Source organism: Microcaecilia unicolor, chromosome 1 (genome assembly GCF_901765095.1).
Source record: "Microcaecilia unicolor chromosome 1, aMicUni1.1, whole genome shotgun sequence".
Classification (NCBI taxonomy): Eukaryota; Metazoa; Chordata; class Amphibia; order Gymnophiona; family Siphonopidae; genus Microcaecilia; species Microcaecilia unicolor.
The window spans coordinates 409,458,683-409,530,771 of record NC_044031.1 but is presented as its reverse complement, the minus strand read 5'-3'; the positions used below and the strand labels follow the sequence as shown (position 1 = coordinate 409,530,771).

The 72,089-nt window shown below is 42.6% G+C and overlaps 1 long non-coding RNA gene across 1 annotated transcript; it reads left to right on the top strand.

Annotated features, from left to right (window-relative positions):
- Positions 1 to 44,529: 44,529 nt before the first annotated feature.
- Positions 44,530 to 55,595, top strand: LOC115460758. Its single transcript, XR_003940553.1, has 3 exons — positions 44,530 to 44,539; positions 50,426 to 50,428; positions 55,509 to 55,595. It is a non-coding gene; the product is annotated as an uncharacterized LOC115460758 (long non-coding RNA).
- Positions 55,596 to 72,089: the final 16,494 nt, after the last annotated feature.

Here is a 72,089-nt window from a genome sequence, read left to right as displayed (position 1 = left end):
TTTCAGCGACCTTACGAGAAGGACGCCCATCTCCCAATTTGTGTTGAAAGATGGGCGCCCTTCTCTTTCAAAAATTCACCTGATAGTAACATAGTAGATGATGGCAGATAAAGATCTGTATGGTCCATCCAGTCTGCACAACAAGTTAAATTCATATGTGCTACTTTATACAGTATGTATACCTGACCTTGATTTATCCTTGCCATTTTCGGGGCATAGACAGTAGAAGTCTGCCCAGTACTTGCCCCGCCTCCCAACCACCCGTGCTGCTACCCAATCACCGCTAAGCTTTTGAGGATCCATTCCTCCTGAACAGGATTCCTTTATGTTTATCCCATGCATTTTTGAATTCCATTACCATTTTCATCTCCACCACCACCCGCGGGAGGGCATTCCAATTATTCACCACTCTCTCTGTGAAAAAATACTTCCTGACATTTTTCTTGAGTCTGCCCCCCTTCAACCTCAATTGATGTCCACTAGTTCTACCGCCTTTCCATCTCCAGAAAAGATTTGTTTGCAGATTAATACCTTTCAAATATTTGAATGTCTGTATCATATCACCCTTGTTTCTCCTTTCCTCCAGAGTATACATATTCAGGTCAGCAAGTCTCTCCGTATATGTCTTGTAACGCAAATCCCATACCATTTTTGTAGCTTTTCTTTGCACCGCCTCAATTGTTTTTACATCCTTAGCAAGATAGAGCCTCCAAAACTGAACACAATACTCCAAATGGGGCCTCACCAACAACTTGTACAGGGGCATCAACACCTCCATTCTTCTGCTGGTCACACCTCTCTCTATACAACCTAGCATCCTTCTGGCTACAGCCACCACCTTGTCACACTGTTTCGTCGCCTTCAAATCATCAGATACTATCACCCCAAGATCCCTCTCCCTGCCTGTACATATCAGAATCTCACCGCCTAACACATACGTCTCCCGTGGATCTCTACTCCCTAAGTGCATTACTTTGCAGTGAATTTTAATTGCCAAACATTAGACCATTCTTCCAGCTTCTGCAGATCCTTTTTCATGTTTTCCATTCCCTCTGGGGTGTCCACTCAGTTACAAATCTGGCATCATCCACAAAAAGGCAAACTTTACCTTCTAACCCTTCGGCAATGTCACTCACAAATATATTGAACAGAATCGGCCCCAGCACCGATCCCTGAGGCACTCCGCTACTCACCTTTCCCTCATCTGAGTGAATTCCATTAACTACCACCCTCTGGCATCTGTCCGTCAAGCAGTTCCTAATCCAGTTCACCATGTTGGGTCCTATCTTCAGCCTGTTAAGTTTATTCAAGAGCCTCCTGTGAGGAACCGTGTCAAAGGCTTTGCTGAAATCTAAGTAGATTACATCTATCGCACATCCTTGATTCAATTCTCTGGTCACCCAGTCGAAGAATTCAATGAGATTTGTTTGGCACGATTTACCTTTGGTAAAACCATGTTGGCCCGGATCTTGCAACTTATTGGATTCCAGAAAATTCACTATCCTTTCCTTCAGGATCGCTTCCATTACTTTTCCAATAACTCAAGTGAGGCTTACCCGCCTGTAGTTTCCAGCTTCTTCCCTATCACCACTTTTGGGAAGAGGGACCACATCCACTGTTCTCCAATCGCACGGAACCTCCCCTGAAAATAAAAAAATATTTTCTGGCACGCATAGCGGACACACTTAAAAAACAAAATTACTGCTCAGGACACACAGTAGTCGGGCAGTAGTTCAAAATTGATGCACATTGGACAAGTATAGGCACTTACGTGGCATAGTAAAAGGGCCCCTAGGTCTCACTGCATAAAAATGTACCTGTGCTAAAATAGCACAAGTTAGTGGTAAACTAACACGCCATGTTGATAACTACGCACCATAGTGACAATAGTTTCCTGAATTAACTTCTGTAAATATGATCCTGTGAATTTTTCTATATTAATAATTTACTCTTCCAATTTCTCAGGTAGAGTCTTCATAAAAACTATTTGCCACTCCCCAAAGTTAAATAGTAATATCACAGTGAAAACTATACCATTTTGAATGTAAAGAGTACTCTCCTTGATTTGATTTAAAAGGAAAAATAGGTCTTTTACATGTGAGAAGCACTTCTCTGCTCCCAGCTGCGTTTTCTCTATAACACTTCATCACTGAACTTCAACCCCACTGCAGGCATCTGTTGTAAAGATTTCAAGATGGGGGAGCTGGGGGGGAAGGATGCATTGAAATATTTAAACGGTTTGAATTAAAGCAATTTGTAATATGTAAATCAGCCATGGCAAAAGCAAGAGCTATTTATGAATATCAACAGAAATAAGCTTAGCAGAGCAAAGACCATCATTTGCATTGCTAATGCATATCACTGTTTTGGTGCAGAATTATACCATTCCACAGAGCAGTTACCTTCACACACAGACTGATTAAGTACAACTTTCATTTTTTTTCCTGCTTTTCTTCAAAAAAAGAAAGAAAAAAAAATATAGGATGTAATCAATTATATTGTACTTTTAACTGTGCAAAAGAAAAATAACATTTCATGCAAAATAAAAATTCCAGATTGAGAATCTGACTTTTAAATCCATTTCCTAAACAAACATAGGAATTTTAGCAGATAATCAATATGTAATATATAATGTTTAAACTATTGTTTATACTATGCATCTAAAATTGTGTGTAGTTTGCAAAAATTTACATGCACAGTAATAAGACCCATATAAATAAAAATTAAGGGTTCCTTTTGCTAAGGTGCGCTAATAGATTTAGTGCACGCTAACAATTACCGTATGTTAAATGCTGCATAACACATATATACCTATGATCTGCGTGGCACATATTGCACACCAATTCATTATTGCACACTAAGAACCACATTCTATAGATCATGACTAAAAAAATTGGTGCTAAAACAAAATACGCCTAGGAGTATTCTATACAGTGCGCCTAAATTTAGGTGTACTTTATAGAATAAACCTAAATTTCTGCATGGTTTATAGAATACTAGTAAAAAAGGCCCGTTTCTCAAACAAATGAAACGGGTGCTAGCAAGTTAATGACCTTCTCCCATTAATGTTTTTAATGGAAGTGTTAGGATAAATGTGCTGTGATGGTATTGGATAATTTTCATTGTTGTATTATGTGTAATATTATGGAGTAAAATGAGATGTGTATTCTTTTATGTATTTGTATTGTTTTCTTTGTCTGTGGTTGATATTTAATGTATGTATAGGATTTTGTTAAAGGGAAAGAGTATGCAGATTTTCAAACAGTTGTATTCCGAATATAATTTTTTTCTACATTTGTAAAATTCCTTACTGGGAAGGGGTGGTGTGGGGCTTGGAGGGGGGTCAGCGTTGCTGTGGGGGGTGGGGTGTCAGTGATTAAGTGTGTGATACACAGAGAGAGTGAGTGTCCATGTATCCATGTGCATCAGTGTGTGTGTGTGTGTGTGTGTGTGTGAGATTGACAGAGGGGGGGGAGAGTGGTGTACTGGGTTCCTGCATCAGTGTGTGTGTGGGTCACACAGAGAGTGTGACAGAGTTAATGCTTCTTTACTGGGAGGGAATGGCAGGGGGCTTAGAGGGTGGCCAGCGTTGGTGGGGGGGGTCTGGTGTTTGTAAGCGTGCTGTTTTCAGTTTATTTCTTTGCTGTGGTTTGTTTATTTTGATGGGTGAGGTGAGCTGGAATGAGTGTCTGTGTGAGAAAGTGAGGGGGGGGGGGGGGGTCAGCATTGCTGGGGGTACTGTGTAGCTTCCTCTTACCCAGCTTGTTTAAATTGTCAGCTGCCTTTCTTTAATTTCATCCGAGAGCTTAAACAACCGCCGGAGGCAAATCAGCTGTTCCGTAACAGCCGTAAACTGTGGAGCCTCTCTCTGAACCACCTGCCCAGCTGTTAAATTGCAATTTGTTTGGGAAGGCTATTCTAGGGATTTGGGATGTCGGCTGTCCCTCGCTTATCCTTTGGTGTAGTTCTTTGAGGATGTCAGTGTGGGCACGCGAGTGGCACGATTCTTTGAGGCCGTTGGTTAGTTGCCTTCTGCTGCTGTCGTACCGTTTCTTTCCCTCTGATAGGTCCCTCATGTGTGTCACGTCACGTACCTTTGCCTGTCAAATGTGCAGTGTTCCCTTCCCTCCCACTGTTCCGCCCTCAACATCATCACGTTTTGATGCGAGGGCGGGACAGAGAGAGGTGGTGACAGACTTACAAACTCTACAAACCCTTCACTTCAGTCTGCCACAGAGTCAGCTTCAGAACGTTGGCGGTGCAAATTATTATAGTAGATACCAAGTGCCTGTCCGTGCAACTAAATTTAGTCACAGGCAGTTAAACCAGGTAAAACTTGGTGTAAATGGCAACACTAAGGGGCCCTTTTACTAAGCCGAGTAAGCGCCTACACGTGCTCAATGTGCACCAATTTGGAACTATCGCATGGACCAGGTGGTAATTTAATTTTGTACGCGCGTCCAGCAGGCATACCAGAAATTTTACGGTGCATGGCACTAACCGGGTGGTAATCAACATTGTACGCGAACTGACGATTACCGCCTGGTTAATGCATGAGACCCTACCGCTAAGTCAATGGGTGGCGGTAAGGTTTCAGGCCCAAAATGGATGTGCGTCAATTTACATGTTGCTGTATGTCCATTCTTGGGGGGGGGGGAAAAAAGGACTTTTTTGCAGGTGCACTGAAAAGTGAACCTGTGTGCATCCAAAACACACATCTACACCAGTGCACACCTTAGTAAAAGGACCCCTAAATTAGACATGGACCAGGTATATTCTAAAACAATGCGCATAGATTTCTGAAATGCCCTTGACCCACCCATTCCACGCCCATGACCATTCCCCTTTTATAACTATCTGACTTAGAGTTTATGTGCATCACATTATAAAATACGCATAGACAATTCTGTGCATAAATTCCAATTAATGCCAATTAGTGTCAATAATTGCTTGTTAAGTGGCATTTATCAGTGCTGATTAGCTTGTTAACTAAGTTGCCCATGCAAATGCAGAATATGACTGGATTTACAAGAGCAACTTAAGTTGCGCTATAAAGAATCTGGGGTAAATCAATTAGGCACTTTAAGAAAAGGAGCTCTATATAAATATAACAAAATAATCTCTACACAAACACACCATAAAACATTGTAACTAATGAGCCCTTTTATTAAACCATGATAAAAGTTTTGGAACATTACTGTACAGTAGCTGCACAGGGCATATTGGGGGCATTTCTAGCACTTTTCATTGCAGGTCGTAAGTTAATATTCTCATTAATGTGCGTACCTGTTCTTTTTTAGGAGGTGTTAACTGGTCCTGCATTAAGGGGTCCTTTTACAAAGCAGTGGTAAAGTCAACACGGGCTTACCGCTTGCTAAAAGGGAAGTTCCGCCGGGCTACTGCAGAAGCCTGGTGGTAGTTCCGTCTGCTGTAGAAGCACGGGACTTTGGCATTTGTGTTTGATGCCATAAGATCCATTATGGACTTTCCCCATTTAGCACATATCTGCAGAAATACTTCGTCTGCAAGTTCCCATTCCGCTGGGTCAATTTGATTCCTGCTCAGATAATCGGCTTGCACGTTGTTCTGACCTGCAATATGAGCTGCAGACAGAAACTGTAGATGAAGCTCGGCCCAGTGGCAAATCTGCGTGGCCTGCGCTGCTAGTGCTATGCACTGAGTGCCTCCTTGGCAATTTATGTAGGCCACTGCTGTCGTGTTGTCCGACAGAACTCTGACAGCCAATCCTTCCAGGGTCAATTGAAAGGCCAGAAGCGCCTGGAAAATCGCTTTCAACTCCAAGCGATTGATGGACCACTCCGACTCCTCGGGTGTCCAAAGACCCTGGGCATGCCTTCCCCGGTAATGTGCACTCCAGCCCTTCAGGCTGTCATCTGTTACCACCAGGCACCAATCGGGGAGCGCTAGCAGCATTCCTCGCCACAGCATGCTGTCTGAGAGCCACCACTACATACTGAGCCGGGCCGCAGGGAGCCACGTGAGTCTGCATTGATAATCCTGAGATATTGGAGACCACCGTTGAAGCAGGGAACACTGCAGAGGTCTCAGGCACCACTTCCAAAGTGGCCGTCATCGACCCCAACAGCTGGACTATGTCCCAAGCTCGCGGGCGAGGCATCCTCAGGAGCAGACGGACCTGGTTCTGAAGCTTGCACCGCCTTTGCTCGGGTAGGAAGACCATCCCCGAGGCTGTATCGAACCAGACCCCCAAATATTCTAGAGATTGAGAGGGGGTCAGGTGACTTTTGACTATATTGACGACCCAGCCCAGAAATTGCAGTACTGAAACCATTCTGGCTGTAGCTTGATGGCTTTCTGTTGCGGAGTCCGCTCTGATGAGCCAGTCGTCTAGGTACGGGTGAACCCGGATACCTTCTCGCCTGAGAAAAGCAGCTACTACCACCATTACCTTGGAAAAGGTTCGGGGAGCTGTGGTGAGGCCAAAAAGCAAGGCCCGAAACTGGAAATGTTTTCCCATCACCGCAAAATGCAGAAACCTCTGGTGCGGGGGCCAAATTGGTATGTGTAAGTAAGCTTCTTTCAGGTCCAGAGACGTGAGAAACTCTCCTGGCTGTACCGCCGCTATGACGGAGCACAGGGTTTCCATGTGGAAATGCCACACGTTCAGAGACTTGTTGACTTGTTTTAAGTCCAGGATATGCCGAAAAGACCCTCCTTTTCGCGGCACAACGAAGTAAATGGAGTAACGGCCAGACCCGCATTCAGTGAGAGGCACGGGGGAAACCGCCCCAATGTGAAGCAAGCCTTGCAAGGTCTCCTCTACCGCCGCCCGTTTGGTGGCAGAACCGCATTGGGACTCCACAAACACGTCTCTTACCGGGGCATTGAATTCTATTCTGTAGCCTTCTCTGATCAGGTCCAAGACCCACTGATCTGAGGAAATCTTGGCCCACTCCTCGAGAAAGAGGGAAAGTTGTCCTCCTATCACAGGAATCGAGGAGGGGCCGGCGCACCATCATTGAGAGGGTCACCCTTGAACTCCAGGTCTTGAGCCTGCTGCTGCGGAACGTTTGTCTGAGTGAAAGGAGTTCCTCTGCTGAAAACGGGCACGCGAAGTGAACCCAGCAGAACGCCCCGGGCGGTACCTTCTAGCTTCACGGAAGCGAGGTCTGTAAGAGGAGGGAACCACCTGACCCTTGGAAGGAGGCTGCGGCCTATCCTCGGGTAAGTGCTGGGGTTTGGCATCCCCCAGGCCTTTCACAATATTCTCCAACTCCTCACCAAACAGGAGAAGGCCTTGAAAGGGCAACCTCACCAACCTTTGCTTAGAGGCCATGTCAGCTGCCCAATGCCATAGCCACAGAAGACGACGAGCCACCACCGCTACAGCCATCTGTTTAGCCGAAGCTCTGACCAGATCATAAAGGGCATCAGCCAAAAATGACAAGGCCGACTCCATCTGCAGTGCCACCTCTGTAAGGGGCTCCGCTCCATCTCCGGGCTGTTCCACTTCCTGTTGTAACCAAGTGAGGCAGGCTCGGGCAGCGTAGCAGCTGCATGCAGACGCCCGTAAGGATAGGCCTGAAATTTCAAAGGACCGTTTCATAGCTGCCTCCAGGTGTCGGTCCTGCATGTCCTTCAGGGCAACGCCTCCTTCCACTGGGAGGGTAGTTTTCTTTGTCACAACCGTGACTAGGGCATCCACTTTAGGCACTGCTAGGCGCGCCAAATGCTCCTCACTTAGAGGGTATAATTGCCCCATAGCCCTGGCGACTTTCAAAGGCCCCTCGGGGTCTGCCCATTGAGCTGTGATAAGCTCTTGGATGGAGTCATGCAAAGGAAAGGCTCAAGCAGGCTTCTTAGTACTTGCCATCCTCGGATTACCGGAGGAAGTCTCAGTACTCCCAGGGTCTTCTATAGAGAGGACCTGCAAGGCATCAGTAATAAGCGCTGGCAGCTCATCGCGGTGGAAAAACCTCATCTGGATCCGGTGGCAATCCTGCACCTTCTTCTGGCTTTCCAGACCACAAAGGCCTACCAGACCCCTCAGAGTCCTCACATCCCGACCACGGAGTGGTGGGGGGGGGGGGGGAAGGGGGTGCGCCACTCTCTGAAGGGGAATCCACCCTTCTGTGCTTGTCTTGTGGCCATCTGTCAGGGGAAAACGCGCCTGATGGTAATCCAAGGCCAGACTCCACTGGAGGGGATACAGAAAGCAGGGCCGCAGAGGACCCCTGCGGAAGAGCTCTTTTTAACATGAATGCATTATGCAGCAATAAAACAAATTCAGGGGAAAATGGCTCACCCTGGCCTCCCGGTTCCAGTCCGGGGGAAACAGCTCTTTTATTAGCCTCTATACGAGGCGCCCCTCCAGGCTCAAACCCCTCCGCCTCAGCGGGGGTCGCACCATGCTGTTCCAAAATGGCGCCCGCTGCCAGCTTCACGGAGCGGGAAGGAACATTTCTCGCCATGCTCGGGCCGGCTCTACCGTCTGAAAAACACGCCTTACAGAGCCCCGCTGCAGATTTGCGCTTGCCACAAACAGAACAGTGCTTTACTTTCTCAGCAGCTATAGCCAAAAACGGCAGAAATTCAAAATGGTGGATTTACGCCAAAATCATCCCGAACGCGGGCCCTCCCCGGAGGAGCTATAAAATGCTCTTACCTCACCAGACCGAATCTTCGAGCTCCAGTCACACTGCACAATCAGAAGAAAACCTCTTTTCTGGGATCGCAGTGCCAAAGCGCGGCACAACTTTTTTTTTTTATTAACACTGTGAGCAAAGTTTGAGGCAACAGCAAAAGGGGAAAATTTCCAACTCCGGAGGATCAGTAGCGTGGGAAAGGCAAGGAAAGGGCGAACCTATGTGCCTGCATCCACAGCGTGGGCAAAGACAGGGACAGGGCGTGCCTATTTGTCTATTTCCACATCGGAGACCGGGTAAGGCAGGGAAAGGGCTAACCTATTTGCCTTTAAAGTGGGCACCAACAGCCACAACACCCCTGCTACAACTGGCAAAAGCACAGGAGCCACCCCAGGCAGATTTTCTGAAGGAGCTTGAACAAGCTGCAACCACCCTGCTGGGGAGATAGAGAATACTGAAGAGGCAGATGGAGCTAGCTGGCCATGAGGCACTATGGTTTTTCAGTGCTCTCTATCTCCCCCTGCTGGTTGATGGACACAACCCACTCGTAATGGATTCATCTGCTTAATGACAAGGAATGATTAATTTAATTGTGTAATATTTGAATGTGGGTATTTGGGCTTTTTGGCAAATATATTGTTTTACCCCATTCTAAATATTGCTATCCTGAATCTGGCCAAGAGCTTCCCTTTATAAAATGGGTACAACAGAAGCACCTATGGGTCATGACAGCCTAAGTACTCTTTCATAAAATGAACTAAGTGTCTCTATGAATCCAAATAAAGGCATAGCATATGCAAATGACCTAGTATGCTCACAACTCCATGCTAATTACCATGTGCTCATTAACAGTGTGTATTTTAGGGGGCAGTTCTATAACTAGGCACCCCCTTTTAGGTTCCTCAGTGCTCTGTAGTGAGATCTTATTCTACAATAGCATCTGGACACCACTGTTCCCTCTTATCTGAGTGGGAGTCCTCCAATCACGTATTTTCAATCTCTAGGGACAGGCAGATTCCCTGCAGTACTGTAGAGCTTGCTTGCCCTTCATTGTTGAAAATGTGATAGCGAAACAGAGCTCCCCACTGGCAGAACTGTAGATGAAGGACTCTCGCACAGCTTAGAGAGAACAATGCCGGACACCCAGATTTCATTATAGAATACTAATGAACTATATGTGCACTGCAGTTATATCAATGATAGATATGGCATAACTGTGATAAAGTAAATGCAGCACATAAGTGGCAACTATGTCCATGCCCCTTCCATACTCTGCTGATATGAACACCTGCTCTGAGGCTGTGTAACTATATACTTACCCATGAAAGTGATGGAATTCTGTGGTACATAAATGCGGATGCCCAGTTATACAATTTCCCTTTTAGGACTAGATTCTATATATGGTGACTGAAAAATCGGTGCCAAAAATATTTCCACCTAGGCATATTCTATAAACTGCACTTAGATTTAGCACAGTTTATAGACTATGCCTTACAGCCAGGCCTGTGCCAAACTCTAGGCGTGTCCACTTACGTCAAGTAAATCTTGATGTAAATACTGGTGTCTAAGTTAAGCACAGAGCAAGTGTATTGTAGAACCATGTGTGTGAAGATTTGTGGAACGTCCATGGTCCGACCCATTCCACACCCATGCCAATTAGTGTCAACAATTGCTTATTAAGTGACAATTATCAGCACTGCTTGGCTTGTTAACTAATTAAATTGCACTTGCAAATCCAGAATACATCCGGATTTGCACACGCAATTTCGGTCACGCTATATATAATCTGGGAGTTAATGCCTACATTGAACCAAGTAATAATTTATGAATATGCATGCTAATAAGGTGGCTCAGTTAACTGTAAACAGAACCTGAAAAATTAAGGCCATGGATGGAAAATGATACTATGAGGTTAATTTTATACCATGATGCCTTTGTTGGAAGTCCAAGAATATATCTACTTTATCCCTATTCAATCCCTATTTTACAAAGTCAACATAGGTGTCAATCCAGCTTATTTTCGAAAGAGAAAGACGTCCATATTTCGACCCAAATCGGGAGATGGACGTCTTTCTCCCGTGTGCGACCAAATCGGTATAATCGAAAGCCGATTTTGGTAGTCTTCAACTGAACTCCGTCGCATGAACGAACAAAGTTGACGGGGGCGTGCTGTAGGCGTGGCGAAGGCGGGACTGGGGCGTGGTTATCGGCCAAGGAGAGTCTTTAGCTGATAATCGAAACAAGAAGGGTGTTTTGGACGAGAATTTGGTCTGCTTTATTTGGACCCTTTTTTTTCAGGTCCAAGTCCCAAAAAAGTGCCCCAACTGACCAGATGGCCACTGGAGGGAATCGGGGATGACCTCCCCGGACTCCCCCAGTGGTCACTAACCCCCTCCCACCAAAAAACCCCCCACTTTACAAACTTTTTTTTCCAGCCTCAAATGTCGTACCCACCTCCATGACAGCAGAATGTGTTTTATCCTGTGACAGCCTTTCCCTGGTTCTGATGTGGCTCTCGGGTGAGTGTGACACCTTTTCTGCTATGCGCACTGCAGAGTCACATCAGCAATGCATTGTGGTGGGTGTAGGGTATTGGGCTCCGTGATTCCACTAGCTTGTGTTAAATGCTCACGATGTTGGTAGTTGGTAGGCTCTACTCCCATGGTGCTTTTCCCCCTGCTTACTGGGTCAGAGTGTGCCCTGTTTTGTTTCCGGTAGTCCATGAGGTAGTGGCCATTTTTGTAAGGCAGTTTTAGATCCCTTTCATGTGTTAGCCACGTTATAGAACTTAGTTCTTCCCTTGAATGTTGCTGAAAGAGGGCATTGTACAGCATTCTGCCACCTCTGACCTACTGCTAATCTCAGTACCAGGAAGACTCTTTGCCAGTGGGGCACAACCTCTGATCTGCAGTTAACTGTGAGTAAATGTGCTCATTCAAATAAAGGACTTTTTCAAAGAGATTAGTCTTCAGGTGTCAACTGGTGTGCCAAGGTTATACAGCAGCAACAAGTCCTAGAGGCCTGCGTGTATGCAGGTCCCTGGAGCACTTTTAGTGGGTACCGCAGTGCACTTAAGGCAGGCGGGACCCAGGCCCATCCCCCCCACCTGTAACACTTGTGCTGGTAAATGGGAGGCCTCCAAAACCCACTGTACTCACATATAGGTGCCCCATTCACCCCTAAGAACTATGGTAGTGTTGTACATTTGTGGGTAGTGGGTTTTGAGGGAGGGGGGTTGGGGGCTCAGCACCCGTGGTAAGGGAGCTATGCATGTGGGAGCATTTTCTGAAGTCTACCACACTGACTTCTAGGGTGTCCTGGCATGTCAGGGGGGCGAGTGTATTACGAATCCTGGCCCCTCCCACGACCAAATGGCTTGGATTAGGACGTTTCTGAGCTGGGCGTTTTTATTTTCCATTATCGCTAAAAAAAACAAACTCCCAGCTCACAAACGACTAAATCCATGGCATTTTGGTCCATACAAACCGTATTTTCAAAATGAAAGATGGACGCCCATTTTTTTCGAAAATAGGTCTGTCCCATCCCTTCACGTACCCGTTCTCGGACATAGACGCCCATGGAGATGGGCGTTCGTGTTCGATTATGCCCCTCCATGTGTTTTTAGAGAAAAGGCACCTAGAATCAGCCCCAATCGAATACAAATTTAATCAAATATTTACATATGTTGTAAAAATACATGTGCACTAGTGTCATTTTAAAAATATTTATGTGCATTTATTTATTTATTAGGATTTATTGACCGCCTTTTTGAAGGAATTCACTCAAGGCGGTGTACAGTAAGAATAGATCAAACATGAGCAATAGGGAATTACAGCAGTAAAAATATTCGAAAACAATACAAAGTATGGCATGGTATACTAGCAATGTCAACACAATACGTCATAGAACATCATAATTGGTAGTGAAGGGTAAGGCAGTTATAACATATAGATGGATAAGAAAGTAGGAAGAATTAGAAAATAAGGTGACTGACTGCAGCTCTGCCTTAACCAAAACTATATCCTCAGGAATGCTTGTGCACATTCCATGTAAAAAAAGCATGTAATCCTGCAGCCCATATGTAATCCTCCACTCATGAATACAGCCACGCTACTTTATACAAGGCCTTTTCTGCATGTAGACAAACCTTTACAGAATGGCCTCTTTTGACTATCAGGTCTAGGTATTTTAGCTTTTTACTAAAGGATTGCTGTGTGGCAACCCGGAACTACCACCAGCCCAACGCAGGTGCGGATGGTAGTTCCACCCCCTGCGTGTGCCATTTCTGTCGCAACAGAAAATCAGTTTACCACCGGGTTAGCACATGAGCCCTCAATGGGTGGCAGTAAGTGCTCCCCATGAAATGGCTGTGCAGCAAGTGCAAACTCACCATGCAGTCATTTCTTTTTTTGGCCTTTTTACAAGCGAGGGGTGTAGCTATGTGGGGCCACGGGGGCCTGGGCCCCCGTAGATTTGGCACTGGACCCCTTGTCAATGACCCTTTTGATCCTCCCTCCCGACACCAACCTGCCGTCAACCCACTGTCGCCGTCGCCTACCTTTGCTGGCGGGGGACCCCAACCCCCGCCAGCCGAGGTCCTTTTCTTCCTTCGTTCTGTTTCTGAGTCTGATGTCCTGCACGTACAACGTGCAGGACGTCAGACTCAGAAACAGAATGAAGGATGAAGAGGACCTTGGCTGGCGGGGGTTGGGGTCCCCCGCCAGCAAAGGTAGGCGACAGCAATGGCGGGGGAGGGTTGGCAGCGGGAGGGGAGGTTGAGAGGGTCGTTGGCAGGGGGGGGGTCAAAGTTGTTGTTGGTGGTGGCGGCGGGGGTCGGCGGCGCCAGGGGGGGCTAAAATATGCCCCCTCACCTCAGGCTGTGGACCCCCCTCCCGCCGAAGTCTGGCTGTTATGCGCTGCAGTAAAAGGGGCCCTGGCATGCAGCAATAATAGCTGCCATCACTAACTCAGGGCACCTTTTACTGCAGCTTAGTAAAAGGACCCCATAGGGAATATCTGTGGAAATAACTCTGCAATCAGAAATAGGAATGCATCAAAATTAGGTAGCATCAAGGAGGAATTCATGCAATACCAGAATCAGAAACAAGAGCACTGCTCGTAGTGTCAGGTGATGAAAGAACTGCAAAAATCAAATGGTTTTCATTTTCCCAAAGCAGCATTTTTCTAATATTTCTCCGTACCTAATAATAGATGAATCTTATTTTTATAAATAATAATAATAATATACTATATTGTTTGGGCTTCATTTTCTATAAAACAACTATTTTCAGATAAAGCATAGGAAAAAAATCTGCTACACTAGACACATTTGTGTTCTTTTCTTTGCAGATGATTATCTAATGATTTGTTGAAGAGGAGTATAATAGCTCATTTGAGAACATGTTCCCTGAAAACATGGAACTGCCAGTTTTTAATATTCAAACCTTGGTGCTATTAATTCCCATTACTCAGTTTCTCAGATAATAAAAATTAACAAAATGATTACAGCATAATATGTGATATCAAAAGCCATTAGAAATACCATGCAGAATGTAAAAGTGACATTATGGATCTGCCTTTATGGATTCTGGGACACAGCCTCACGCTAATGGCACATTGATAGTTTCTGTACCTTACAATCAAGTGCCCACAATTGCCATTTGATTTACAAAGGAGTAAGTTAACTGGAACTGAGTTCAATTTCCACTGCAGCTCCTTGTGATCCTGGGCAAATCATTTAACTCTCCATTGCCCCAGGTACAGCAAAAAAACCTTAGGGTCCTGTTTACGAAGGTGCGCTTAAGCGCGCTGGTGTTTTTAGCGTGTGCTAACGCTAGAGACACCCATATGGATGTCTCTAGCTTTAATGTGTACTAATTTTTAGCACACGCTAAAAACACTAGCACACCTTAGTAAACAGGGCCTTTCGATTGTTAGCCCACGAGGAACAGAGCGAAAACCTACTTATAATAAATATAGATCAATGGTTGTATCACAGAAATGCAGTATATCGAATCAATGAATTAGTTATTTATTTCCATTTTGTCTGACAAAATATCATGAGAACAGCATGCTTTCTTTCAAGGATGTGCCTTTAAATGATGCTGCGAAAGCATTATTCATTGTAAATCAGAAATAAACAGGGAAAACAGGAACTCTGTTTATCTGCATATGAATGATGGTACTAAAATTGAATGCTACAAACCCCAGAGCAGTAAGTTTAGGAACCAATTTCTTTGAAGGATTCTCCTCACTTTGGAGCTGGTTCACCCTCTTTTGCTACTTAATTCCACTGTTTGAAATAAAAACGTCAAGAGGACCTGTGTGTATCTGCACAGTGAGGAATACAACCTTTGGCATGTCTTTTAGGCCTTTCTTTATCTGAAGCATGCATAAAATGTTCTCAAACATTCAGGACTGTATTAATATTATAATGGACTCTAATCAGGTATGTGTGGGCCCTCTTTCACTTTTGATGGCTGCCTTCTCTCCAGATCAGCTCTCTGGCAGAGACGGGGGGGGGGGGGGGGGGGTAAACTTCAGGAATTAGTTCTGGGTTTCAAGTGAGCATGTGGGATGAGTTGAGTAATCACATGCTTACAGGCCCTGCATCCTACACAGAACCCAAGGTCAAGAAAGACCACAATGTAGCAGGGGTGTAGCTACAGGGGGCCACAGGGGCCTGGGCCCCAGCAAATTTCTTCCGGTCCCCAACCCCTGCCAGCCGAAGCCTTCTTCAACATGGTCTCCGGCACAGCCGCGTTTGCTGCCTGCCCCCTGCTCTTCTTGCTCCTCTTGTGAGCGTCAGCGTGCACAGGAGGAGCAAGAAGAAAGAAGAGCGGGGGCAGGCAGCGAATCAGCATCAGCGTGCACAGGAGGAGCAAGAAGAAAGAAGAGCAGGGGGCAGGCAGACCGCGCTGAAGAAGGCTTCGGCTGGCGGGGGTTGGGGACCTCCGCCAGCAAAGGTATTTGATTGTGAGGGGGCAAGGTGAGGTGAGGCGGAGGGGGGGGGGGTGGTTGGGCAGCACTCAAAATTTGCCCCCAACCTCGGGCTCTGGCACTCTCCCACCGTGAGGTCTGGCTACGCCCCTGCAATGTAGTCCATGAGTACACATTGATTTAGTCCTTGCACTGACTCACAATATGCTGCCATAATCAAGATCAGCCTTTGAAGCTTTCCTGGGTAGTACTGGAGAGATAAACTGGAATATGGGCGCTGAAGAAGGAGAAGAGGTCTATACAAGAGGGAAAACAAATAGAGGCAAGCAGTGAGGGAAAATGTGGATTTAGGGGAACTGGGGAGGCAATGAAGTCTTGTAGAGGGAGAAAGGGGGAGAGGGAAATAGTGTATGTCCACTGCTAGGGATGCACATGTTAACAGTTCACCAGCGATTGCATTTCTGATAGAAAGTTTCTGCTATCCACTGGCCTCCTTTAGTTAAAACTTCTGCTTGGAAATCCTGCTGTGACCCCAAAATTATAGGGTTCCCATATTTACGGTATGTATTATTTGCATATGGAAATGTATAGGATTCTGCCACTTTTGCGGGTAAGTGTACATTCATCATTCAAAGTGGCAGGAAATCTACTGATTACTATTATATAAGGGCATGTGTAAGTGGTTTCAAGGGCAATTCTATAACTGCACACCTATATTTACACACCTAGCAGTGTGAGTACAGAGAAAATTAGCACTTATGTGCCTAAGTGCTCTAAGCGTTATTCTACAAGGGCATGCATAAATTCTGTACTGCACAATTTCAAGGGAGGCATACACATGGTCTGGCAGAATTAGTCCCCGGTATTCAGTGCAAGGCCATGTCAAGGTATCAGCATTGAATATCAGGAGCTGACCAGAGTGTGTCAGGTCGCTGGCCTTTATGCAAGTTCCGGCTGATATTCAGCCAGAACCAGCATAAGACACTGTGAGGGTCCTGGCCAAATATCGCCTGAGACCCACATAAGTTCAGTGTCCATATCCCCATTCTCCCCTACCACCCCTACACCCCCAACAAATAAAGACCACTCTCCCACTGCCTGACAAGCAAATATCCTTCTCACTCTCCAACCCTAGTCAGAATACATAGTAACATAGTAACATAGTAGATGACGGCAGAAAAAGACCTGCACGGTCCATCCAGTCTGCCCAAGATAAACTCATGTGTATACCTTACCTTGATTTGTACCTGTCTTTCTCAGGGCACAGACCGTATAAGTCTGCCCAGCAGTTTTTCCTGCCTCCCAACCACCTGTCCCGCCTTCCATCACCGGCTCTGGCACAGACCGTATAAAAGTCTGCCCTCCCCTATCCTCGCCTCCCAACCACCAACCCCTCTTCCCCCCACCTGCTCTGCCACCCAATTGTAGCTAAGCTTCTGAGGATCCATTCCTTCTGCACAGGATTCCTTTATGCACATCCCACGCATGTTTGAATTCCGTTACTGTTTTCATCGCCACCACCTCCCGCGGGAGGGCATTCCAAGCATCCACCACCCTCTCCGTGAAAAAATACTTCCTGACATCTTTTCTGAGTCTGCCCCCCTTCAATCTCATTTCATGTCCTCTCGTTCTACCGCCTTCCCATCTCCGGAAAAGATTTGTTTGCGGATTAATACCTTTCAAATATTTGAAAGTCTGTATCATATCACCCCTGTTCCTCCTTTCCTCCAGGGTATACATGTTCAGGTCAACAAGTCTCTCTTCATACGTTTTGGAACGCAAATCCCATACCATCTTCGTAGCTTTTCTTTGCACCGCTTCCATTTTTTTGACATCCTTCGCAAGGTACGGCCTCCAAAACTGATCACAGTACTCCAGGTGGGGCCTCACCAACGTCTTATACAGGGGCATTAAAACCTCCCTTCTTCTGCTGGTCACACCTCTCCCTATACAGCCTAGCAATCTTCTAGCTACGGCCACCGCCTTGTCACACTGTTTTGTCGCCTTCAGGTCCTCGGATACTATAACCCCAAGATCCCTCTCCCCGTCCGTGCCAATCAGACTCTCCCCGCCTAACACATACGTCTCCCTTGGATTTCTACTCCCTAAGTGCATCACTTTGCATTTATTCGCATTGAATTTTAATTGCCAAACGTTAGACCATTCTTCTAGCTTCTTCAGATCTTTTTTCATGTTTTCCACTCCCTCCGGGGTGTCCACTCTGTTGCAAATCTTGGTGTCATCCGCAAAAAGGCAAACTTTACCTCGTAACCCTTCGGCAATGTCACTCACAAATATATTGAACAGAATCGGCCCCAGCACCGATCCCTGAGGCACTCCACTACTCACCTTTCCCTCCTCCGAGCAAACTCCATTCACCACCACCCTCTGGCGTCTGCCCGTCAACCAGTTCCTAATCCAGTTCACCACTTCGGGTCCTATCTTCACCCCATCTAGTTTATTCAAGAGCCTCCTGTGGGGAACCGTGTCGAAAGCTTTGCTGAAATCTAAATAGATTACGTCCATAGCACGTCCTTGATTTAATTCTCCCGTCACCCAGTCAAAGAATTCAATGAGATTCGTTTGGCACGATTTCCCTTTGGTGAAACCATGTTGTCTCGGATCTTGCAACTTATTTGCTTCCAGGAAATTCACTATCCTTTCCTTCAGCATCGCTTCCATTACTTTACCAATAACCGAAGTGAGGCTTACCGGCCTGTAGTTTCCAGCCTCTTCCCTATCACCACTTTTGTGAAGAGGGACCACCTCCGCCGTTCTCCAGTCCCTCGGAACCTCTCCCGTCTCCAAGGATTTATTAAACAAATCTTTAAGAGGACCCGCCAGAACCTCTCTGAGCTCCCTCAATATCCTGGGGTGGATCCCGTCCGGTCCCATGGCTTTGTCCACCTTTAGCTTTCCAAGTTGTTGATAAACACTCTCTTCCGTGAACGGTGCTCTATCCGCTCCATTCTCAGGTGTACTTTTGCCAGTCCATAGCGGTCCTTCTCCAGGATTTTCTTCTGTGAAAACAGAGCAAAAGTATCTATTTCGCAAATTGGCTTTTTCTTCATCATTTTCTACATAGCGTTTTGTTGTATCTTTTAGTCTCACAATTCCGTTTTTAGTCTTTCTCCTTTCACTAATATACCTGAAGAAGTTTTTGTCTCCCCTTCTTACATTTCTAGCCATTTGTTCTTCCGCTTGCGTCTTCGCCAGACGTACCTCTCTCTTGGCTTCTTTCAGTTTCATCCGGTATTCTTCCCGTGTTCCTGTTCTTGAGATTTTCTATATTTCTGGAACGCCAACTCTTTAGCCTTTATTTTCTCAGCCACTTGCTTGGAAAACCATATCGGTTTCCTTTTTCTTTTGCTTTTAGTTACTCTCCTTACATAAAGGTCTGTGGCCCTATTTATTACTTCTTTCAGCCTGGACCACTGTCCTTCCACTTCTCGTACGTCCTCCCAGCCCATCAGCTCCTTTCTTAGGTATTCGCCCATTTTACTAAAGTCAGCACGCTTGAAATCCAGGACTTTGAGTTTAGAGTGTCCGCCCTGCACTTCAGCCGTCATATCAAACCAAACCGTTTGATGGTCACTGCTTTTCAGGTGTGCACCCACTCTGACATTTGACACACTATTCCCATTTGTGAGCACCAGATCCAACGTTGCTCCCTCCCTCGTGGGTTCTGTCACCATTTGTCTGAGCAGAGCACTTTGGAAAGCATCCACAATCTGTCTACTTCTCCCTGGACCTATCTGAACTCCCTGGTGGCCCAGCAGAGCAATTGGGGCATGAGCAAACCCCACTCACTCCTGCCTCTAGTGGCTCCATGGTAAAAATGGCCATCATTACCTTTATGGGTAGTCTCACAGTACTAACAGCAGTACTAGAGGTCACAATAGCCATTTTTACCATGGATCCACTATGGGCAGGAGCAGGTAGGGATTGTTCCTGCTCCTATCACCCCTCTGGACCACCAGGGAGTTCAGGTAGGCCTGGGGGAGTTATTTTGACTGAGGGGGTGGGAGGTGGCATTTATTTTTTGAAGGATGGAGGGGGTCTTTAGTTGTTGACAGGTAGAGGGTGGGAGGCATGATCACATCCTGCCAGAGAGTTGGAAGGTAGGGGAAAACATTGAACCATGTGCAGGTAGGTACTAAAGGTTGTATGAGCACTGGATGATTTTCACTGCCAGCTCCTGCATAGCTAACTGGGCAAAGTTTGGGTCACTTTTTGCCTGGTTAGCTATGTGGGTGCCAGCACTGAATATGGCAGGCACCCACATAACTCTCAGCTCCTCCCCATCTCTATCACCTCTAATACCCCAACCTCTGACAAATTATATTGAACACCACCTTGGTTTCCTGTATCAAAGAATGGTATGTCAATTGTACTAACAAAAACAAATATGTTAACCAATTCTAAATTTCTTTATTCCCATCTTATCTTCTTTAACTTACATAACTGATCATTTTTGTAAAATATATTATTTAAGAAATGGTATTATGAACTCCTTATCTGTAATTTAACAAAAGAATTCAGAAATATTTCAATCTAATCTCCTGCACCAAAGAATTCTATGGAATAAAGTTTCTCAACACCTGAGACATGATTAATTCTTACTATTTGCTGTTCTACGATATACTGATACTAGCCTTGATGTTCTAACTTATGCATTATATAAGTCAAGGGAAGTCTTGATGCTGTCTCTCTCTTTTCTACTCTATAAATGACATCACACAAATATTTTCATTTTAAACTGCTATTGGGTAATAGCCATAATATTTATTTATTCATTTTCCCTCTGTACACAATATGTACAGAGGAAGAATGACTGCATAGGCTTTTGTTATGTTAGAATTTAAATGTGTTCATGTTCAAATCATCACTTTATTATTATTTTTTTTATTTTAAGCATGTTTTAGGTCAGACAATACCATCAGTTGTAGAAGGTCAATGTGTCTCTTTGTCTGTCTGTCCATCTATCCACATCCGTCTGTATGTCTGCACATAAACAAGCAAACTGATGAGTATAGATTAAATCAGAAGAACACTAAAGAAGTGGTGATCTGTAGAACTGAGGAACGGTCAAACCGTACCACCCAAATACTGAAGAACCTATGGTAAAGAAAGTGGAGGAACCAGTGGAAAAAAATTTCCCTCTATTCCAGTCAGCTAAAAATTGGCCCAGATCTACCAAAGCACAAACAGAGAAACTGGTAGGGATTTCCATCCACCATCATAAGATGTGGTATCTCCTGTGGTGAAAAAGAACTTGCTATTTGTGGCATAATAAGGGTGAGGTGTTGCCCTGCTGTTTCCCAATCTTCCTATTAAATCCCCATCTGGACTGGTGGCAGGAGAAAATCTTAAACACACATCATATCTGGTTGCTCCAGGGCAAGACTTGTGGTAAGAGCCATGGCTCCTGGAAATCATAGCATAACTGACTCATTGGCAGCAGGACATGATGTGCTCATAAATACTTTTCTTGCTGTTCCATACATAGCTTGAAGAAGAGCATTGGGATACAGCAGGATAAAATTGTACAAGGTAATCAGAGAGGCTTCTTACTTAGCCATAGCCTGAAGAAACACTTGATATCTGGGCAATTGGAGGAGGGAGAAAGAGGAAGGGTTTGAAGGGTGAGAGGAAATAGTGTTGGATGGAGAGAGGTAAGCTATATTGTAGAGAAGGGGGGGAAAGGAGGGGTAAGATTATGCTATGGAGTATGAGAAACGGTGTTCTAGGTTCTCCTCATGCATTCTAATCACACCCATCCTGCCTCAGACAGCTTCTATGCTCCCATCCCAGATATCTCTCTCTGCCTCCACTCACTTAAGCAACCCCACTGCCCAATCATAATCCCCATCCACTCATTCAGCCTCCATCACCACTTAATAAATTCCCCAGTCACTCAATTATTTATTCACGCTATCATTCACTCACCCACTCACTCACATATTCACTACTATACAGTCCAACAGCTAAATGCATACTTGAACATGCACTTTTCAACTTTTTAAATATTATATGTTGTATATTACAACATTTCTATAGCCCATCATGCTCTACTCTTTGAATGTATATGACAGGTAAGTAGGACTTTGTGTAAGATTTGTTCTCTTATTTGGGTATGACAGTAAGACTTCCAACACAAGTGGTTATAAAGTCCCTCAAATATGGATATATGATCTTCTTTAAAATTAGATGTACAACTTAAAATGAGTTGGAAAGTACACGTTTATAGTGTGACACAGTATGTTTCCTATTTATCTCTTGACACACTATCTGTTGACACACTCAGGGTTGTCTGTATGAGGGACTGTGCGAGTAGTTTGTTGTGAAATTTGTCTCGCTTGGCTGTAAAACGGTGTGGGGTTAGTGGGCGTTACATTGGTATATATTTGTATATGTAGTAGGGGGTAGCGTATATCAGGTTGCATGAAGGGACTGCTGTGTTGTAGTGTAATGATATGGAAGAGCTGTTTTTGAGAATGGAGATGTTAGGGATTGTGAATTGTATATGAAGGGCTGTAGAGTCTGAGAGAAGGCGTGGCAATATGTAATGTAGACAGTTTGTGAAGACTGGGGATATTAGGTGGCATTGTTACAGGGGTATGCATGGTAGGCATGTGTTGTGTAGGGTTGGTGTTAGAACATGGATTATGATTAGATTGGGATTGAGGTGGAAGTATGATCATTCATCATCCCCCCTTTTTCTCTTTGCCTCCTCTCTTCTATAGCACCCTCTCTGGGTTCCCTCCAGGTCTAAACTTCTAAGCACCTACACTGCCCCCTCTCATCTGTCATTTCCTTATCCTGCAGGCCTGGGAACAGGACGAAACTTTAGTTGCACTTCAATGGAACCACCAGGCCATGGTCCACAATTTTTCAGATGGCAGTGTCTGGCCTCCCTAAAGATTTACATCCCATGAGACAGGACCTAGCCTCTCCATGATCTGAATCCCCCAACATCAACTTATTTATTTATTTATTTATTTATTTATTGCATTTATATCCCACATTTTCTCACCTCTTTTCAGGCTCAATGTGGCTTACAATACATCATGAGTGATGGAAATATAATAGAAAATAGAAAAGGATCTTAGGTAACATGATAATGATAAAACTTGATATTATTATAACTCTATCTCTGTGTATGTTTGTCTGACAATACATGCACAAACATATATACAGTTTGAAAAATCCTCATTATGGCAAATGTGCCTAGGGATTAACGTGGAAAACTAAGCAGTGGATCCATATGAATGTGTGTTCAATTTGTGCAGGATTTCTGTGGATTGATGGATCCACTACAGATATCTGAAGATTTTGCCAAGACTGATGGCACAACATTGGATTACTTGTTTTGTACCAATCTTGGCAAAGTTTTTGAACTCAAAGGAAGCTGAGATTCACCTTGATTGATTTCAGTTCACATTAGTTCATTTAGCTCTACTTTCAAACATGAAGAAAAAACCTAGTGCTTAAATCTGATCTATAGACTAAATGAGTGCCATTCTTTTCTCTAAAGGAGATTCTTGACAAAAAAAAAGGCTATTAGGCCTTAAAAAGATGAAAATCCAAACTCTGACTTGAATGTCTGAAGCATTTACTGCTGCTTTTAGTCATTCCCATTCTAAACAGTGTCTGAAGAAGAAAAGGAGAAAAACAGAAAATTAAAGAGAGAGAAAGATGGACTAATTAGGTTAAATAACTTCTCTGAAAGTGACAATTTGTGCAAAAGATTTACTGCTGAGTGCATTACTGTAATTTCCAGCAAGCCTAGTCTTGGTACCCAGAAATTATAGGTGTGAAGAATAATTCTCTGTATCATCAGGCATATGACAAAGCTTTGAGTTTTAGATCTTTTACAAAAGTGTGTTTCTGTTGAGAGTTCAATACCTGAGGAAGTTAGAAAAGGAGTCTGTGAAGAAGCACAGGAAGAGAATATAAATGGACAGGCTGTGAGGACCAAGTGGTCCTTATTGGTCTGCATCTCCTATGTTTCTATGAAGACAAATCCTATTAGTGGTTGATTTCTTGCACGTTTGCAGAGGGCCCTTTGATTCATTTCATTTCTTCTTCAGTTCAAAAGCTAAGGCAGGTAGAAAATTGTGACAGAGCCCTTTTAGAGCAAATGGAATCTGATTTCAGTGTATAATAGAAGGGCAAGTGGAAAGGAAAATTAATCTTGTCTTTTGGTGTGAATGAAACAAATCAAGGAAACCACCTCAAAGGACCACTGTATGGGATGAGACGAGTTTAAACTTGACACCGGAAATTAATTATTTCATGAAATTGTTTTTGTAATATTTTTAAAACTAGTAAAATAAGCAAATTACCAAATTGTTATTCGTCTATATATCTACTTTGTGGCAGAACTCATGGTTCTAACTTGCACCTGAAAGCAGCAGCAGCAGCTTTCCTGTTATTCCATTGAATATTTCTTGAAAGGTATATATTCTAACTGAAATTCACAGAAAGTAACTGGAAAATTAGGTTTAATTGTGCAGCTACTAAATCAGCTACAGAATTTGATAGTTTCAAAAGCAAACAGATAAGGAACATATTTAAAATTCATTATACTTGTAGCTATTTTTTATTGCATTATCCCAATTGTCTATTTTGACAAAGAATCCCAATTGTTTCATATGCTTATTTCCTAAACACTTTATTACAAAGAATCTACTTGTGCTAGTCAAGAGCCAGGCTCATTGGAAGCTTATATATGAATTAATCTTCAATCGATGCTCACACAAATATCAGTATGCAGTTAATAAATTTGGAGAAACCTTTACTAAATGATGTTAAGCCCTTAAAAAGCCCATAGGGCCAGATTCTATATACGGTGCTTAAAAAAATCTGTGCAAGCGTATTCTATTAGCGGCACCTAGATTTAGGTGCAATATATAGAGTATGCTTAGTCAGTATCCCAGCGCCTAAAATTATGTGCATCCATTTACACCAGTGAAAACATGGCGTAAATCCCGGTGCGTAGATTTAGGCGAAGAGGGCCATATTCTATAACAACGTGAATACATTTTGGAACACCCATGAAATGCCCATTTCCCTGTCCATAACCACACCCATTTTTGCCTGCGTATAATAAAATTTAGATGCAGTACATTAAAGAATACGCTGAGGGAGTTGTGTGTGTAAATTCTAATTATTGTCAATTAGTGCTCATTATTGCTTGTTAGGTGTGCTAACAATGCTGATTGGCTTGTTAAGCCAATTAGGTTACACGTGTTGTTATAGAATACACTTGGATTTCAGCACGGAACAGTAGGTACACTATATAGAATCCAAGGCTTAATATGCAGTTAGCACATGATAACAGGCTACCACATAAATGCATTAAGGGGTTGTGCAGTGGTTTTGGCCATTACCACGCATTAAACTGCACTTTATTGTATTTTTCTGAATTTATCAGAGGGGGCATGGAAGAATTAGCTAACAAGCATGTTATTCTGAGCACAAGCTACCTGGCTAATGCTGTCACGTTTCCCAAAGCAGGAACTAGGTTAGTGAGCCCTTGGACCACTGCCGAGGAGCGGCAGTGGCAGGCAAAACCACCCCACACCAGGAACAAGACAGATAGGAACAGCAAGACTTCACCTGCACTAGCCGCCCTTTCCCAGGAGTTGAGCCCCTGGCAGCAGGCGGCCGACAGGACTTACAGGACAGGGTAGGAACAGGAAGCTGCAAGCAGCCGCTAAAACAGAGAACAAACACTGACAAACACAAGAAAGAACTGAAAGCTGCCAGGCAGCCACTGAACAAGAAACACAGACAAACAGAAACTAAACATAAAAGACAAACAAGGAACAAGTCTAGGGAACAAACAAACCCTAAGCTAAACTACACACAGACTAACTAGCATCAGACAAGGAACTAGAATAAAAACCAAGCTAGGCAGAAGTGCAGCAAGCACCAACATACCAGGGCCTTAGACAATGCAAAGGCAAGCCAGAGAGTTTCCAAATGGCTAATAAGCCCAGCAGCAGCTGAGATTCAGCTGCAACAACCACCAGGCAGCTACGGATGCTGTGCAGGCTCAAACAGTACAAGCAAGTCTGGCAGGCTGGAAGATCCGGACTGGACTGGACTGAAGTCTGGAAGGGGAAACAACACACAGACAGTCCAATGCAGCCACCAGGTCTGGCCACCAGGTGGCGAGATGACTGAGAGCCTGAAACATGGGCAGAATCGTAACAAATGCAAAGTTAATTTGGGAGCACTTAGCATCTCTTAAATAGGAGGTACAGTAAGTGATCCCATGTTAATGTCTTGCAGGTACCATTTGCTAATGGTTATATTAGTGTATGACCTAAAAAAAAGTGTGGAGACCCTCTCAAAATTCCACATAAAATTTGCAGTTATCACATGGCAAAATCCCAAGTTAAAATGCGTTAATTGCAAATTATAGTGTACTTTAGTACCATATAACCTGCCTAAAAAGAGTAACAAAAAAAGAAAGAACTATTTCCCTCCTTTATTGTTAACTAGTAAAAGAAGCCCGTTTCAGAGCAAATGAAACGGCCGCTAGCAAGGTTTTCGTCGCCAACAACCCCCCCTCCCTGGCCAACCCCTTTGTTGTTCTGCCATTGCTCCACCCTCGAGGGCGGGGCCCGGAGCGATTTCCCACCCCCCCCCGCCTCCCTCCCTGCCAACCCCTTCGTTGGTCTGCCACTGCTCCGCCCTTGAGGGCGGGGCCGGAACGATTTCCCACCCCCTCCGCCTCCCTGCCTCCCTCCCTGTCAACCCCTTTGTTGTTCAGCCATTGCTCTGCCCTCAAGGGCAGGGCTCAGAGTGATTTTGGTGGCTTTACCACCACAAACCTTCGAACCTTTTTGAAGGAAGTCAGAGCTTGGCTTCACTGACGTCAGTGTCCTCAGAACGTTGAGGGTGAGTTTTATTATAGTAGATGCCTTGAGCTATTCATACCAGTTTGTTGGGATCTGCTTCACATTTAGTGTTCATGTTTCTCAGGTAGCTGCTGCTGCCCCTGCTACTCTCTTTTTATTCACCACTGTATTTTATTGTGGGAGGGCTGCTATTAGGCTGTTTTTTAAATAATTGTTCTGCTTAATTTGCAATTTTTTTTGTTGGGGGAGAGGTGGGCTAGGGTCATGGCAGTTAATTGAAATGATACATCATAAATCACTATAAAGACTTCTCTCTCTATAAAAACACAAAACTTTATTTTCCAGCTATAGATTTAAAAAATCTCTTATCAATCCTCCCTTTTGATACACACAACATTTTTTTCAATCACCAAGCCCACAGGTTACATGAAAGGCATTGTTATTCAACATTTGAGTTATTATTACCTTTTAACAAAGTCTAATATTTTGAATATAAATAAATAAATATTCAAAAAATACATATACTTAGCTTATTAGTAATGTTTAAACTATTCCCAAATGCTTTTCACATGCCATTTACATGCTTTTCAGTCCTTGATAATTGTACTTAAAAAGGGTAGAGTGCATCATACGAAACTACTAGTCCATCGACTAATCCAGTCTGTAATGTTCTCTGAGATACTATTTATTTATTTATTTGTTACATTTGTATCCCACATTTTCCCACCTATTTGCAGGCTCAATGTGGCTTACATAATGTCGGAGTGACAGTTGCCACTTCTGGATCTGAAAAGCACAGAGTGGTATAATATGAACATTATAAGGTAGATTACAAGGTGATATTGTAGTAATTGGTTGAAAGAATGATTTACATTATGCCATAATGGTGGTCAACCTTTCCGGATCTGAGAGATACAAAGTGGTGCAGCATTGTTATTCGTGGATGATAACATAAATTACAAGGTGGTATTGCATTAAAGTTCGTACATGAAAAAGTAAAGTAAAAGGTAATTAGACAGTTAAATATAGTCATCTTCAATGATGACTCCAAAAAGGGTGTAAGATTTACCACATAGACTGCTCCTTTTTCTCACCAAATCCAAATCAGAAATAGATACCAAATTCAAATACTGAGCTTTAACCACTGGAGGCAGAGATTCCGCTGCTAACTTCAAAACCTCATGCATATGTCTCCATAACATATCCACAGGTGTTTTCAAAGGAACATTCAGAAGAGAATTCTTACGGTTTTGATTTTCCAAGTACTCCTGCTTTCTATGCATAAAGGCATTGTCCTTCATCAGAACATTGTTTACATCATTCTATTCACCAACTTTTTCTCTAAAGAGCTAATTTTTGAAGATTGCTGACTCATTTCACAGGAATGGGCCTCACTCTTATCTTATCTTTAGAGCCTGCCAGCTCACAAACAACTTTAACCATATTATTTTACATGGATAACATCCTGCTTCTCTTACCAGTGACAAAATCAAACAAAGATACTACTCAGTCTGTAGTGAATGGCATGACTGCTGTTACTACCTGGACTCTGACCAATAAACTGAAATTGAATGTGCAAAAAAACAATGTCCTGTGGTTCTGAAATCAGGGAATTGAGGTCCCATCATCAATATATTTGTCCAATGGTCAAAGCTTTCAATCGAGTCTGAAACCAGAGTACTAAGGATCTTGCTAGATTCTTCACTCACCTTCTTTTCCCAGTATTAACCAGATATGGAAGAAAACACTATTCAAAATGAGACATCTACATCTAGTCAGATCATTCTTCGACCAAAACGCCTTTGAGCTACTAGTCCAAATGTTAGTCCTACCTCACTTGGATTACTGTAACACTCTATTTCTTGGTATTAAGTGTCAATATCAGAAAAAAATTGCAAATCATACAGAATACAGCTGCTAGACTAATATACAGATTTAATAGATATATTAGTGTTTCAACTCATCTTAACAAACTGCACTGGCTTTCCATAGTAGAAAGATTCATGTTCAAAACTGCTTATTTAGATTTTCAAATCTTACAGGATTTCATCTCTGAACTGCTGATTAAGACTGCTTCCCTATGTTTGGTCCAGTCTAACAGAATGAAATAACAACTGACACTAGTGGATTTTAAGCTCTCTATTCCCTTTACTTGGAGTTAAAATATAGAACTCTCTACCTATTGACATCAGAATAGAAAAAAGCTATCCTAGTTTCAGAAAGAGGCTAAAAACCTTTCTTTTCCCAAAGACTGCTCCATAAGCAATCAACTGACTCCTACCACCTAGTATCATCCATTATCCTTTCCGATAATGTTTTTGGTCTCATGCATTACACCAATGGTCTCTAATTGTTCTCATACTTCACACTAACATTATTGACTTTTGTCTCACCTAGAATGTAAACCGCACTGAATCCTGGAAAAGGGATATTAGTGGTATACAAAAATTGATTTGATTTGATGAGGTACTTTCTCAAATGCCTTTGAAAATCCAGATACACAATATCAACCAGTTCACTTTTATCCACATTTTTTGTTTGTTCACCCCTTCAAAGAAATGTAGTAGATTGGTGAAGAAAGATTTCCCTTCACTAAATCCATTTTGGCTTTGTCTCAACAATCCATGTTTTTGAATATGCTCTATAATTTTGTTCTTTATAATAGTCTCTACCATTTTGCCTGGCACCTAAGTCAGGCTTACTGGTCTATAATTTCACGGATCACCTCTGGAACCTTTTTTAAAAATCGGCGTTACATTGGCCACCCTCCAATTTTCCATGCTTGATTTTAAAGATAAATTACATATTACTAACAATAGTTCTGCAAGTTAATTTTTCAATTCTATCAGTACTCTGGGATGAATACCATCCAGTCTAGGTGATTTGCTACTCTTCAATTTGTCAAGTTGTGCCATTACATCTTCCAGGTTTACAGAGATTTGATCCAGTTTTTCTGACTCATCAGCTTTGAATATCATTTCTGGCACCTGTATCTCTCCCAAATCTTCCTCGGTGAAAACCGAAGCAAAGAATTGCTGTCTCAGCATTAGCACACTGCAAGCCGCTAGTGCAGCTTTACAAACAGGGAGGTTAAAGTGGAAGTTACACCTGGATCCTGTTGTTCAAAGTACACTGCACTGACCACTAGGCTACTTTTTGCACCTGCTTGCTGCATTATTAGGAATGGCTATAATACCTGAAGCTGTCATAGATCCTGGTATCCACTGTCAGTTTCACTTCCTAGGTGGAGGGTAGGGTGGGGTGGGAGTGGGAGATCACTGGAAGATTAAGGAGGGTTGCCTCCGTGGTCAGCTGCTCAATCAGGGCACCTTTTTATACCATAGATGTTACTGAAGCAGGACTAGATAACAACTTCCTTTAGGACAATATAAAGGATGTTTTTATCAAGACATGTTTTATTCTTGTTATGCCTTATGTGTATTGTTTTTTCAAAAATCCAAAATCAATAAAAATTTCTGGATAAAATAAAACATCCTTTTTGTTGATTTGGACATTTTTTTCCCAATCTATTATCACTGAAACACATCCTAATTGTGGCCCCACCCTAGCCCTGCCCAAAACATACCTCCAACCCCCTTTCCATTTAGACGAAGTGCAGTGTAAATTCTGTCTTTCAAAAATCGCAGTTTGGACGTTTTCGGCAAACAAATTGAGGAGGGGTTGGCAATTTTGAGACAGCATCTGCTTTGAAAATGAACGCCATAGGGTGCAGATGGGTTTACAATTTTCAGACTCCTGGAAGTCAGTGGTGGGGGTACCACAGGGTTTCCCCCTTTCCCCAATTCTCTTTAATGTTTCAATGTCTACCCTTAAGCAGTTTTTTGGTCTTTCTAAGATGAATGTGTATTCTTATGTAGATGATATAATGATAACAATTCTATCTTTGATATCATTTGAGGACAGTTTGGCAGATATAGATAGGTACTTTCAAACACTGCAATACTGGGCCAACCGGTTTAGACTGAAATTAAATACTGAAAAGACCAAGTTCTTCTGGCTCAGACTACCTTCAAAAGAACCATTCTATGATACAGTCTCTATTTTAAATAAGAGTTTTGCTCTTGAATCTTCATTGAGAGTTTTAGGGGTAATACTGGATCCACATCCTTCTATGGCACTGCAAATTAATCAACTAATCCAAAATGTATTTGTTAAATTATAACAGCTTTGATGCATAAAAAGTATGTTCTTCAAGATCATTTTCAGTGAATAGCACAGGCAAGTGTACTATCACAGTTAGGCTACTGTAATTTGCTGTACTTGTGAGGTACCGTTACTACTATACAACACAAGTGCTGCAGAATGCTGCTGCAAAACTGATTTTTGGGAGACATAGGTCTGATAGAGTTACACTGTTATTATGTAGTTTACACTGGATTCCATTTGAAGTCCCGTGTCAGTTTAAGGCTGCACTCTAATTCACAGGATTTTGTATGGTCAATCTGATTATAAGGTTGACGTTCATGCGGTTACTGCAGTCTAGAAATACTTGTATTCTCCAATACCCAATGCCTAAACAGGAAAAATTTAAATCTATTCATGTCGCCACTTTTACATTTCAATTGGCAAAAGTTTTATTTATTTTCAGCACATGACATACCACAAGCGATCCCTGAGTGCACATAATGGATGCACGGAAAAATGAAATTACCACATGGGCCACACAGTAGCTGGGCGGTAACTCCAAAATGGCATGTGTTGGGTGTGTATAGGCGCCTATGCGGCTTAGTAATAGAGCCCTTTAGTTATATATTGTACCCGGGGCAATGGAGGGATAAGTGGCTTGTCCAGGGTCACATAGAGCTGCAGAGGGAATTGAACCTAGTTCCCAAGGATTTCAACCTACTGCTATTAGGCAACAGCTGGAATTGAACTCAGGTTCTCAGGTCTGTAACCTGCTGCACTGGCCATTATGCCACTGCTGTGTACTACTTTGCATCTTGCAAAGGAGAGCTTCCTTTTGAAGTTCATAAAATGAAATATATGTGACCCATTAAATGAAAAGGTGCCAAAAGTGGGGCTGCAAAATGTTGGAATGCTCTCCATTAAAAGTCAGATTCGAATCATGCTATCTAAGATTTAGGAAATTAGTAAAGATGTTCTTGTTTCAGAAATGTTTAAAGTAACTATGAATGCTTCGATTGAGATTTTTGAACTTCTATGTCTCTAGATATGGCTAGTTATCTTACATTAGTATCTGTACTGAGCCAGATTTTTGTCCATAGCATTATATAAATTGTAGTTGCAATTATATGTTTTACCTAGAAATGAGAAAGGCCTATAGAGATTTTTTTTTTCAAATTCACAGAAAAGTTCTGAGTCTATAAATGAAATCTCCTATCGGGGGCCATGTCTCTGAATGATTAGTTTTGTGCACATCATAACATCCTTACTGCTAACCTGATGTATGCAGAATATGATCTCAGTTCTCAAATTTACTGCTATGTACTTTGCATCTTGCAAAGGAGAGCTTCCTTCTGTAGTTCATATGATGAAATATATGTGATCCACTGAGTAAAAAGGAACCAAAAGTGGGGTTACAAAAAAAAAAACAAAAAACAGAGATTAAGGCTATAAAAGTTTGGAAGGGAAACTTTCCTTTTTGAAAGTTTTGAATACTATAGGGTCAGTAGAATGGGGCTTGTTCAGCCCTTTCACTGGCTGTGATAGATTACAGCTTAAACCAGAGTATAGAACATCACTGTGAAGACTCATCAGATCTCTTAAACCAAAATCTTCTTTAATACAAATGCAAACAAAAGAAAATGACTTACTGTTAGATGTGCTGGACAAGAGTCTCTGCCTTGCCTTGCCTTGCCTAGTACTCACTTCTCAATATAACACAAACAACTACTCCACTATTACCACACCATACTGCACCCTTCCTATTTCAGAAAACCTGAAGATTCTTGGAGTTACCATAGACCGAAACCTCACTCTTGATACCCACTTGAAGAACACGACAAAAAAGATGTTCTACTCAATGTGGAAACTCAAAAGAGTCAAGCCTTACTTCCCGAGAAGCATTTTCCGCACCCTGGTACAGTCTATGGTACTAAGTCACTTGGACTACTGTAACGCTCTGTACACTGGCTGCAAAGAACAGACTATCAAGAAACTCCAGACAGCCCAAAATACCGCAGCCAGACTCATATTTGGTAAAACCAAATACGAAAGTGCAACACCCTTAAGAGAGAACCTTCACTGGCTACCACTCAAAGAACGCATCGAATTCAAGATATGCATGATCGTACACAAGATCATTCACGCAGATGCCCCTCTTTACATGTCTAACCTAGTGGACCTACTGCCCAGAAATGCCAAGAGATCAGCCCGCAAATTCCTCAACTTGAACTTCCCTAGCTGTAAAAGGCTTAAATACAAGCAAGCATATGCCACCACCTTCTCATATAGAAGCACACAGCTATGGAATGCGCTACCCCCAACCTTAAAAACCATGGACAATCTAAGTAACTTTCGCAAATCCTTGAAGACACATCTCTTCAACAGAGCCTACAAAAGGAACCTCTAAAACCACAAATCACTACACAACCCACCCACACAACCAATTACACCTTCTACATCACCCTACTTAACACCCTCTTGTCTTTCTCTAAATGTCTTCATCCTACCACTGACTATATCTACTATTCCCTCATGAATATGTCATAATAACACTCTGTAAGCCACATTGAGCCTGCAAATAGGTGGGATAATGTGGGGTACAAATGTAATAAATAAATAAAATAAATAAATAAACTGGGAGTCTGTTCTCAACCAGCTCACTCTGTACCCAAGAAGAGCTAGAAGATCTCAGCAGCAAGCTGAGAAAGTAGCTGCTGTAAATACTTTCAAACTGGTAAAAACTTGGTGATATTACAGTAGTTTGAAGGGGGAGCATGCAACAAGGTAAAGCAAGTCAGCTTACAGTTACAAGGTAAAGCAAATCAGCTTACAGTTCTTAGAGAAAGCCTAAACGCAGACAGACTCCATCCACACCACTGGAGAAAGAAGTGGGTCAGTTGCTACCCGGCATACACAGGGACAAGGCCAGCCAATAGGAAAAGTCCCATAAGGCATAGGGAACAGGAACATATGCTCAGGAAGAGCCTATCATAGAGCACTGCAGGAAGACTAAGAATTGTAGTCCAAAGACACTTTCTGCCTTTCTTAAGGGAACAAGCACTGTAAACTGTTACAGGCAATGCACTCTGATATAAACAATGTCCAAAATATAACATATAAACAATAGGCAACCTGCAAATAAGGGCAGAACAGGAATATGCAATTGTTTTACAACTTTGATGTTTTTCATGTTCTACAGCCTAAAACCTGCAGGTACGTAAAGTGGGATATGTGATTTCTGGGATTAATTACTTTTTTTTTAATTGATAGGTGTTTCTCATTTTTTTAAGACATAATAAGTCCATATCTGATGCTGAAATTTTCAGGTTTATGCAGTTGATATTCCTCTATATTGTGGTATAAATAAGTCACATGTAAAGGCAACTGTGCTTGGAAACTGTTTTTAATGAGACCTGCAATGGTCAACAAAATGGAGACTACTGCATCTTTCTGCCACATTTTTCTTGCCCCTGACTGCATTGCTTGGTACTTGAGGATCTTGTCTCACCCAGGGGAGTATCTGCATGGGGCCACAGGGGCCTTGGCCCCCGCAGATTTCGCCCTGGACCCCCCTACCGCCGTCAACCCTCCCCCGCCGTTGCCGTCACCTACCCCCACCGAGGTTCACTTCCTCCTGCCGGTGCCTTTAAAAATATTACTTCAGCTGACGGGGGACCCCAACCCCCGCCAGCCCAGCCGAGGTCTTGTTTTAAGTTCTTCTTCCTCGTGCTGTTGAAAGCTGCAGCCTGCATCCCTTCCAGTCTCGGACGGAGTCTGATGTCGGAGCACGTTGTACGTGCAGGACGTCAACGTGCTGCAACATCAGACTCCGTCCGAAACTGGAAGGGATGAAGGCTGCAGCTTTCAACAGCACGAGGAAGAAGAACTTAAAACAAGACCTCGGCTGGGCTGGCGGGAATCCCCCGCCAGCTGAAGTAATATTTTTAAAGGCACCAGCAGGAGGAAGCGGACCTCGACGGGGGTATGTGACGGAGGTAGGCGGGGGAGGGTTGACGGCGGTAGGCGGGGGGGGGGGCGGCAACCGGGGGGGCTATAATGTGCCCCCTCACTCTAGCCCCTGTCCCCCCTACTGCCGAACCTCAGATACGCCCCTGGTCTCACCATACAATGTGCAGAATCATCACATGACATCTTGTATCAAGCTTCTTATTCTTTATATTGGGTATCTCACAGGTGGTCACAATCTGTCAGGGTCACGATCCCAGTGCTTTTCTGACCCAGTGATGTTATGGAACTTGTGCCTTTCTCCCATTAGAAATTTGCAGCCAGCAACAAGGTAACTGTTTCCAGTTCTTTCACACAGAATCTCCATCTGTCTGTTTTACCATTCTGTTGTGAACCATTTAATTTGTTATCTACTAGTCTGAAATGATCAACTTCTTACCTTTAAGTTCTGGTCCATTTCTTCCTAAACAATTATGTGTACAGTTTAAATTAATGTAACATTCCTGAAGCAATGCTCTGTATTTCCCACTGTATTTATGCATTTTGCCACTTGTTCTACTTTGGTTACTGATCTGATTCTTTAAGAGTTTTATTTCCCCCTCATGCTGTGCTTTCTTTCCAATACCCTCATTCCTTCCTTTTTTTTGGACTGTTTTTCCTAGTTTAAGGAAGGACACCAGCTGTGGATGTTTACTTTTGCACGTCAACATATTCTGCACATTTGGCTCCATTGATGCTGTTAAATATGCCTGAAAGCTTACCTAGGATTGTGGATCTGTATGTGTATTCTGTTTCTTTAAGACATACTCCTCTTTCAGCTGCCTTGGCTTTCACTGATTCCTACAGATGACCTCATGTATATGGAGGGGTCTTCTTCTTACATCCAGTTTTTCAAGGACTTTGAGGACAGATTTCAAACTTGTATGAAGGCACAAGAATTGCAAACTGATTATTAGCTTAGATCTTATTATGCTATTAAGGCAGTTTTCAATATCAACTTTATTGTCCTATAATAATCTTTGCTGTTTTTTTTCTCTCTGTAATTGAGCTACTTCCTCCTCTGTGGGATATTTATATACACCTTCCTGCTCAAGTTCCTTTATGTTAGTTACAGTCGTCAGTGGATAAGGTGATTTTGGTTTTAGCTAGCTTTCATTAAAAAAAGAAAAAAAAAGGTTGCAATAACTCATTAGTCCAAGTTAAAGTCATCCTGGTGCCGCCCCAAAACCCGCAACTTTGTACCAATCTAAGTTGTTTTGTTAAGTTATCATCACTGGAGCTATACAACATCAAATCAATAACAAAGAGCAGCTATGATGTTACATTTAGGGCTTTAGTATGTCTAGGGTTAAGAAAACTCCATAGCCCAAAGAGCCAAAGAGTTTATAAGAATATTTAGAGGGCTTGTTAATAAGATGTTGTAAAATATTAAACTTTACAGCAGCATAGTTTACCATGAGTAACAGAATAATGCAATTTGTGATCAGCCTTGCAAGTCACATTATTCTTCTACCCAGGAAAATCAGGAAACTAACACATGGCCCAATGCTCTTGGGAAGCCATCTTTCTTATTGATTTATTTGATGTATATGCTGCCTAAAAAAACCCTAAGTGGAGTATAGTAAAACATACATAAAAATGCATAAATCAAAAACAAACATCAAAACAGCACATATTAAACAAATAAAAGAGCGTAATAAACATCTTTCATAATACTGTGGCCATATTCTACTTCAACCCCAAGAATATGCCAGCAAAAAGTCTTTAAAGGGGTTGGAGCATGATTAATACTCAGTGCGGATGTCCTCCCTCTCTTCCACCCCAAAGATATCCTTCACAGACACTACCCCCTTAAAAACAATTTTCAAACTCCCAGTCCAAGGCATATTCCATATTCCTGGACCCCTGGTCAATTAACACTTAATAACATACCCATAGGCAATCTGGGCCTACCTCTCCAATCCCTGGTGGTCTAAGAGGTATGAGACAGGAACAATCTCCTATTCTATGTGGCTCTGAGTCAAAACTGGAAGAAAGTAATACAGAAGAACCAATCCTCACACACCAGCACAAATTGCAGACAGACACAGCAAAGATGACAATGAAAAACACACCATCAGTGATGGTGCTCTAAAACTTTAATCAAAACATTGCTCGACTCAAGGCAGGCCTGTGTTTTGGCCACCTGACCCTCATCAGAAGTCTATAAAAATATGATACATAAAAATCTATGTATTAACAAACATAGTCAAAAAATATACATAAACCTCCCTGTTTACTAAGCCGTGCGGAAATGCCAAAACAGCTGAGCGTGCAGCTTAGTAAACAGGAGAGTGCAGTACAAATATATACAGAATATATGTAATAGATTAATAATTGCATATTATGCATGAGAAATTAAAAACAATGATAAAACAAGCAAACATAATAGACCTATAACATATCTTCTTTAAAATAGAATGATATACATTAGAGACCTCAGTATTGAAGACAAGACACCCCACACCCATACATGCTGAAAATAATCACTTATTTAAAGTCAGAAAAAGTGAAGGATATTGGTGATCCCTATGTACACTTGCCAGTGTTATAAAGTTTCATGTGAAAAAAAATATCTAGGAACAAATTTACTTTTAATCCAAGAAACAATTTATCTCTGTTTTTAAAGAACAGTCTAAATAGCCATGCTTTGTATGGTGATAATACTAAAGTGGCTATCAGAGTCGCCGGCTTAGCTTGTTCTGTTTCAGAGGTCTCCAAAAGTGCTCACACATCTAAGGGTGCATCTTGTTCTTGCTGGGATATTTCTTTTTGTGGAACATAATATACTTGATTAAAAGGTGGTAGACTTTCTTGAGGAATTTTTAAAATTTCTTGAAGATATCTTTTTAACATGTCTACTGGCTTCACCATTTTAACCTTAGGAAAGTTTATAAATCTGAGGTTGTTATACCTCATATAATTATCATAAAGTTCCATCTTTCTTTTCAAATTTATAACATCTTTCACCATTATTTGTTGCACTTTTTCAGCTTCCAAAATCTTTTTATCCACTTTTTCTTCTTTTTCATTTAATGTTTTAATATCCAACTCATTCTTAACCGCCCTCTGTTCCACCAAACTTACTTTCTCATTTATGGCTTTAGATTGGTTAGTAAAAGTCTGAACTGCTTGGGTAATTAAGTCCCATAAGGAGTCAAGTGTTACCTCAGATGGTTTCTCCAGGACTTTAAGGGAAAGTGTAAAGGGATGTTCCAGAGTCCTCACTGCTTCATTTCCTCCAGATCCTGTAGCTGAAGCTCCTGCATTAGTCATCTCGGGGAATACAAACTGCCCCTCTGTCCCTCCCTCGGATTGAAACAGAGCTTCATTCGTGGGGCTTACCCCTCCGGTCAACGTCGGAAGCCCCATGAATTCTCCAGAGGGAGAGCTGGTAATCCGCGGCTGTGGGGGCAGAGTCCTCTGATCGGGGCTCATCAAAACACTCTGCCCTGAGGATGCCGATAAGTCCTCCAAAATGCCGGCGTCCCTCATGGGTCCACTCCTGATCGCTATTTCTTGTTCTGAGGACCTCACAAAACGATCCATCGGACCAGGAGGTAAGGGGGAAGGCAGCAGTGAAGCTCGGGCTGCAGCTCTTCCCCTACTTTTCGGCATGGTTTGCTTGTCAAGGAATGAGGTCTTCAGCGTTTCTAGTTGTGACAGCCATCTTGGATCCCTATTTACTCCTTTTTGAAGGAATTCATTCAAGGTGGTGTACAGTAATAAATCAAATATGAGCAATAGGCAATTACAGCAGTAAAATATTCAAATAACAATACAAAATATGTCATAGTATACTACTTACAATATCAACACAATACATAATAGAACATTTTAATTGACAATGAAGTATCCCTGTTCTCACAATTTCTCTGATTTAAATGGATCTGTACAAAGGATGAGGACTTTAAGATGCAAGCTAAACACTTCCACGAGAATTTAAGACAGAGGATGTATCCACAAAAAGTACTGCGAAGAGCATATCTTCGGGCCAAATACAATAACAGAGACCTACTCCTACAAGGGAGACCACAGATAGATCAGATGGATCCGGTGATGACATTCGTGATGCGTTTTGTTCCAGGAGGAGAAGTGGCAGCCAGGATCATCAGACAGCACTGGGACATCATGAAAACACACCCTTTATTCATGCAATATCGACTAAGAACAGCTTTTTCAAGGGCAAAAAAAACCTTAAGGAATCGTTAAGTCCTGCACAGTTACCAGCGGAGGGGAGTGTGGAAACATTGGTGATAGCCAGCCATTACAAATGCAACAGAACTAATTGCAAAACTTGTGAAATAACATTAGAAGCGATTAGTTTCACACACAATGGACAGCTATATAATTTACGACATCGGACCACTTGCCACACCATGAATGTCATATACTATATCAGATGTCCATGCAACAAGGTCTATATTGGGAAGTCAAGTAGAACATTTCACGCAAGGATGACAGAACATCGTTCCAGAATCTCGAGTCAGAACATTGGAGCACGTCAGTGCAACACTACATGCAGTATAAACATGCAGTAAGTGATTTGAGATGTATGGTAATTGACCATGTAGTCCCTTCAAAGAGGGGAGGTGACCTAAATAGGAAATTGTTGCAGCAGGAAACATTTTGGATTTTCCATTTAGACACTGTGGAACCTAGGGGGATGTTTTATGTGATGGCAACCCGGATATGGGATATGCTGCTAGATGTGAAGTCATTTCCGGTCCAGCCACCTTTAATGAGACGCCGCCGGCATCCATCTGGCGTGGCAGTTCAAGGAAGGAGGTGGTGCAGTTGAGGTATGCAGAGGCCATGAACGTTTCCGATGGGGTAATATTGCTAACATAAGAGCTGACAGGCAGTGGCGTACCAAGGCCGGTGGGGGCGGTCCGCCCCGGGTGCACGCCACTGGGGGGTGCCGCGGTGCGTGCCTGTCAGCTGAGTTCGCTAACTTCGCTGCAGCTCCCTTTGCCCAGGAACAGGTTACTTCCTGTTCCGGCCGGGGCAGAGGGAGCTGCAGCGAAGTCAGCGAACTCAGCTGACAGGCGCGCGCCACGGCACCCCCCCCAGCGGCGTGCACCCGGGGGGGGTGTCATTTCGCCAGGGGGGCCGCGCTGCACCTGGGGGGGCGCATCAGCGATCCACCCTGGGTGTCATACAGGGTAGGATCGCCACTGCTGACAGGCATTATTCTTTTTTCAACAGACCCGGCGTTCCGGTATTCCTCTTTACAAAGCTGGATAGCGAAACAGGTGGGGCGTTAAGATTCGAAAACACGGGGTGTTAAGATTTGAAAACACACCGGAAGGGTTCAGATAAGTGACCACCACAAGCCTGCCATAATTAGCACTGTCACGTTAGTGGATATGTGTGCAAGAAAGATTGAAGTGCTACACTGTGAACAGCAGCATAAAATGCTAAGAACAGCAGTAAATAATCTTAAAAAATAAAAAAAAGGGGGGGGGGAAGTTTAAAAGATAAAAAAGTAGTTTTCAACAGAGGTTGATAGCACACAAAGGAAGGAAGGAAGGAAGGAAGGAAGGAAAGAAGGGGGTTTTGTCGATGATTAAAAACTGTAACAGAAGGGGCCTCACCTGTCGGTGAGTGAGACGATACAAAAGTACCCAGTGACTATATATGAGACTTTCCCCTTAAAAACACACAAGAGCTGTTTAGTCCAGACAGTCCTATCTATCACAGAGTTTTGTGCATGAATAGTTGTAAGTATAATAGGGTCGCACAAGTTTTACAGGTTAACTGCTACTGTTAAGCACAAGCATTTACACCAGAAATTCAGGTAGCATAAGTGAACGCAAATGCAAACTTGTGCTAGTATTCAATAACAGCAACTGCATGTGCAATTGTCATCATCCAAGTGCCTAACCTTAGGCGGTCTATATATTATCTCCTCTGCCTATAGGGCTAGATTCTATAAATGGGACTAAAAAAATCAGAGCTGAAAAAAAGTGCCATTCTGTAAGCTGCACTTAAAGTTAGGCAAGATTTATAGAACAGCGCTTATGTCCGGGAATTGTGTGGTCATTTGCACCAGCTGAAATGTGGTTCAAATGTATATGCCTACATTAGGTGCCTATCCCCTTTATTCTATAACAATGCATGCTAATTTTAGGAATGCTGCCATTATGCCCATGACCCTCCCATTTCCCTGCTCCCTTTTTCAGATCACATGTATATTTTAGGCATGGATCCTGTGCTTAAATTTACATGTGTAAATGACAGTTAAATCTAATAAATGTCAATAATCACTTGTTAAAAGACAATTATTGGCTATAATTAATTCATTATTCAATTAAATTGGGCGTTCACCCAAATTTATATGAACAATTTTTGGCGACCTTTATAGAATTATGGAGATAGTGTGCACTATTGGCACGCTTATCAGCAAATAACACTTGTTTCTAATAACAGCATATCCCTACTGAATACAGGTGAATGAATTAAGGGGGCCTTTTACTAAGACTCGTAGGCACCTACGCACATACAACATGCATCAAATTAGAACTACCACCCAGCTACCATGTGCCCCGGGCGGTAGTTCTAATTTTGGCGCGCTTCTAAAACACATGGCAGAAAATAATTTCTATTTTCTACCGTGTGGTGCTAACTGGGCGGTAATTGGCAGTGGACATGCGTCAACGATTACCACCCAGTTAACGCGTGAGACCTTACCGCTTAGTCAATGGGTGGCGGTAAGGTCTCAGGGCCAAAATGGACACATGCTGATTTTTTATTTTACCGCACATCCATTTTCAGCAAAAAAAAGGCTTTTTCTTTGCAGGTGTGCTGAAAAATGGACCTGTGTGTGTCCAATACACGCACCTACACCAGAACAGGCCATTTTTCGGTGTGTCTTAGTAAAAGGGCCCCTAAATCTGTAGTAAGTACATAGGCGTAGTTTGACTGTTTCATTTGGGGGGGGGCAAAGAATGGGCGGGGCATATTAGCATATCATTTGCATATATACATATGCAAATGAATATGCTAATATGGAGGAAGGAAATGAAATTTACAGGCAAAATATCACAGATGCACATTTCAAAAAGCTGACACATTTCAATTAATAAATTATGAATAAAATACTTTTATTTACCTTTGTTGTCTGATCATTTAGTTTTTCTATTCGCTTTGATCCCAGTGTCTTCTGTTTTATGCAGTGTCTTCTTTCCAGTAGGCTTCCCTCTGCTCCCCACCCTCCCAGTCCCATCCATCTCTTGCTCCTTCCCTCTGCTCCCCACCCCTCCCAGTCCCATCCATCTTCTGTTCCTTCCCTCTGCTCACCATCCCTCTTCTGCTCCTTCCCTCTGCTGTGCCTGACCTCTCCCAATCCCATCCATCTCCTGGTCCATCCCTCTGCTCCCCACCCCTCGCAGTCCCATCCATCTCTTGCTCCTTCCCTCTGCTCCCCACCCCTCCCAGTCCCAACCATCTCTTGCTCCTTCCCTCTGCTCCCCACCCCCCCAGTCCCATCCATCTTCTGTTCCTTCCCTCTGCTCACCATCCCTCCATCCCATCCATCTTCTGCTCCTTCCCTCTGCTGTGCCTGACCTCTCCCAATCCCATCCATCTCCTGGTCCATCCCTCTGCTCCCCACCCCTCGCAGTCCCATCCATCTCTTGCTCCTTCCCTCTGCTCCCCACCCCTCCCAGTCCCAACCATCTCTTGCTCCTTCCCTCTGCTCCCCACCCCTCCCAGTCCCATCCATCTTCTGTTCCTTCCCTCTGCTCACCATCCCTCCGTCCCATCCATCTTCCCTCTGCTCCCCACCCCCCCGCGAGGTCCAAGATGGTGACTCCGTTTACCCCCTCTCTTCCTCCCTCCCTCCGGCGCAGGCAGCAGTCTTTTCCAGCGTTCCTGGCAGCGGTAGCGATGTACACGCTGCCTTCGGTCTGCCCCGGAAGCCTTCTCTTCAAGTTCCTGTTCCCACCTATGCGGGAACAGGAACTTGAAGAGAAGGCTTCGGGGCAGAGCCAAAGGCAGCGTGTACAACGCTACCGCTGCCAGGAACGCTGGAAAAGACTGCTGCCTGCGCCGGAGGGAGGGAGGAAGAGAGAGGGGTAGATGGACACGCTCCTCTCCGTCCGCTTGGCTTCCCTGCCCTCTCTGTCTGCGTCCCGCCCGAAAGGAAATGACGTCAGAGGAAGGCGGGACGCAGATAGAGAGGGCAGGGAAGCCAAGCGGACAGAGAGGAGCGCGTGCCTGCATGTGTTTTTTTTTTATTTTTTTAACTAATGGCGCGGCAGCGCCTCGCATCGTTTGGGGGGGCATTGCCCCCCCTCGCCCCCCCCTCGCCCCCCCCCAGTCTACGCCTATGAGTAAGTATAAAAGAAAAATAAAACATTGTCCGTGGTGTTTAAATATGAACCCCAAAAGGAATTACAGCAGACTAATGCCAAGTCTTGTCTATCCAAAAGCTTGACCTGCACTTTGAAACTCTTCTTTTTATTGTCACTGCCTTTAGATTCTTTTATTTCATTCTCTTTTCTGTTGGATTCTTCTCAGCCGAGCAGAAAACAAAGTCCTGTTCTTCTTGGCTGGAAATCCTGTCAGTACGGAAACTTGATATTTTTATGCCTGTTTGGCTGTCTCAGCTTTAATCCACGGGGAGAAGAGACAATAACCACCTAGTTAAATATGATTTCACTTCCACATATTCTTTACAGATTCACAGAACAGGTTTCACAAAACATGATGACACAGACCTATAAATAAGAATGTGTTTAAAACTAAAAAGAAAAAAAAAGTAGATTACACCAGAAGCAGCTTACCAAAACTCTCATGAGCTTTTCCATGTTTCCGTCTTCCTTCTGTCTGCACTTTTCCAAATTATGTGAGTAGTGTTTTTTCAGCCAAATGGGCTACCACTAAGAAGGAAATCTACCCAAAGTCAGCATCATAATGATACTTTGATTAAGCATAATCAAAAGAAAAGATGAGCGTGTGTTCTTAGTTTTTCATGTTTTTGGGCAACACTGAATGAAACTGTCATCGTCATGAGATCCTCAAAATAGAACTTTAGAAGCAGTCTCAAACAGATTTCTGAGAGAATACCTGCACCTTACCAACTCATCTTAGCATAGCCCTCCATATTATTTTTAAATGATTGTTCTTTGTGAGTACATTATTTATCTGATAATCATGCAGCTAATCACTGAGGAGGTAATTTTAAAATGGTTTTACCAAATATAAAGCTGGTTTAATCTAAGAAAAGTGCTTTGATACAATTGTATGATCATAAACATGCATTTGAGTATGCACTGCAACAAAATATGGGTGCATAGCCACATCCTGGAGCAGAAGCAGATTGAGGTATGCTTGTTCGTTTTGTAAAATATACATGTACAGGCAATAATTACTTGCACATATTAACAGATTGTTCTGTATGCTTATTTTAGACAAGAACATATACGTTTATAAACTGCATATGATTTGGTCAGTTAAACCCCCTTTTCTGTAAAGACATGCTGAGGATTATAATTTTATCTACTGTCATAAGTCACATTGACTACTGTAAATCTCTTTTAAAAGGGATTCATAAGAGAACTATGCTGTATTCAACTGCTACAAAATATAGCTATTAGAATACTTAAGAAAGCAAAGAAATGGGATCATGTGACCCACCTTTAAAGGAAAAATCCACTGTTTATCTGCATCTAACTGAATGATCTTAAAACTTCTGACACTTCATGGAACCTATTATTCAGATACCATCCTTATTATCTTGATTTCTGATACTTTACTCATCAATTAGAAATTTACGTTCTTTACAACAAATTTACTTGCAGTGCCCTCAGACAAATTTATCTTGATAACATTCATAACTCGGTCGTCAGTGTTATTGGGCCAGTTTTCTGAAACCACCTTCCCAAATCTATTCATTTATAAATATCATATCAACATTTTAGTAAGAAATTGAAAGTGTTTCCTGTTTGACAATGCTTTTAGTATGCAATAACAAGAGATGGGTGACTGATTTTCAGTGCTGACAGCAAAGACAGGACTTTAGAGCATCAATGATTTTCCTTTAACTGATCTTTTCTTTTTTATATATACTGTATACTTTTTATTTATTTATTGCATTTGTATCCCACATTTTCCCACCTTTTTGCGGGCTCAGTGTGGCTTCCAATACATTATGAATAATGGAAATACAATTTGTTACAATTCAGGTTATGGATTACATTGTGAAGGGTAAGCGAGATAAAGTAAAAATCGATAAGGAATAAATTAATTGAAAGGAAAAATGAGAGAAATGAGACATTGGAAGGAGAGAACGGGAAATTAAGGGTGCTATATTAAGCATATGGTATACATTTTTCTGTGAGTAAAGGTATGAGTGTGGTGAGATTAGGGGGTTGCGAATTCATAAGTGGATGTATTGATGTATTACTGAACAGTACGTGTGAGCTTTATGTGTTTTGGTTCTTTCCGTAAATTTTATCAAAAAGATGTGTCTTCAATGACTTACGGAAGTTGGTTTGTTCATATATCATTTTTAGGTTCCGTGGCAGTTTGTTCCAGAACTGCGTGCTCATGTAAGAAAAGGTTGATGCGTGCAGCCTCTTGTATTTCAGGCCCTTGCAGTTAGGGAAGTGGAGGTTGAGGAAAGTTCGGGATGTTCTTTTTTTATAGAAGTCAACAACAAAACAGCATTAAGTCTAGCAATACAGAGTGTCTTAAGAGCACACATACACACAAAACAGATTTTCAATGCTGAAGCCTGGAATGGGCCTAGTTTTCAATGTCCGTGAATAATGCCGGTGGCAGTCAGCAAAACACTCACTACCACTGGCTGAATATTGGTGAGATCATTTTTAGCAAGTTAACTTGTCCCAACAGGGCTTTTGATTAAATTCTAACTTTCCTTTCTGATTTTATTTTTATTATATTATCAAACATATAAATGGCAAGTGACCGACTCACTTGCAAATGCGCAGTAGAGACTTCCCTATCTGTCCTGCCCCCGCGTCAAGACGTGATGATGGAACAGAGAGGGAAACTGCGCTGAGGAGGGAACCGCTGAGGTTGCTACCACTTCCACCCCAAGGTCGCCGCTATCGCTGCCCCCCGGGTCGCTGCCGCACCCCCCGAAGTCGCCGCCGGGCCCTCTCTTCTCCATTGAACTTACAGCGCCGAAACCAAAGCAGGCAGATCAGCTCCCGTCGACCTTCCTTCCCTGCCTGTGTCCTGCCCTTGCCGACGTTACATCACACGAGGGCGGGACACAGGCAGGGAAGGAAGGTCGACGGGAGCTGATCTGCCTGCTTTGGTTTCGGCGCTGTAAGTTCAATGGAGAAGAGAGGGCCCGGCCCGGGTGGAGGGGAGGCAGCAGCGGCAACCCCGGGGGGGGGGGTATCGGTTAGCGTCAACTTTGGGGGGGAGGGAAGAGGGGGAGGGGAGGGGGCCTTGGAGCTGGGAGGGAAGCAGGGAGGATGCTGGACATGGGAGGTCAGAAGGAGGGGGCCTTGGAGTTGGGAGGGATGGACAGAGGGGTGCCTTGGAGCTGGCTGGGAGGGAGGGCCGTAGGGGGGCCCTTGGAACTGGGAGAGAGAGGGCAGGGAGCCTTGGAGCGGGGAGGAGAGGGGGGCCTTGGAGTAGGGAGGGGGCCTTGGAGCGGGGAGGGGAGGGGAGGGGGAGGGACTGGGGCCTTGGAGCTGGGAGGGAGGGATGGAGGGGAGCCTTGGAGCTGGGAGGGAGGGACAGAGGGCCTTGGAGCTGGAAGGGAAAGAGGGATGGCGGGGGGCCTTGCAGCTGGGAGGGGAGGGAATGGGGCCTTGGAGCTGGGAGGGAGGGAGGAAGTTACACATCAAAATAAAACATACCAATACTTGCCCGTTTTAACGGGCTTAACGGCTAGTATTGTACTATAAACCACTGTGATGGTATTCTCTTAACAGGGTTATAGCAAATGAAATAAACTAAATTACAAATCAATGCTGCATTTACAAATTATGCATAAAGTAGGCACCTTTTTCACATTTTTAGGTACCCTATTATATAAAATTGCCTCCTAATTTAACTCTGTTTTTAATAAAATCCCTTCTTTGGCTTCTGCCTGTATCCATTAGTTGCAAATTTAAAAAAAGAAGCTCCAGGAATGCTCGTGCCGGCTTATCTGGTGTGTGATTGGCCCTCTTTGAGCAGGTCAAAGTTTATAGTTTTAATGAAATAACTTGGCTTCATTTATTATTTGTGGGGTTGTACTAGTTTAATAAATATGTGGTCTGATATTCATGCTGTGGCAGTGAGCGTTTTGCTCACCCCCGACGATATTATTCCCTGATATTCCAAGCTGGGACCTGTGTGGGCTTCGGCTTTGAATATCCAGTTAATTTAAGGCAGCTAACACATAGCCACGTAAGTCGATATTCAGCACTTTGGCCAAGAGCTGATTCTGCTCCTGGAATCTCCCCAAAATAGCCAGCTTTGAGTTAGGCGTTAACTGCAAACTTCAGCAGCACTTAGGGGGTCTTTTACTAAAGCTTAGATCAAGTTATCTGCAGCAGGGCCCATAGGAATAAAATGGGCCCTGCTGCAGATAACTTGAGCTAAGCTTTAGTAAAAGACCCCCTTATTCAGTTAAGTGCTGCTGAAAATTAGCTGCTGGCCCCAACCAAGCAATTTAACCAGTCAGCAGCCGGCTCTATGAATATAAACCATTTTTTGTTGTTTTATTTGAGTAACCATTTTCATCCTGCAGAAAATTAGAATTGGTAGTTTGTGATGCCTTTTATTAGGCTAATAAAAATAATGGGGTCAATATTCAGCATAGTTTAATTGGGTAGGAGACAATCCTGTCCAGTTAAACCATGCTGAGCAGCCTGGGAGCCAATAATTTTAGACACTGTGGCTGAATATTGCCTCTTGCCACCACAGAATGCCAGGGTGGAGTTGGATAGGAGTCAGTAGCTATACAGGCCCTTGTGATACTCAGTTCCCATGTCTACATAGCTAACTGGACAAGTTGGACTGCACAAAAGGCAGGCCTAACTTTGTCAGGTTAGCTATTCGGGTATGGTACTGAATATCGGCTGTACCCACATAACTTATGGACGCTGCCATCACTCAGATATTCAGAGCTGAAGCCTGGAAAGACTGACCTCCTCTGGCTGAATATTGATCCAAATGTTGTCCAACAGGGGCTTTTGAGTCCTGACAGATCCTTTTTTAGATGTTATTTTTGCTCCATCCACAAGTATTAGTCAATGCTGAACTTTTTTTTTTTAATAGCCACAAAATCTGTCTATTTCTATTTTTCCTTGCTAATCTGTTTCAAATCACAGCCTTTCCCTAATACATGAGTGGGGTGAGAGGGTACATGAAAATGAGTGCAACATGGGCCTTCATTTATTATTAGTTAGATTGTCTCATTTATCACAGAAACCATTCTCTAGGCAAAAGCAAGGCTTGCAGGCTGCGGTCCTCTCTGGGCCCCTGGGCACCTAAGCTGTCTTATTATCATATTGCTGTAATGGATTGACACCTAGGCCTCCCTCCTATTATTGGGCATTGAATGTTGTATTTTCTGAGGAATCCAGAAAACAAAACAACAAGATGCAGGTGGCAGGGATAGCAGCAATGTTCTTTTTCCACTATAGTTTTAAGCTCTGCCACTGGGTGATCAGTGGTATCTATTTATTTTTCTATTTATTTATGAAAGCTTATGCACTGCCACCTTGACTATTATAATCCAAGGTATTTAACTATTAGAAAATAGTCATACCAACAAACCTTTTTTTCCTAAGCCAAACATAGCCTGCATACTCACAAACTTGTTTAGAAAACTATACTGTTAAGATTTTGTGGCATGCTTCACCAACCTTATAAAAACAATGGCTCTCCAGAGCCTAGTCTTTATTAGAGTTACAAGAAACATTTAGGGAAAATGAGAACACAATTGTTTATAAGGATATCTTTTACTTAGAGAAAAATCTAGCCAACCTTTCTGCATATTTGTGTGATGAATGTTGTTAATTTGAAACTCTTTGGCAAGGTAAATTGAATGAGTATTGTATTTGTAAGCAGGATGTAAAATACTGGTGCTGTAACTAGAAACTAACAGCCTAATATTAACAAAAACCTAAGGGGTCCTTTTATTAAGGTGCGCTGAAAAATGGCCTGAAGTGTAGACTCGTGTTTTGGGCACGCACAGAATTATTTTTCAGTGCACCTACAAAAAATGCCTTTTTAAAACATTTTTGCTGAAAATGGACATGCGACCTAGAAGTAAAGTCTCACACAGTAACCGGGCAGTAATGACCTACATGCGTCAAATGCCACTTGGCACACGTCCGATACGCACGTCCGAAAAAAAAAAATTTTGGACGCACTCCAAAAATGAAATTACCGCAAGAGCCACATGGTAGCTGGGCAGTAACTCCATTTTGGCATGTGTTGGGTGCGCATAGACTCTTATGCGGCTAAGTAAAATGGCCCCTAAGCTCCTAAATTTAAAGGCCCATTCTAGATAGGTTTTGGAGAGCAGAATTGAGATGTCCAGATCATAACATGCTCAATCCCCCTGTATTTTACAAAAGGCTCACAGGAATGTGGAGCCTTTGTAAAATATGTAAAAGGATGTCCTGATTTGTCAGTTTGGAACCTAGTGATAGTTCCACGAGAATATTACGAAGGATCAGAGGTGCTATTTTGAAATGGAGGTTCAATAGGGTAAGCAGCAACAGGGAATTTCTCATTTCCTTCATCAGACACTAGGGAAACCCCTTGTAAATGCCAGGCCGATGTCCAGAGGAGGTATGAGAGGTACTGATGGTTTCCAGGGAATGGGAGGAGGATCGGAATGGGTATGGTTGATGTTGTGGGGGGGGGGGGGGGTGTATGACTGATGCCAGGGGTGTCTAGTGAGTAAGGCTCCTTGAACTGGTGGGGGGGACTAAGCTGGGGACATCTGTCTCATTGCTGTATGAAGTTCCGGGCTGTAGCAATGCTAATTTAAGAGCTTGGGATACTCTTTTCCACATTTTATTTTTAAAATCACTGCTCCTGCTGGATGTGCCAGCAAATACCCATGTATTTACCAATGTTCCTCTACATATTTTACAAAGGCTTATTGTTTGGCAGAGCCTTTTGTAGAACACAGGAGAAATTGATCATATCGTGACCTGAACATTTCAATTCCCTTTCCACAATCTGTCTAAAATGGGCCTTTTTAAAAACAGCATTTAACCCGAACTTTACAGCCATGTTGAATAGTGAGAACAGCGTTTTATTGTCATTTAAATCGAAAGTGGTACTGTACCCAATTTTCTATAAAAATAATGAGAAGTAGTAATATTTTCTTCTCACCTCAAACATTGCATCCTATTTAGCAGAACCAGACCTGTTCCTGATCGAATCTAAGACAATGTCCTAAAAAAAGATCAAGGAAAATCCCTAAGAACATTTAACACTTAAATCAAAACAGGATTTGCTGCTGAAATGCAAGCATTTGATGAAGGTCATCGCTCATGTATTATTTTCCCTGCTGCATTCACTTTTACTGGTTAAAGAAGAAAGAAAGGTTGAGGAGAAGGTCAACCTATTGTGCTGCCTCTGGATCCTGTGTATTTGCCCTTCCTGAGTCTGTTTACACTCTGATGCGCTTGAAATGCTGCACATTCTTTTCCAACCTTTCACCTCACTAGTTTTCAGTCACTGGGGCGACTCAATGCTTAGAAAAGACAAGAACTAGAAAGAAAACAAAGATTTTGTTGCACTGTGTGGTCATTCTACTGCTGAAAAAGTAAACAAACTTAACTAAAAGTGAATTCTGCACCTTCAGAAACCAATTTTCAGTGTAATTTTGGCTGAAAGTATGTGTGGGTTTTCTTAGCGTACATATTTTGATCCAGGCACAAGGGAGCTCTTGCTACATGCAGCAGCAAGTGTGACAAATCTGTGCATGTTGCACTATGCAAATTTTGTTTGCTTGTATAAATTTCAGATACAGTGTCCATCAGTGTATTTTCCAGTGGGTCTTGAAGGCAGTCTTCAATGGAACCTACTCTGCAATATTGCAAGCTATTCAAAATTACCCTTATGAGGACAAATTTTAAACAGGGTGCCTTAGTTCCTAGGTGCTTAAGCATCTTTATAAAATACAGCATAAGTATCAGTAATCACATCTACCTTGCAAGCACAACTTTTCACTCACTCTTCAGCAGGTGGTAAATGTCCACACTAGATTATCAGTATATGCATAGATTAGCATATTTGATATTCTGTGCTAGTATTTCAAACTCCATGTTTTACCAATGGTTGCCCCTGTTCACAGCTACCAGCAAAGAACCCATTATCATGTCATCATGCATATTTTTATGCTGATTTTGTGAGGCTATTTCATGCTTATATGGCCATACGCACACCAAAATGACATTATAAAATTGCGTCCTTTATGGATAAGACCATATATAGGGGCTCTTTTTCAATGCGGGGCAAGTCTAGCGTAGGCTTACCCACGCTAATCTGGAACTACCGCTGGCCCAACGTGGGTGCTGGTGGTAGTTCTAGCCCCAGCATTCACCAGTTCACACACTAGTGAAAACCAAGAGGTAATTTCTAGCATGCTGCTAACCCAGTGGTAATTGGGCAGCATCTTGTGCTACCTGGTTACCACTGGATTAGCACAGGAGCCCTTATCATCACCACCTCAATGGGTGGAGGTCAGTGCTCCCCCTCACATGGCCACGTGGGAAGAGCAATCTTAGGGCTCCTTTTACTAAGCAGCAGTAAGCCCAACACAGGCTTACCGGTCGCTAAACAGTAAGTACTGCCAGGCTACCGCAGCAGCCCGGTCGTATTTCTCACCCCTAGAGCGCTGTCAATTCCAGCGCTACAAAAATTCATTAATTTTTGTAGTGCCTTAGTGTACCTGGCATTAATCGGGCAGCTTTTTGTGCTGCTCGGTTACCACCAGATTAACACGGGAGCCTTTAATCACCACCTCAATGGGTGGTGGTAAGGGCTCCCCCCCCCCCCCGAAATGGCCGTGAGGCAACTGCTTTACTTGCTTCCTAGCCATGTTCTGTAGGAAAGCGAGACTTCTTTTTTACCAGCTGTTGTGTAAAACATGTGCCGATGCCAGCGCTGGCCCCTTTTTGCAGCAGCTTGGGTAAAAGGGGCCCTAACCGCAAGGCCATGGCTATTTTCAGGTTTTGTACCTGCTGTGGTAAAAAGGGCTGCAGCATTCAACAGGGTCCTTTTTACTGCAGCTTGGTAAAGGACCCTTCAGAGATTTTTCTGAGCTGGGGAATGTGCTGCTTTCTAAAATTAAGTTATAGCAATAGATCTCAAATAATTTGGTGCTATTGACACTTAATAATTTTAAAATATAACTTTAAAGTTCCATCTCTTCCTTACTGTGCATGGGAACACAATACTTTGGCTTGAAAATAAAAGCAAAACACAGACAAATGGCCATTTTCCTTTTTCTTGTCTTCTGATGTGGTAAACATTTTAAGCATAAACCACATCAGAAGTGTGCGTGGGATGTGCTATGTTTTAAAATTAGGAAGCAGCCAGGCAGTGCCAGTCCCACCTCCCGCCCTCTGGACCTTTCTTGGTGCCATGTAAACAAGTGGCAGAGTCTGTGCCCTGTACTTGATTTAAAAATAAAATGGCACCCACGCTTGCCTGAAGACATGGACATGTCACTTTTTAAGTTGCTTCTCTCATGGTAAAATTTCCGCTAAGTGGTTACGTTGCTTACTTGTACCACCTTAAAAAAATTCTGGGTGGCATCTTCCTAATTTATTGGTTAAATTCCTTCTTTGAAATGCAGGCACTGCAGAGGGAAAATATAACCTGAAGCCTAAAATCTAATCTGTCCTGAGCTGTCATGGTACTATAGTTAGCTACTGTTAGCAGAGAACAATCCTCCTCTTGTCTGTCCTGGGGTTCAATGACAAAGCTTGCGACAAAACTACATTAAACCAGTAAATTCAACAGGCATAATCTAAGGGATTCCAAAGGCAGCTTGAAAGCTTCGTTTATCTATTGCATGCTTTTGAATAATCTTGCCACACTGGAGTTTTGAAGTAACAAGTAAAGATTTGCTTTATGAAGGAATAGGAAATTAGATAGGTGGCTATTTTGATTTGGGACTTAATGGCTTTGGTTACATGTTAAAAAGAGAGACTGAAAACTGGTAAATGTTATTAATTATGTGTTTTATCTATTCATGACCTTAACTACAGTGAGGCAACACTGAGCAGCAAGTTATTTGAGGTAATCGTCCGGTATGTGATTATTTTATATACACCAGCCATTTTTTTAAGTGGGCTGGAAAGAGACATTCCAAGAGCGGAAAGAGAGAGGAGATGGCAACTATGCAGGTGCTGGCAATATTCAATACCAGTGCCTGCATACCTAAGCAACCAATTAGGAGAGCATAAAAAAGCAGTCCTAACTTTGATCACTTAGCTATGCCAGCACTATCAGCCAGAACCCACAGAGCTGTCAGTCATGGGCTAGAGCACCAATATCCCCCTACCATCTCCCCCCCCCCTACTTACTGTCCCTGATGGTCCTTGGGACATGACCGAACCACACTCACTCCTGCCGCTTGCAGTTCTTCCTTGAAAATGGTCGCTGTGACCTCTTGATCTCTTGAAGTCACAGTGCAACGTTCAAGGAGGAACTGCGAGGAGCAGCAGCGAGTGGGATTTGTTCCTGCCTCAAGGACCATATATCACGGAAAAGGATTCGGATTCCTTTTGTGCATTCTTTGATATTGATAGTGCATCGCGACACATTCACATGACTATAGTTGTTTGCTCGTTTGCATTCCGTTTTCGTTAGCTGCTACCCGCCGTCGGAAAATGGCTTTTAGTGCATGCCAGGGTAATCTACTTGCTTGTTAATGGCTCGTTATTGGCTCCTTAGGTTTTAGTGCATCTGGCCCCCTTGTTCTGCTCTTCCCTTGCCTTGTCTAGTCCGGTCTGCCCTTTGTTTCTACCTTGCCTCAGTTTCTGCCTTGGTTCACCTTATCTAGACTCCTTGTCTTGTGCCAACCCAGGGACTTGTCTGCCGCAGTCGGGGTCCTGGCTGCAGCCCAAGGGCTCACCGTCCTGTATCCGTGACACTCAAACCAATGAAGCAGTCTGACAAAACATGTAGCCCTATGTGAAGGGGTGAGCAAGAACCAGGATAAACTACTCAGATGTAAGCCCACCACATGGTCCACTAACCAGCACTATGTCCACACATCCCTCCAAATGAACAACTTATAGGAAGTATAACACTGGTCCAGTGTACACAGGAGTGACAGAGTGTGAGAAAGTGGGAGAGGGAAAAAGATCAACAACTTGCAGTAGATTATTTTCACAGTCATAATGGGCTCACCAGTATATTTAAAAGGAATGCTAGGACCTGGAATTAATTTTTCTAGACTCTCTTCTGCAGTCACCATAGCAATCATCTACAAATCTTTTCTTTTCTGTATTTGGAAGCTTATGCTCACTGTGATATACATATTATGGCACAGTTGAGTAATATGATTAATTTAAAGAATTATCTATAATACATAGGCAATTACATTTCAAAATTAACAGTTCAGCTTGTGTTTTATCCTAGAAAACCTCCTTGGAAAGTTTTGATAATTAACTAATTAACCCTTTGCCATTTCAAATTGAAATTTCTTCTCAAAGATACTATTATAATGATGCAATTAGATGAGAAGGGCAGGGAGTTAACCTCTACATATCCCAATAATTAGATGCATCCATTATTTATTAACTAATTTCTCAGTGTGTATATTAAAAAGTTTAAAAAAGTCTGATGTATATAATTGCATATCTATATAATGTAGTTGACTGAAGCTCTATCACAATGAAGCTATTTCATTTAAGCGTACCCTTTTTGCTTTTCTCCATGCAATACAATCCATTTCAGTGTGTATTAGCAAAATATTGAAAATCACTGAGTGCATAACAAATTTTGCGAGCCTTGAGGACTTTTATCTGCATTCTTTTCCTGTTTGCATTTAATTTATTCAGTGCATATAAAAATAGGCACTGAGAACTTAATTACAAAATATAATTTATCTTGGTGGTATTTAAACATACATAAAACAGGGCAACGACTGTTTTGAAGGAACAATGGTCCATTTCACAGCACACTGATTTTTAAATTTGTGGTCATCCTGCAGTTATTGTATACAGTGCTTAATTTGGTTGAATGGCAGCATCAAATCTCAGAGTTCAGCAACATGTTTAGTAAAACCAGTCAATATCAAAAGTGAATTTTATTTTCAAACATTTCATGGACATTTATTTTTGAAAATGATATGCTGGGACCACTGCTTTTTAACGTATTAACTTGCTAGTCTCACTCACACACACAAGGAGTGACTACTGCAGCAGGACATGTTTATCCACTCCTACCCTAGCTGAGATAATATATAATCATCTCTATGACCTGATGTGCAACTTTCTTTAAATTAGTCACCTTACTTTCTAACTCTTCCTATTTTCTTACCTATCTATATGTTACAACTTTGCCTTACCCTTCACTGTCAATTATAACTTTCTATTATGTATTGTGTTGACCTTGTAAGTAGTATACTATGCCATACTTTGAAGTGTTTATTTGAATATTTTACTGCTGTAATTGACCATATCTCATGTTTGATCTATTCTTTCTGTACACCGCCTTGAGTAAATTCCTTCAAAAAGGTGGTAAATAATTCCTAATAATAAATATAAATATAGAGACATGATGGCAGATAAAGGCCAATGGCCCATCCAGTCTGTCTATCCTCCATAACCACTAACTCTTCCTTTTGGGATCCTTTGTCCCACGCTTTCTTAAAATCTGACACAGTCCTCATCTCTATGATCACCACTGGGAGGCCATTGAATGCTTCCACCACCCTTTCCTTCAACAAATATGTTCTTAGGTTCCACCTAAGCCTGTTTCCTATTAGCTTCATCATATGCCCTCTCATTCCAGAGTTTCCCTTCATTTGAAAAAGGCCCACTTCTTGTACATTAGTGCCAATGAGGATATTTAAACATTTCTCCTCTGTCCCTTCTCTCTTCCAGCATATTATACATGTTGAGGTTCATAAGCCTATCTCTATATGTATTATGTCCATGGCCACTTATCAATTTCGTAGCCGCCCTCTGGACGACTCCATCCTGTTTATATTCTTCCATAGGTGCAGTCTCCAGAATTGCACACAGTACTCTAAATGGGGTCTTATAAGTACATAAGTATTGCCACACTGCGACAGACCAAAGGTCCATCAAGCTCAGCATCCTGTTCCAACAGTGGCTAATCCAGGTCACAAATACCGGGCAAGATCCCAGAAAAGCTCATACATTTATGATGCTTATCCCAGAAATAAGCAGTGGATTTTCCCAAGTCAATTAAATAATGGTCTATGGACTTTTCCTTTAGGAAGCCATCCAGACCCTTTTTAAACCCTGCTAAGCTAACCACCATTACCACATTCTCTGGCAACAAATTCCAGAGTTTAATTACAAGTGAGTGAAAAAAAATGTTCTCTGATTTGTATTTAAATTTTACTACTTTGTAGCTTCATTGCATGCTCCCTAGTCCTAGTATTTTTGGAAAGAGTACATAAGTACATAAGTACATAAGTAGTGCCATACTGGGAAAGACCAAAGGTCATCTAGCCCAGCATCCTGTCACCGACAGTGGCCAATCCAGGTCAAGGGCACCTGGCACGCTCCCCAAACGTAAAAACATTCCAGACAAGTTATACCTAAAATGCGGAATTTTTCCAAGTCCATTAATAGCGGTCTATGGACTTGTCCTTTAGGAATCTATCTAACCCCTTTTTAAACTCCGTCAAGCTAACCGCCCGTACCACGTTCTCCGGCAATGAATTCCAGAGTCTAATTACACGTTGGGGTGAAGAAAAATTTTCTCCGATTCGTTTTAAATTTACCACACTGTAGCTTCAACTCATGCCCTCTAGTCCTAGTATTTTTGGATAGCGTGAACAGTCGCTTCACATCCACCCGATCCATTCCACTCATTATTTTATACACTTCTATCATATCTCCCCTCAGCCGTCTCTTCTCCAAGCTGAAAAGCCCTAGCCTTCTCAGCCTCTCTTCATAGGAAAGTCGTCCCATCCCCACTATCATTTTCGTCGCCCTTCGCTGTAACCTTTTCCAATTCTACTATATCTTTTTTGAGATACGGAGACCAGTACTGAACACAATACGCCAGGTGCGGTCGCACCATGGAGCGATACAACGGCATTATAACATCCGCAACACCTGGACTCCATACCCTTCCTAATAACACCCCAACATTCTATTCGCTTTCCTAGCCGCAGCAGCACACTGAGCAGAAGGTTTCAGCGTATCATCGACGACGACACCCAATCCCTTTCTTGATCCGTAACTCCTAACGCGGAACCTTGCAAGACGTAGCTATAATTCGGGTTCCTCTTACCCACATGCATCACTTTGCACTTGTCAACATTGAACTTCATCTGCCACTTGCAGCCCATTCTACCAGTCTCGCAAGGTCCTCCTGTAATCGTTCACATTCCTCCTGGACTTGACGACCCTGAATAATTTTGTGTGTCATCGGCGAATTTAATTACCTCACTAGTTATTCCCATCTCTAGGTCATTTATAAATACATTAAAAGCAACGGACCCAGCACAGACCCCTGCGGGACCCCACTAACTACCCTCCTCCACTGAGAATACTGGCCACGCAATCCTACTCTCTGCTTCCTATCTTTCAACCAGTTCTTATCCATAATAATACCCTACCTCCGATTTCCATGACTCTGCAATTTCTTCAGGAGTCTTTCGTGCGGCACTTTGTCAAACGCCTTCTGAAAATCCAGATATACAATATCAACCGGCTCCCCATTGTCCACATGTTTGCTTACCCCCTCAAAAAAATGCATTAGATTGGTGAGGCAAGACTTCCCTTCACTAAATCCGTGCTGACTTGTCTCATCAGTCCATGTTTTTGTAGATGCTCTGCAATTTTATTCTTAATAATAGCCTCCACCATCTTGCCCGGCACCGACGTCAGACTCACCGGTCTATAATTTCCCGGATCTCCTCTGGAACCTTTCTTAAAAATCGGAGTAACATTGGCTACCCTCCAGTCTTCCGGTATTACACTCGATTTTAGGGACAGATTGCATATTTCTAACAGTAGCTCCGCAAGTTCATTTTTTTTTAGTTCTATTAATACTCTGGGATGAATACCATCAGGTCCCGGTGATTTACTACTCTTCAGCTTGCTGAACTGACCCATTACATCCTCCAAGGTTACAGAGAATTTGTTTAGTTTCTCCCGACTCCCCGCTTCAAATATTCTTTTCCGGCACCGGTGTCCCCCCCAAATCCTCTATTTTATAGACCTCTATCATATCTCCCCTCAGTAATTTACATATTACTAACAATAGTTCTGCCAGTTCATTTTTCAATTCTATCAGTACTCTGGGATGAATACCATCTGGTCCGGAAGATTTGCTACTCTTCAGTTTGTCAAACTGCCCCATTACATCCTCTAGGTTTATAGAGATTTCATTCAGTTTCTCCAACTCGTCAGCTTCGAATACCATTTCTGGCACCGGTATCACTCTCAAATTATCCTCGGTGAGGACCGAAGCAAAGAATTCATTTAATCTCTCCGCTATTGCTTTGTCTTCCCTGATTGCCCCTTTTACCCCTCGGTCATCTAGCGATCCAATCGATTCTTTTGCTGGCTTCTTGCTTTTAATATACCAAAAAAATTCTTACTATGGTTTTTGCCTCCAGCGCAATCATTTTTTTCAAAGTCCCTCTTTGCCATCCTTGTCAGCGCTTTGCATTTGACTTGACATTCATTATGCTCTTTCTTATTATTTTCAGTCGGTTCCTTCTTCCATTTTCTGAAGGATTTTCTTTTAGCTCTAATAGTTTCCTTCACCTCACTTTTTAACCGTGCCAGTTGTCGTTTGGTATTCCTCCCTCCTTTTTTAATATGCAGAATATATTTGGCCTGGGCTTCCAGGATGGTATTTTTGAACAGCATCCATGCCTGATGTAAATTTTTGACCCTCGCAACCGCTCCTCTAAGTTTTTTTCACCATTCTTCTCATTTTATCATAGTCTCCTTTTTGAAAGTTAAATGTTAACATATTGGATATCCTGTGTATACTTAATCCAAAGCTAATATCAAATCTGATCATATTATGATCACTATTATCAAGTGGCCCCATCACCATTATCTCCCGCACCAGATTATGCTATCCACTAAGGACTAGGTCTAGAATTTTCCTTCTCTTGTCTGCTTCTGTACCAGCTGCTCCATAAAACAATCCTTTATTTCGTCAAGGAATTTTACCTCCCTAGCATGCCCAATGTTACATTTACCCAGTCAATATCGGAGTAATTGAAATCACCCATTGTTATCGTGTGCCCAGTTGTTAGCCTCCCTAATTTCCAATAACATTTCTACAAAGCAAGAAAGCAAATAGAATGTTAGGTAATATTAGGAAAGGAATGGAAAACAAAAATGAGGATGTTATAATGCCTTTGTACTGCTCCATGGTACGACTGCACCTCGAATATTGTGTTCAATTCTGGTCGCCACATCTCAAAAAAGATATAGTGGAATTAGAAATGTTGCAGAGAAGGGCGACGAAAATGATAAAGGGGATAGGACGACTTCCCTATGAGGAAAGGCTCAAGCGGCTAGGACTCTTCAGCTTGAAGCAAAGGCGGCTGAGGGGAGATATGATAGAGGTCTATAAAATAATGAGTGGAGTTGAACGGGTAGATGTGAAGCGTCTGTTCACGCTTTCCAAAAATACTAGGACTAGGGAGCATGCGATGAAGCTACAATGTAGTAAATTTAAAATGAATCGGAGAAAATTGTTCTTCACTCAACATGTAATTAAACTCTGGAATTCGTTGCCAGAGAATGTGGTAAAGACGGTTAGCTTAGCGGAGTTTTAAAAAGGTTTGGACGGCTTCCTAAAGGGAAAGTCCATAGACCGTTATTAAATGGACTTGGGGAAAATCCACTATTTCTGGGATAAGCAGTATAAATGTTATGTACATTTTTGGGATGTTGCTGGGTATTTGTGACCTGGATTGGCCACTGTTGGAAACAGGATGCTGGGCTGATGGACCTTTGGTCTTTCCCAGTATGGCAATACTTATGTACTTATGTACATCCATCTGTTCATCCTGGCCAGGCGGACGGAAGTACACTCCTATCACTATCCTTTTGCCCTTTACACATGGAATTTCAATCCACAGGGATTCCAAGATGTGTTTGTTTCCTGTAGAATTTTCAATCTATTTGATTCAAGGCCTTCCTTAACATACAATGCTACCCCTCCACCAATTCATCCACCCTATCACTACGATATAATTTGTACCCAGGTATGAAAGTGTTCTACTGGTTATCCTCCTTCCACCAGGTCCCAGAGATTCCTATCATATCTAATTTTTCATTTAGTGCAATATATTCTAACTTGCCCATCTTGCCAGAGACTTATACAAGGGCACTATCATCTCTTTGTTCATGCTGGTCATCCCTCTCCTTATGCACCCAAGCACCCTTCTGGCTATGACCGTCACTTTTTCTACCCTCAAAAAACATCTTTCAAAATATGCCCTGCCAGCCTCAGATGTAATACTCAGGTCTGTGACAGCAGTATGCAGGTCCCTGGAGCAGTTTTAGTGGGTGCAGTGCACTTCAGACAGGCGGGCCCAGCCCCACCCCCCCTACCTGTTACGTTTGTGGAGGAAACAGTGAGCCCTCCAAAACCCACCACAAATCCACTGTACTGACATCTGGGTGTCCCCCTTCCCCCATAAGGGCTATGGTAGTGGTGTACAGTTGTGGGTAGTGGGTTTTGGGGGGCTCAGCACACAAGGTAAGGGAGTATGTACCTGGGAGCAGTTTATGAAGTCCACTGCAGTGCTCCCTAGGGTGCCTGGTTGGTGTCCTGGCATGTCAGGGGGACCAGTGCATTACAAATGCTGGCATCTCTCATGACCAAATGGCTTGCATTTGGTCATTTGTGACATGGACGTCTTTGGTTTCGAAAATCGCCCAAAATCAAAAAAGACCATGTCTAGGGGTGTCCAAATCTAGGGACGGCAAAATTTAAGGATTTGGGCATCCCTGACAGTATTTTCAAAACGAAAGATAGACGTCCATCTTGCTTTGAAAATACAGGCCCTAGATTTCGCCGTTTTGCAAGGATGTCCAAATTGCAATTTGGATGTCCCTTTCGAAAATGCACCTCTAAGTCATTATTAAGATGAACATGGGAAAATCCACTGCTTATTTGTTGAGTAAGCAACATGAAATCTGTTTTATTGTTCTGGGATTATGCCAGGTACTTATGACTTAGATTAGCCACTGTTGGAAACAGAATACAGGGCTTGATGGACCTTCAGTTTGTCACCAGCATGGCGGAAAGGTGGCATAGCTATGCTAATCAGTGAGCACTTGGGCATTGCTGCATGCTAACTGATTTGCACAGGATTAGCATGGGAGCCCTTATTGCCTACAAAATAGGTGTCAGTAAGTGCGCATATGCTAATGACCATGCTTTAATGGGAAAATTAGTGTGCGGCCATTATTTCAGAAATGTCAAAGTCGACCATTTACCAACAGCGATAAAAGTGGCCTTAACATGCAGAAAAAATCATGCTGGGGATACCATAGGTCACTTTTTAGCACTGCTTAGTAAAATGGCCTTCTTGGCATTTAGCATGTGCTCAATTGGTTAGTGCACATTAGTAAAAAGACCCCTTAATGGAGATCCCTTCCTTAAAACTTTTATTCTGAGAGAACTTCTCAAATTCAACATTCAGTTTCTGTTTCTTCAGCTTTCTTATTAAATTAATAAATAAATGGGTTTTTGTCACACTACCAAACTGGGAGCCACTAGTACAGCTTGATGAAAAAGGTCCTAAACTAGGTTTCCTTTTTCAGGAGCTTGTCTTAAATGCTTAATATCTTCCCTTCATATTACAAATAACTCTCCTCATGCCCTGTGATCATATGTGGATCTATATTTACATCTAACCAGTGGCGTATCAAGGGGGGGGGGGCGGTGGGGGCGGTCCGCCCCGGGTGCACACACTGGGGGGGTGCCGTGGCGCGGGCCTGTCAGCTGAGTTTGCTGACCTCGCTAACTTCGCTGCAGCTCCCTCTGCCCCGGAACAGGTTACTTCCTGTTCCGGCCGGGGCAGAGGGAGCTGCAGCGAAGTTAGCGAACTCAGCTGACAGGCGCGTGCCACGGCACCCCCCCCAGTGGCATGCACCCGGGGGGGGGTGTCATTTCGCCAGGGGGGGGGCGTGCTGCACCCGGGGGGGGGGCACATCGGCGATCCGCCCCGGGTTTCATGCCGGCTAGGATCGCCACTGCATTTAACCCTCCTCCTGGACAACAAAGAAAAAGCCTACAGCAACCTGCATCAATTGGACTATCCAAGGATATCAGAACCAGAAACTATAAAGTGCATGCCTACAAACAAAAGTTTTATTTTAACTACTTAACTATTTCTAAAATTCTGAATCTGTTAGATTCCGTAAAACTAGTCAACCATCAACCTCCTCTGCATTAAGTCTCCAAAGAAATTCACATAGAACTGCTAAGTATAACCATTTGTTTCTCTATTGCTGGAAGCATTTGATCTCCCAGGCCCGGTCTGAATTTACAACTTGAAAAAGGTCTGTTCTCTTAGATTATATAAAGTCTTAACCCTGCATTGCCAATTAGAAAGACTGATAATCCACAGGGTGGACTGCAGTGCCACCCAGTGAAATTTTGCCTAACTAGCTTCTGACACTTGGTCTGGCAGACCAAGAGACCTCGGGATCTCAGGGTTGTGTGGGAGAGGAAACTATAATCCCCACCAACCAAGAAAGCAAAAGTGCAAGACGTCAAACACCTACATAACAGTACTGAAAAGATCATCTCATTGCCACACCAAAGCTACCCCCAGCACCCACAGACCACCCTTGGAAACTATAGGACTGGTGAATGCCAAATCAGCTGCAAAGAAATCCTCAGTGATCCATGATGTCATACATGAACAGCACCTTGACATCCTGTGAATAAGTGAAACCTGGCTAGGTGAAAGTGGGGGTTTACCACTGGCTCAACTTGATCTATGCCTAACAGGTTTCAACATCCACCATCAACCAAGACCAGGAAAACGGGGTGGAGGGGTAGCAGTCTTGATTCAGGATACAGTCAAACTGCATAGAACCTCCATTCCCCAGCTACCAGAATCTCTTTTAATCCAGCTTGAAGAGGAGAAACTAATCTGGCTTCTCATGGTATTTGTATTTATTTATTTATTTATTGCATTTGTATCCCACAGTTTCCCACCTATTTGCAGGCTCAATGAGGCTTACATAGTTTTGTTAACAATGTCATTCCAAGATATCAGAAACAGTAAGTATTGTGAAGATATTAAGTAGGGAAGAGAGAAGAAGGAAGGGAGTGATTAGGGTAGATATAGAGGTGGATTTTCATAACTGAGTGGGTTGTTGAGATGAATTAGTGAGGTTATCGGTTCTCATTGTAGGCTTTGTTGAAGAAGTATGTCTTCAGAGATTTGCGAAAGGTAGTTGTTTCGTTGATTGTTTTCAGGTCTGTAGGTAGTGCGTTCCATAGCTGCGTGCTCATGTAAGAGAAGGCAGTGGCATGCATCAGCTTGTATTTTAGTCTTTTACAGCTGGGGAAGTGCAGGTTGAGAAATTTGCGGGATAATCTTGTGGCGTTTCTGGGAGGTAGGTCCATGAGGTTTAGCATGTATATTGGAGCATCTGTGTGAATGATTTTGTGTACAATCATGCAGATTTTGAACACAATTCATTCCTTAAGTGGGAGCCAGTGAAGTTTCTCTCTTAAGGGTTTTGCACTTTCATATTTAGTTTTTCCAAATATAAGTCTGGCGGCAGTATTCTGGCCAGTTTGGAGTTTTTTTGATAGTCTGTTCTTTACAGCCAGCGTACAGTGCGTTGCAGTAGTCCAGATGACTTATTACCATTGACTGTACCCGGGTACGGAAGATGTATCTCGGGAAGAACGGTTTTACTCTTTTAAGTTTCCACATGGTGTAGAACATCTTTTCGTCGTGTTTTCAAGTGGGCATCAAGAGTGAGGTTTCGATCAATGGTGACTCCAAGAATTTCAAGTTTTGAGAGATAGGAAGAGAACAGTATGGTGTGATTATGGTGGAGACATTTTTTGTGTTGTGTTGCGAGGTGAGTACAAGACATTGTGTTTTTTCTGAGTTGGAATGCATTTGCCCATGTGTGCATTGTTTGGAGGCTTTGGTTGATCTTGGTTGGTGATTTCATTTAGATCATGTGTGAATGGGATGTAGATTGTGACGTCTCTGCATATATGTAGGGGTTGAGGTTTTGGTTGGCTAGAAGTTGGCTAAAGGTATCATCATTAGGTTGAATAAGGTTGGTGAGAGGGGGGATCCTTGGGGGGACTCCACATTCAGGCATCCATGGGGGTGATCTGTCCACATTCGTTGTACTTGGTATGATCTTGTGGTCAGGAATCCTTTGAACCATTTGAGAACTGTGCCTCTATAGTATTCTAGTATATGTAATAGTATTTCATGATTAACCATGTCAAAGGCACTGGACATGTCGAATTGTAGGAGGAGGATGTTGTTACCAGTTGCAATTGCTTGTTTGAATGAGTTCATTGCGGACACTAGAACAGTTTCGGTGCTATGATTTGACTGAAATCCTGATTGAGATTCATGCAGAATTGAGTGTTTATTTAGGTATTCAGTGGGTCACTATGCCTTCCATGAGTTTGGGTTAAGTGGAATAGATGCTACTGGGCGATAATTGGTTAGGTCCATTGTGCTTTTCTAGCATCTTTCGGTAGTGGAATAAGTAGGATGTTTCCTTTATCCATGGGGAAGAGCCCGTTTTGAAGCCTGTGATTTATGTGGTTCGTGAGGTCTGTTTTGTATTGTTTGGGTGCGGATCTTATTAGACTATTAGGGCAAATGTCTAATTTGCATTGCGATTTGGCGTATTTTCCAAGCCAATGTGAGATTTCCTTTCATGAGAGCGTGTCAAAGTTGGTCCATGATCGATCTGCTGGGCATTCCCCCGGTTTTGGGTCTAGACATTCAAGTATGTCTGTGTAGTCCGTATATTGGTAGGTATCATGAGTCTGAGCTTTATGATTTTTTCTTTGAAGTAATTTGCAAGATTGGTTGCTGATGGGGTATCTGTGTTGTGGATTTAGCCGTAGTAGTATTTAAGAGATTGTTTACGAGTGAGAAGAGTTTGTGTGTATCCTTGTAGTATGGTCCTATTTTGGTTTTATAATATGTCCTTTTAGTTTGTCTGATAGTGTATTTGTATTTTCTTTGTAGTTGTTTCCAGTCTTTGAGTGTGTTTCGTCTTTTTTCTTGTTCATGCTCTTTCTAGTCTTCTGACCTGTGTTTTTAGTTCTTTCAATTCTTCGTTAAACCATGCTATTGAGTTTTTTCTATGTGAGATTCTGGTTTGAAGTGGTGCTATATTGTCTAGTATTGTTCTGCATCTGTTATCCCATTCTTGCAGAAATTGGGGTGAGTCTGTAGGTATACCAAGCACCTCATAACAACATATTATCTGTGCAAGAACTCCTATACCTGATTACTCGAATGACCCTGAATTACCCTAGGCTGGTGATCATGGGAGATTTCAATCTACATACCGAAATCCTAGGCACCACTGCAGCTGCCATTCTGGACATGATGACAGGTGATCAATTCTCCAACCCACAAAAAGGATCACATACTAGACCTGGTATTTTACAAAGGGGTCTACATCCCAGAATTCTGGGATATCATGGTCAGACCATTTTCTACTTAAATTTTCCCTAAGTGACCACCTGAAACAAATGGCACCTCCCAGAGTTTGGAAGGAGATCAGAAACAGAAAAAGCTGACTGATGAGAATTTCCTAGAGGCCTTGAACTTTCCACATGTGGATGAAAAGACAACTACAGTGTCAGAACAGGTTGACATTTGGAATACACACTTAGCTAAGACCTTAGAGAAAATGGCACTACTAAAAAAGGTCATATGCCCCACTGACTAATGCTCACCTTGGTTTTCTCCAGAACTTCAGATCTGTACATGCGAAGGACAGAAACTGGAAAGGAGATGGTGTAAATCTTGCCTGGATGAAGACAGGTGAAAATGTAGGAAGCACATGACAAAGTACCGCCAAGCCTTAACAGCGACCAAAAAACAATATTTCTCTCATTGCATTGCACAGGCTGCCAATTGAACCAAGCAGTTGATCAGTATAGTAAACTGCCTACTGCAACTCCCACAACAGAACCAGCCTGCCCAGAACTAACTAAACTGCAATGAGTTTGCTGCATACTTAGCCAACAAAATTAAAAATCTCCTCCAAGATTTACAGGCAATCCCACCCAGTCTCCAACTAGTTAACCAGGAGTGCACAAACTTGCTCCCTCCTAACAGAGACATATGGGACACTTTTAACCCAATGACAGAAGAGAGCCTTGACAAAATCTTACGAGACCTTTGACAAACTACCTGCTCCCTTGACCCCTGCCCATCAAAGATAGTGCAGCAGGCAAGTATGGGCCTCATAGAAGGCACCACAAAAATTGTGAATGCCCCTATTTCTAATGGGTAACTACCAACAGCATTAAATACATTAGTGGTTCGCCTTTTGCTGAAGAAAAAACAACCTTGACCAGGACAAACTTGAAAGTTACCGGCCAGTATCCAACAACCCATTTCTAGGGAAACTTATAGAACAGTCTGTGTTCAACCCAGTGATTGGCTAGAGAGAGAAACTGGCTAGATAAGTACATAAGCACATATGGGACAGACTGAATGTCCATCAAGCCCAGTATCTTGTTTCCAACAGTGGCCGATCCAGGTCACAAGTACCAGGCAAGGTTCCAAAACAGTACAATTATTTTATGCTACTGATCCCAGAAATAAGCAGTGGATTTTTCCAAGTCCATGTCAATCTGGATTCAGATCTGGTTATGGAACAGAAATGGTCCTCATATCCCAACTAGATCTTCACAGAAACCGAGACATGGGATTCGCCTTGGTGTTAGTACTGCTAGATTTTTCAGCAGCTTTTGACACTGTGGATCATGATATCATGCTAGCACAACTGACAGAAACAGGTATCAATGGAATAGTACTTGCTTGGTTCAGATCCAATCTATCAGACAGGCAACAATCCATAATATTTGGCAGCAACTCATCGCTACCATGGGCACTAACCTGTGGGGTACCACAAAGATCAATACTGTTATCTATTCTGTTCAATATCTACCTCAACAGTCACAGAAAAGAGGGAAAACAGCATACAAAGCAACCAAACAAACAGAGTAAACACTGGGCCTTCAGGATTGAGAAAAATGTAGTCCTTTATTTATGATGAAAACTCGACACGGGCCGTGTTTCGGCATACAAATGCCTGCATCACGGGTCAAAGAGCTCTTCTAGGTCAGCTAATTAGCTAGTTGACAAAGATGTAGAATAAGCAATCAGGTTATATGTCTCGCTGTTTGAGCAGCTTGTTTGTAGAACGCCTTCAGCCACATAAACCGCCAAAAACGTCAATGGCTACCAGTACAATACAGGGCTAAATTTAAAACTCTATATCTGAAATTCAAGGCCCATAAAGAAAATGGCCCTGAGTACCTGAAGAATAAGATGATCCTCTACACACCTCCAAGGACACTAAGGTCCTCTCAATGACTATCACTAATCACACCCTCCTCAAAAGACATTACACAATGTGGTACCCGCAAGAGAGCCTTCTCTGGAGTAGCCCCCACATTCTGGAATGCACTGCCTGAAAGACTGCACTTAACACAAGTCTATCTCTACTTCAGGAAGCAGGTGAAAGCTTGGTTCTTCAACCAGGCCTTTAACTAACTTGTTAGTCTCACTCACACACACACAATGAGTGACTCGGGCTGCACATACTGCAGCAAGACATATTTACCCACTCCTACTGTAGCTGGGATAATATTTAACCATCTCTCTGACCTCATGTGCAACTTTCCTTAAATTAATCACATTATTTCCTAACTCCTCTTACTCTCTTACCTATCTATATGTTCCATCTTTGCTTACTGTACACTGTCGATTAAAATGTAATGTTCTATTATACTCTGACATTCAGCACCAAGTGCTATTAGGATATTTGTTCTGAATACTCAAGTTTACTGCTGACTTCTACTGTGATCCAGAAAATGGTGATATTCAGAACCAGCATCCTGATAATTATCTGGATAACTTAGGGGGAAGTTATCAATGTTGGGTTACCTTTAAAATGGGTTATTTTACAGTTACCCCCAGTTATTAGTAACTAGATATCCTTACATAAAATGGGATCTGTACTAAATATCAAAAGTTAATGGTAAAATGACACCTCTTAATGGTAGCCAATGTGAAAACTACACCTCTTATCTGGGTAGCCAGTGGTTCTACCTAGATAAAGAGGCATATTTTCAAAGCACTTAGACATACAAAGTTACATACTAACCTATGGAACTTTTTTTAAGTCTAAGGGCCCTTTTACTAAAGGGTTGCCACACAGCAATCCAGAACGGTGGTAGTTCTGCCCCAGCATGCAGCATTTCCAGCACTGCCGGAATGTTTCAAAAGTTATCACTGCAGGAGGTTACTACTGGGTTAGCATGGGAGACCTTACCGCCACTTTAGTGGGTGGCAGTAAGTGCTCCCCCGAAATGGCCACAGCGCAAGTGCAAAACTTACCGCACACGCCATTCCTTTTTTATATCTTGTTACCCGCTGTGGTAAAAGGAGACCCTGCACATGGTTTAAAACTCATGCCTGTCACTAGCGCAGGGCTCCTTTTACTGTAGCTTATTAAAGCTTACTAAGGGCTTCTTTTACATAGCCGCACTAGCGATTCCCGTGTGGCAAATGATAGTAAGCTCATAGGAACTGAATGGGCTTCCACTAATTTGCCGCACCGAGAATCAGTAGTGTGACTCTGTAAATAGGCACTAAGCTGACTAAGCTGCGGTAAAAGGGGCCTCCTCTCTTTCCTTTTTGAAGGAATTCACTCAAGGCAGTGTACTGTAAAATAAATCAAACATGAGCAATAGACAATTACAGCAGTAAAAATATTCAAAAGCAATACAATGTATGGCGTGTATACTATTTATAATGTCAACAAAATATGTAAACACCACGACTCGTGTTTAAAAAAACACCAACCATAGGGGGTATTTTACAAAGCTGAGCTAGCGTGTTTAGCTCACGGTAAAATCAGCAGGCATTAAACTCTGAGATGGCCATTCAATTCCTATGGGCGTCTCAGCATTTACTCCCAGCTGATTTTTACCGCGAGCTAAAATGCTAGCCCGTCTTTGTAAAAGGCATCCTTACAGTTTTAAATATGGACCTGTTATTTATTTGTCTGATAATGATTATTATTATTTTACAGATTTTTGAATGTTTGAACTATTTGATCACAGACAATTCTAGATCAGATGTACAGAGTGTGTGTAAAAGAAAACTTTGCAATGTTTGTAAACAATTCAGTTAACATGAACTCTGTCGGCAGTAATTCAAAATGCTGCTGCCAAAGAAGTTAGATATAATACTATTTATTCTGTGCAACCAAAATGGAAACTACTGCAGAATCTTGAAACAGAACATCTAAATGGCACCACACTAAAGATTAAAAACTCTAAAGACTCATAAATGGCTGTGAATTTCTAGGAGCATTGTGAAGAAACAAAAAAATCAAGGGACTGAAATTATAAAGTAAGTGTTTCATTTCACTTTTAGGGAATTCTAAATTTTTTGTAAATGGTTGTTTTCCTTCATATATATGTATACTATGACAGATATTTCTTCTGGGTGGGTTTCATTTCTTATGGCCTTAAGGAATTGTATAAATTCAAACAGGATCGCTGTTAGTAGGATGGGAGAAGGAGGGAACAGAAGTTACAGTAACTACTTGGCTCATAACCACTATTTTTTAAATACTACTATATAGGGTGATATCTCCACTGTCTTATGCCCTGACAATATTATAGTAAAGTGAAGGAATTATTCTCTAGTTGTGGATCACTGGGTGAACTTTACTCAAAAATCCAATGAAAATAGTGAATCTGCTTACAGATAGGTCAGAGTTAGGGAAAGGGACATTACCACACTAAGGTGTCTTTAAAACAATAACACATTTTTAAAAGTCATTAAGAGGCCTTTTACTAAGCAGCACTAAAAAAATGCCCTGTTCTATCTCAGTGTGGGTCTTTACCATGTGCTAAGGCCACTTTTAACGCTGCAAGGAAATGGAATATTTTTCTATTTTGCAAATAATGGCCACACACTAATTTTCCTTTTAGCAGGTAGCCATTAGCTATGTAGCCCTTAACTACACTTCTTTTCTAGGCAGTAAGGGGGTCTTTTACAAAGGCATGCTAGCGTTTTTTAGCGCATGCTAATGATTAGCATGTGCTAAACTAGAGACACCCATAGGAATCATGGGTGTCTCCAGCATTTAGCACCCACTTATTTTTAGTGTGCGTTTAAAAATGCTAGCACAACTTGTAAAAGGACCCCTAAGAGCTCACATGCTTACCACGCACTAATCAGTTAGCATGCAGCAATGTAGGCTACTCTCCACCCAATGCTAAAAAGTAAAAACTTATTCAAAAACAATCAAGGGATGCCTGAGTGTACCTCACAGAAGTGCTTTTTAACCTGTGGTAGCATACAATAGTGCTCAGCGCAGCTTCGTAAAAAGGCCTCTAAAATCTTTAATTGTGTTTGCTTAAAGGTTTACTGAAAATGGCACCTCCAGTGAGTCCCTTTGCTGGGTTTGCAGTGGTTACCTGGTATGAAGCAAACAAGAGGGGAAGGGCTTCCACTAGTCAGTTAGGGCCTGCCTTTGAAGTGGGTTTACAGTGGAGGAGTAGACTAATGGCTAGAGCAGGGGACTCAGATACAAGTAAACCAGTGTTGAAATCCTACTGCTGCTCCTTGTGATTTTGGGCAAGTCATTTTTACTCAAGCTGTGGCAAAAAGTGGCCTGCGGTAGTGTGGGCGTGTATTTTTGGTGCACACTGGGCCAGTTTTTATTGCGTCTGGAAAAAGGGATTTTTTTCCAATGGGCCGAGGAAAAGGACCTGCAGTAAAACTGAAACCAGTGCATGCCTATTTACGGCCTGAGCCCTTAATGCCACCATTGATCTAGCAGTAAGGGCTCACATGCTACAACATGATGATATGGTCGGCATGCATGCGCCAACTGCTGATTAATGCCAGAAATGTTGCACGTGGTAGGAAATAAAAGTTAATTGTCCTGGTTGTATGGGCATGCACCAAATCTAAAATTACCACTGGGGGGGGGGGGGCGCACTAGCCTGGCTGTGGTCTTGTTTTGGCACACACTGAATGAGCATAGAGCCTACCGTGCCTTTGTAAAGGGCTCCTTAACCCTCCATTGCCTCAGGTACAACTTGTCCTTTGCTAAGCTGCAGCAAAAAGTGGCCTTCGCGTGACCTTATGCAGGTGTTTTCTATGCGCTAAGGCCACTTTTTGCCATGGCTGTAAAATGGCTGATTTTCCATTTTCCAGTTTAATGGCCATGTGCTAATGTAGCGTGTGAATCCTTGCCACCATCTATTTTGTGGGTAGTAAGGGCTCATAGGCTAATCCTGCTCTAATTAGTGCACAATAATATAGCTGCTCTAACTGATTAGCATAGACACGCCCACTCTCACCTCCAGACATTCCATTTTGATGGGAGGTTGGGATATCTGCTTTAGCGTTGTCAATCTTTATTTGTAAGTAGCTGTTGTTTGATTTTGTGATTTGTATATAGGAATGATATTTGTTAGTATGTTATAGAAGCTAGTAGCTTCTACGTGGTTTTTATATTAGAACATGTTTTTAATTTTACAAAGAACCTTGTTCCCGAAGATGGCAAACAAAACACAGACTATGTAGAGTGAGGACTGCTAGCTCCCAGTCCTTTGGGATTATGACTTTTTCCAGGAAACTGGTGTGATAAACGCTGACTTTTGTCAATATATGGAAAATGAGCATCGGCTGAAGATACCCATCAGATTTCTCCACTTGTTGGTATCTACATTTGAGTGAAGCAACTGGGGGGGGGGGGGGGGGGGGGGGTTAATTGGAATTTTGCTCTAACCATCTCCTGTGGAGTTTTTTCTGTCTCGGACTATTTAATGAGCTCCTTTGGGGCAATTAGATGGGCTATTACTAATTTGGTGGTATGCTCTGTTAAACTTGATTTATCTTAGAATAGGTGTTTTACCTGTCTAGTTTTCAGGATTTAGTTGTGCTCTAGGGATTTTTAATTGCATTTATATATAATTTTGTATAATTAAATAAAGTTTGTATTATTGCATTTTTTAAATTTAGCCTTTACTAATGTTTGTAGGTATTTTTATAAGACACATCTCCATTATTTAAATAACT